At 39.2% G+C, this 72,089-nt stretch overlaps 2 protein-coding genes, 1 long non-coding RNA gene and 1 pseudogene across 4 annotated transcripts; 2 read left to right on the forward strand and 2 right to left on the reverse strand.

Annotated features, from left to right (window-relative positions):
- Nucleotides 1-12,459: 12,459 nt before the first annotated feature.
- On the reverse strand, nucleotides 12,460-19,791 carry LOC115900067. The gene is made up of 3 exons (XR_004059739.1): nucleotides 19,553-19,791; nucleotides 13,911-14,204; nucleotides 12,460-12,739 (listed from the first exon to the last, which is right to left on the reverse strand). It is a non-coding gene; the product is annotated as an uncharacterized LOC115900067 (long non-coding RNA).
- Nucleotides 19,792-40,430: 20,639 nt separating this feature from the next.
- CLEC4E (C-type lectin domain family 4 member E) lies at nucleotides 40,431-45,887 on the forward strand. 2 transcript variants are annotated; one of them, XM_030939778.1, is made up of 7 exons: nucleotides 40,431-40,631; nucleotides 41,438-41,530; nucleotides 42,079-42,168; nucleotides 43,098-43,249; nucleotides 44,156-44,271; nucleotides 44,791-44,889; nucleotides 45,563-45,700. In XM_030939778.1, exons 1-6 carry the CDS (start codon nucleotides 40,595-40,597, stop codon nucleotides 44,882-44,884), a joined length of 582 nt encoding a protein of 193 aa, XP_030795638.1. In that variant the 5' UTR covers nucleotides 40,431-40,594; the 3' UTR covers nucleotides 44,885-44,889; nucleotides 45,563-45,700. The 2 variants fall into 2 exon arrangements, with proteins under 2 accessions (XP_030795638.1, XP_010375024.1); XM_010376722.2 differs by lacking the exon at nucleotides 44,791-44,889 and having other exon boundaries at nucleotides 45,563-45,887.
- A 13,369-nt stretch (nucleotides 45,888-59,256) lies between these two features.
- On the reverse strand, nucleotides 59,257-66,733 carry CLEC4D (C-type lectin domain family 4 member D). The gene is made up of 6 exons (XM_010376723.1): nucleotides 66,517-66,733; nucleotides 64,946-65,038; nucleotides 62,384-62,494; nucleotides 61,499-61,650; nucleotides 60,294-60,409; nucleotides 59,257-59,522 (listed from the first exon to the last, which is right to left on the reverse strand). Exons 1-6 carry the CDS (start codon nucleotides 66,542-66,544, stop codon nucleotides 59,375-59,377), a joined length of 648 nt encoding a protein of 215 aa, XP_010375025.1. The 5' UTR covers nucleotides 66,545-66,733; the 3' UTR covers nucleotides 59,257-59,374.
- A 33-nt stretch (nucleotides 66,734-66,766) lies between these two features.
- Nucleotides 66,767-67,910, forward strand: LOC115899957 (annotated as a pseudogene).
- The last annotated feature ends 4,179 nt before the right edge of the window (nucleotides 67,911-72,089 follow it).

Consider the following 72,089-nt stretch of genomic DNA (forward strand, 5'->3'; position numbering starts at 1 on the left):
TAATGCTGGTCTCCATCTGTTTTGTGTGTTTCATTGGCATATAAAATTCATATACATTTATGGTATACAACATGATGGTTTGAAATATGTATACACTGTGGAATGGCTAAATTAAGCTAATTAAAGTATATATATTACCTCACATATTTATCTTTTTGTATATATGGTCAGAACACTTGAAATCTACTCTTTTAGAACTTTTAAAGAATATAGTGTATTGTTAACTGTAGTCACCATGATCTATAATAGATCTCTTATTTCTTCTGTCTTACTGAAATTTTGTGTCTTTGACCAACATCTTCCCAATTCCTCCATCACCCAGCTTCTTATAGCCACTATTTTACCTGTTTTTCTATGCATTAGATTTTTTTGAATTCCACATATAAGTGAGATTATGCAGTATTTGTCTTTCTATATTTGGCTTATTTCACTTAGCATAATGTGTCCAGGTTCATTCATGTTGTCACAAACGACAGGATTTCCTTCTTTTCTTAAGACTGAGTAGTATTTTGTTTTGTATATACACCACGTTTTCTTTATTCATTCATCCATTGATGGGCACTTAGGTTGATTCCATATCTTGGCTATTCCGAATAATGTAATATACATGGGAGTGTAAATATCTCTTCAACATTGTGATTTCATGTCCTTAGGATATATATCCAGTCATAACATATTTATAGGATGTTTTCTAATTTTTCTTGTAATTTCTTCTTTGACCCATTGGTTATCTGACAATGTGTTGTTTCTTCTCCACATTTGTGAATATCTCACATTTTCTTTTGTTATTGATTTTTATTTTAATTCAATTTTGATCAGAAAACATGCTTTGCATGATTTGAATCATTTTAGATTTATGGGATTTGTTTTATTGCCATGCACATTCTCTATCCTGGAGAAAGTTCCATGTGCCATTGAGAAAAATTGTATTTTTCTGCTGTTGAGTAGAGTGTTCCATAGATGTCCATACAGTTTAGTTAGTTTATAAATTGTTCAAGTCTCTAATTTTTTGTTGTTGTTGTTGTTGACCTTCTGCCTATTTATTCTGTTCATTATTGAAAGTGGGATGTTGGCCGGGTGCAGTGGTTCATGCCTGTAATCCCAGCACTTTGGGAGGCTGAGGCAGGCGGATCAGCTGAGGTTGTGAGTTCGAGACCAGCCTGACCAACATGGAGAAACCCTGTCTCTACTAAAAATACAAAATTAGCTGGGGGTGGTGCAACATGCCAAAATTGCACCACTGCATTCCAGCCTGGGAAACAGAGTCTGGATCTGTCTCAAAAAAAAAAAAAAAAAAAAAAAAATAGAAATAAAAAGAAAAAGTAAAATAAAAAGAAAAAAAAAACGGTAAAAAAAAATGCTAGCAAACTCACCCAGCAGCACCTCAGAAGTGAAATCACCGTGATCAAATAGGTTTTATCCCTGGGATGCAAGGTTGGCTCAACATATGCAAATCAATAAATGTGATTCACCATATAGACAACTCCCCTCCCCACAAAAAAACCATATGATCATCTCAATTTACGCAGAAAAGGCCTTTGATAAAATTCAACACCGCATGTTAAAAACTCTCAACAAACTAGGCACCAAAGGAACATACTTCAAAGTAATAAGAGCCACCTATGAGAAACCCATAGACAATATCCTACTGAACCTGCAAAGCTAGAAGTATTCCTCTTGAAATCCAGAACAAGACAAGGATGCCATCTCTCACCACTCCTATTCATCATAGTGCTGGAAGTCCTACCCAGAGCAATCAGGTAACAGAAAGAAATAAAAGACAACCAAATGGGCAGAAAGGAAGTCAAAATATCTCTGTTTGTAAAACAAGACCAGGATGTCCTCTCTTATCAATCCTATTCAACATAGTACTGGAAGTCCTACTCAGAGCACTCAAGCAAGAGAAAGAAATAAAGTGTCCAAATAAGAAGAAAGGAAGTCAAAATATCTCTGTTTGCGATGATATAATTTTATACTTAGAAAACCTCATAGTCTCTGCCAAATAGCACCTAGATCTTATAAACAACTTCAGCCAAGTCTTAGGAAATAAAATCAACGTACAAAAATCAGTAGCATTTCTACACTACATCCAAGCTAAGAACCAAATCAAAAATGAAATCTTATCTGTCATAGCCACAAAAAGAATAACATACCTAGGAATACGGCTAACCGGGGAATTGAAAGATTTCTACAATGAGAAGCACAAAACACTGCTCAGAGAAATCAGAGATGACACAAACAAACAAATGGAAAAACATTCCATGCTCATGGATAGAAAGAATCAATATTGTTAAGATGGCCATACTGCCCAAAGTAATTTACAGATTCAATGCTATTTCTATCAAGCCAAGCTACCAATGACATTCTTCAGAGAATTACAAAAAACCTAACCTAGGGAATACCATTCTGGACTTAAGCCCTGACAAAGGTTTTATGATGAAGATGCCAAAAACTATTGCAACAAAAACAAAAATTGACAGATGGGACCTAATTAAACTATAGAGCTTCTGCACAGCAAAAGAAACTATTAACAGATTAAACAGACAACCTACAGAATGGGAGAAAATATTTGCACACTATGCATTCATCAAATGTCTAAAATCCAGAATCTATAAGGAACTTAAACAAATTAACAAGCAACAAACAACCCCATTAAGAAGCAAGCAAAGGACATGAACAGGTACTTCTCAAAAGAAGATATACATGTGGCCAACAAGTATATGAAAATATGCTCACCATCACCAATCCTTACAGGAAGGTAAATCAAGACCCCAGTGGATATCTCACACCAGTTGTAATGGCTATTATTAAACAGTCAAATAACAGATGCTGGTGAGGTTGCAGAGAAAAGGGAATGCTTATACACCACTGCTGGGAATATAAATTAATTCAGCCACAGTGGAAAGCAGTTTGGGGATTTCTCAAAGCAGAATTACTATTTAGCAACCCCAGCAATCCCATGATTTGGTATATAGCCAAAGGAATATAAATCCTTGTGCCATAAAGACACATGCACATATATATTCATTGCAGCAGTCTTCACAATAGCAAAGACATGGAATCAACCTAAATGCCCATCAACAGTAGACTTAATAAAGGAAATAAGATATATGTACACCACGGAATACTACACAGCCATGAAAAAGAATGAGATAATGTCCTCTGCAGCAACATAGATAGAGCTGGGGGCCGTTATCCCCTAAGTTAAGTAACACAGGAACTGAAAACAAAATACCGCATATTCTCACTTTTAATTGGAAACTAAACAATGAACACATACAGACACAAAAAAAGGGACAAAAGACAGCAGATCTACTTGAAGGTGGAGGGTGGGAAGAGGGTGAGGATTAAAAAACTATGTATTGTGTACTATGCTTATTACCTGAGTGATGAAATAATCTGCACACCAACCCCCCATGACATACAATTTACCAATAAAACAAACCTGTGCATGTACCCCCGAACCTAAAGTAAAATTTAAAAAATAAATAAAAATTTTAAAAAGAATTAAAGTTAAAAATAAATAAATAATTTTTTAAAATATGTATTGTTTTTCTGATTATTTTAAATTTTATTTTAGGCTCAAGGGTACATATGCAAGTTATACAGAAAAATTTTGTGTTGCAGCGGTTTGGCGTACATATTATTTTGTCATCAAGAGTAATAAGCATAGTACTCAATAGGTAGTTTTTTGATCCTCACCCTCCTCCCACCCTCCACCCTCAAGTAGGACCCAGTATCTATGATTTCCTTCTTTGTGTCCATGTGTACTTCATGTTTAGCTTCCACTTGTAAGGACATGCAGTGTTTGGTTTTCTGTTGCTGCATTAGTTCACTTAGGAAAATATTCTCCAGTTCCATCCATGTTGCTGCAAAGTACATTATCTCATACCTTTTCATGGCTGCACAGTATTCCATGGTATATATGCACCACATTTTCTTTATACAGTCTACCATTGGTGGGCATTTAGGTTGATTCAATGTCTTTGCTCTTGTGAATAGCGCTGCAATGAACACACATGTGCATGATATTTCCTTTATGGCAGAAAAATGTATATATTTTGAGTATACACCCAATCATGGGATTGCTGAGTAGGATGGTAATTCTAAGTTCTTTCGCAAGTCATCAAACTGCTTTCTACTGAGTGGTGTGAGATGGTGTCTCATTGTGGTTTTGATTTGCATTTCTCTAAGGACTGGTGATGTTGAGCATTTCTGTGTATGCTTCTTGGCAGCTCGAATGTCTTTTTTTTGAAAAGTATCTTCTCATGTCCTTTGCACTCTTTTTTAAAGTTTTTTATTATTATTTTTTTGAGACAGAGTCTCTCTCCGTCACCCAGGCTGGAATGCAGTGGTGTGATTTCAGCTCACTGCAACCTCGGGTTCAAGCAATTCTCCATGCCTCAGACTCTGAAGTAGCTGGGACCGTAGGCACGTGCCACCATACCCGGCTAATTTTTGTATTTTTAGTAGAGATGAGGTTTTGAGGTTTCACCATGTTGGCCAGGTTGGTCTCAACTTCTGACCTCAAGCCACCTGCCTGCCTCTGCCTTCCAAAGTGCTGGGATTACAGGTGTGAACCACCATGCCTGACCTCCTGGACCTCTTTTTATTTTGTTTTGTGGTGGTGGTGGTTGTTTTCTTGCTTGTAAATTTACGTTCCTTATAGATTCTGGATATTAGAACTTTTTTAGATGCATAGTATGCAAATATTTTTTTCCCATTATGTAGGTTTGTCTGTTTACTCTTTTGAGAGTTTCATTTGCTGTGCGGAAGCTCCATAGTTTAATTAGGTCCCATTTGTCAATTTTTGTTTGTGTTGCAATTGCTTTTGGCATCTTCATCATGAAATCTTTACTAGAATGTATATCCAGAATGATATTTCCTAGCTTTTCTTCAATGGTTTTTACAGTTCTAGGCTTTACACGTAAGTATTTATTCCATCTTGAGATGATTTTATATATGGTGTAACAAAGGGGTCCAGCTTCCATCTTCTGCACATGGCTAGCCAGTTATCCCAGCACCTTTATTGAGTAGGGAGTCATTTCCCTATTTCTTTTTGTAGACTTTGTTGAAGATCAGATGACTGTGAATGTGTGGCTTTATTTCTAGGCCCTCTGTTCTGTTCCATTGTTCTATGTGTCTGTGTTTGTACCAGTACCATGCTGTTTGGGTTACTGCAGCCTGGTAGTACAGTCTAAAGTCGGGTAATGCGATCCTTTAGCTTTGTCGCTTTTGCTTAGGATTCCTTGACTATTTGAGGTCTTTTTAAGTTCCATATGATTTTTAAAATAGTTTTTCTTCTAATTCTGTGAGGAGTGTCACTGGTAGTTTAATAAAAATAGCATTGAATCTGTAAATTCTGTTGGGCAGTATGGTCATTTCAACAACACTGATTCTTCCTGTCTATGAGCATAGAATATTTTTCCATTTGTTTGTGTCATCTCTAATTTCTTTGAACAGTGTTTTGTGATTATCATTGAAGAGATCTTTCAACTCCATGCTTAGCTGTATTCCTAGGGGCGTGTGTGTGTGTGTGTGTGTGTGTGTGTGTGTGTGTGTGTGTGTGTGTCTACTGTGAATGGGACTGCATTCCTGATTGGCACTCAGCCTAAATGTTATTGGTGTATAGAAATGCTACCGATTCTGATTTTTGGACACTGATTTTGTATCCTGAAACTTTGTTGAAGTCGTTTATAATATCTAGGAGATATTTGGCAGAGAGTATGAGGTTTTCTAAGTATAAAATCATATCATTTGCAAACAGAGGTATTTTTGACTTCCTTTCTTATTTGGACAATTTATTTCTTTCTCTTGCCTGAGTGCTCTGAATAGATCTTCCAGTACTGTGTTGAGTACAAGTGATGAGAGAGGGCATCCTTGTCTTGTTCTGGTTTTTAAAGAGAATGCTTCCAGGTTTGCCTGTTCAGTATGTTGTCTGTGGGTTTGTCATAGATGGCTCTTATTATTTTGTGATATGTTCCTTCAGTGCATAATTTGTTGATGGGTGTTAATATGAAGGAATGTTGAATTTTATCAAAAATGCTTTCTACATCTACTGAGATAATCCTGTGGTTTTTGTTTTTAGTTCTGTTTATGTAGTGAATCACATTTATTGATTTGCATATGTTGAACCAACCCTGCATCCTAGGGACAAAGCCCTCTTGATCATAGTGGATTCGCTTTTTGATGTGCTGCTGGATTCAGTTTGCTAGTATTTTGTTGAGGATTTTTGAATCTATGTTCATCAGGAATACTGCCCTGACATTTTCTTTTGTTGTGTCATTGCCTGGTTTTGTAATCAGGATGATGCTGGCCTCATAAAATGAGTTAGGGAGAGTCCCTCCTCCTCAATTTTTTGGAATAGTTTCAGCAGGAATGATACCAGCTCTTTTTTATACATCTGATAGAATTCAGCTGTGACTCCATCTGGTCCCGAGCTTTTTCTGGTTGGTAGACTTCTTAGTACTGATTCAAATTCAGAACTAATTGTTAGTCTGTTCAAGGTTTCAATTTCTTTCTGGTTCAGTCTTGGGAGGTTATGTGTTTCCAGAAATTTATACATTTCTCATAGGTTTTCTAGTTTGTGTGTATAGAAGTGTTCATAATAGTTTCAGGGTTTTTGTATTTTTGTGGGGTCATTGGTGATATCTCTGTCATCAATTCTGATTGTGTTTATTTGGATCTTCTCTCTTTTTATTTTCTTATTAGTTAGCTAGTGGTCTATGTTATTTATCTTTTCAAAGAGCCAAGTTTTGGTTTTGTTGATCTTTTGTATAGTTGTTTTGCATCTCAATTTTATTCAGTTTAGCTCTGATTTTGGTTATTTCTTGTAACGGGGAAGACTTGCTTTGCCTCTTCTCCTTAGGTTGGTTGTGCTGCCCAACTGGGGGCCCTACCTGGTGAAGAGTAGGGGATTGGGGGCTCACAGGGAAGAGAGATTGGGCTCCTCTCCATGTGGTGACTGTGGTGCTGGAGGTGAGTAAAGCCCTCGGGCTCTTTGTTCCCTCCCTGATCCCAGGGCACAAGAGCAGAACCACTACAGCAGCTATGGCACAGGGGCTGTCGGTTGCCTCTCGGAGCTGTACCCCAGGGAAACACAGAGTGACTACTGGTGGGAGCACTCAGCATGGGCTAGGGCAGCTGCCCTGCCATCCAGAGCCAGGGGCCCTGCCTGGTGAAGAGTAGGGAATGGAGGCTCACAAGAAAGAGAGACTGGGGCCAGGTGCGGTGGCTCATGCCTGTAATCCCAGCACTTTGGGAGACCGAGATGGGTGGATCACCTGAGGTCAGGAGTTCGAGAGCAGCCTGGCCAACATGGTGAAACCCCATCTCTACTAAAAATATAAAAATTAGCAGGACGTGGTGCCAGGTGCCTGTAATCTCAGCTACTAAGGAGGGTGAGGTAGGAGAATCGCTTGAACCCAGGAGGTGGAGGTTGCAGTGAGCCGAGATCACGCCACTGCACTCAAACCTAGGTGACAGAGGGAGATCCTGTCTCAAAAAAAAAAAAGAGAAAGAGAGACTGGGCTCCTCTCCATATGGTGGCTGCAGAGTGCTCTAGGTGCCAGCGAAGTAGCCAGGCCCTCTGTTCCTTTCCCAGCCCAAGGGCAGTAAGGGTGATACTGCTTCCACAGCAATGGAAGAAAACCTGTGGTTTGTCTCTGGGATTTCCTCCCCAGAGAAATGCAGAGCTGTGGGCCCAGAATGGGAGGCCCTACCCAGTAAGGAGTAACAGGGGCAAGAACCCACATGGAAAATATTCTGGCTGCTTTTCTGTCAGGCAGCTATGCTGTGCTGGCGGCTTAGACTTTAATCTCTTCACTCACTCCCAAACCTGATGACAGCCAGGGTGGGGGCTGCAGAGCAGCAAAACCAGGATGGAAGTGGTGGGGGGTGCCTGCTACCTCTGGAAGCTCCATCATAGGGATGTGTGGAGCTGCTACCAGCCTGAAAGGCCAGGCAGGAGTTGGGCGGCTGGAGTCCCAGGTCAGGAATTCCTGCCTAGTGAGGAGTAGCCAGGCCAGGGCATCACAAAACAGGCCAGTTTTCCACAAGGCAGCTGTGCTGTTCTGGGGGCCCGCATTAGTCCCTAATCTCTTCACTCCCTCCAGAGCCTGATTTATCCCCTCTCCCTGGGGCGTGTAAGGGAACCTGGCCTCCCCCATTGCCGGAGCTACAGTTGTTTGTGGCAGGGTGCCCAGGGGTCCGAGGCCCCCGGGACTCTGTGCATGACTGAGTGACAGCTCTGCCCAGATTCCACATAGCTCTCTCTGTCAGTGTGTTATAGTAGGTAGCTAGTCAGGCATGAACAGGGTAGGAGGGGGTTCCCCCCACCCACCAGGAATGTCAGGCAACAGTCAGGTCTGGCTGTTGTCACACTGCCTCTCTAAATGATAATTGGTCGCAGCCGGCACCAGGGAAAGACAGTTTCCCAATAGATTAAAAACACTTGAAATTGGTAATTGGCAGCTTCCAATAAGATCTCAGGAATTAGGAAAGTCAGCTCAAGCATGTGCATTCAGAGGCAAAATGGCAGAGTACCACCTTCTGGGTGCATTCCAATGGAAAAGGGCAGAAAGCCTCAGGTGAGCATGCGTACAACTCCAGTACACACACTGCACATGCTCGCCTCCCAAGCGCACGCAGAGCACCACGCATGCAGGTGCCTCACCCTAAGGGAAGAACCAAGGGAAAGAGGTGCAAGATGCCAGAAGTAGGCCAGATATAAAGTCCTAGGTTCAAGGTCAAACGGGGCACTTGACCTCCAAGATGTCTGCTGGGCCCTCTTTCAAGTGCATGTTCTTTTCTTTCCTTCCGGCTCTAAAGCTTTTTAATAAACCTCCACTCCTCCTCTGAAACTTGCCTTGGTCTCTTTTTCTGCCTTATGCCCCTCAGGTGAATTCTTTCTTCTGAGGAGGCAAGAATTGAGGTTGCTGCAGACTCGTACACATTTGCCGTCAGTTAATTCAGATAACTTCCACTGCTGACAGGTCTGGAGGCCCCGGTGGCGGGGATCAGGGGCATCTCCTGAGTCCAGGCTTGCAAAGGTCTGTGGCAGAAGTGTGAGTACCTGGGGGTTCTCACTCAGTCACCATTTCCCCGTCGTGGGGTCCTCCCTGGGTCTGTGCCAATCCCAGGTGGGCAACTATCCTGTCTTCCCTTTCTCTGTTCTCCGTGGGTCATGTTGCTTCCTTGATCAATCCCACGGTGTCCACCTAGAAGAGGAGTTTGTTATTACCCACCTCTGAAGCCTACTTCTGTCAATTTTTCAAACTCATTCTGCATCCAGTTTTGTTCCCTTGCTGGTGAGGAGTTTTCATCCTGTGGAGGAGAAGTGGCGTTCTGGTTTTTGGAATTTTCAGCCTTTCTGCACTGGTTTCTCCCATTTTTGTGGTTTTTATATATCTTTGGTCTTTGATGCTGGTGACCTACGGACTGGGCTTTGGTGTGGATTTCCTTTTTGTTGATGTTCATGCTATTTCTTTCTGTTTGTTAGTTTTCCTTCAAACTGTCAGGCCTCTCAGCTGCAAGTCTGGAGTTTGCTGGAGGTCCACTCCAGACCCTGTTTGCGTGGGTATCACCAGCAGAGGCTGCAGAGCAGAAACTATTGCTGCCTGATTCTTCCTCTGAAAGCTTCTACCCAGAGGGGCACCCACCAGATCCCAGCCAGAGCTCTCCTGTATGAAGTGTCTGTCAGCCCCTACTGGGAGGTGTCCTCAGTCGGGCTACATGGGGGTCAGGGACCCACTTGAGGAGGCAGTCTGTCTGTTATCAGAGCTCGAACCCTGTGCTGGGAGAACCACTGCTCTCCAGACCTGTCAGGCAGGACGTCAAGTCTGCTGACGCTGCGCCCACAGCTGACCCAGGTGCTCTGTCCCACAGAGATGGGGGTTTTATCTGTAAGTCCCTGACTGGGGTTGCTTCCTTTTGTTCAGCAATGCCGTGCCCACAGAGGTGGAATCTGGAGAGGCAGTTGGCTTTGCTGAGCTGTGGTGGGCTCTGCCCAGTTCAAACTTCCTGGCAGCTTTGTTTACGCTGTGAGCATAAAACTGCCTACTCAAGCCTCAGCAATGGCAGACGCCCCTCCCCACCATCTCGAACATCCCAGGTTGATCTCAGACTGCTGCGCTAGCAGTGAGGATTTCAAGCCAATGGATCTTAGCTTGCTGGGCTCTGTGGGTGTGGGATCCACTAAGTCAGGCGCCGGAGGGAATCTCCTAATCTGCCGGTTGTGAAAAACATGGGAAAAGTGCGGTATCTGGGCAGAAGTGTACCATTTTTCCCTGTACAGTCTCTCACGGCTTCCCTTGCCTTGGCTAGGAAAGGGAAATCCCCCAACCCTTTGTGCTTCCCGGGTGGGGCGACACCCTGCCCTGCTTTGGCTCACCCTTTGTAAGCTGCACCCATTGTCCAACCAGTCCCAACGAGATGAACCGTGTTCAGTTGGAAATGCAGAAATCACCCGTTTTCTGCGTGGATCTCGCCGGGAGCTGCAAAGCAGAGCTGTTCCTATTTGGCCATATTGCTGGCCCCTCCACCATCCACATTTTAAATGTGTTTTTGGCTTGATAGCTTTGAGGGCCACAACCCATAATAAAGTCTTTGCTAAAATAGTAGAAACAGCTACAGAAAATATAACTTCAAAGAATGTTTATGTGAGGATACAGGTGACTACACAAGGCTGACCAATAAAAGTCAAGGAACAGAAGAAGCAGAGCATTAAGGAAATGAGGAGGATATAACAGATTTTGGTTATCTGCTGCAATGATGGGTGTATCTCAATATCAAACAAATAGTCCTAAAATCAGAGCAGTGAGGACAGAGAAAGTGCAGCCATGGAGACCAAAACAGCTCCTACAGAATCTTCATGGGACAAAAATGCCATAATTTGAGGAAACAGTGATTTCTCTATTTGTTTGGATATTGGTCTTCAGGACACTTGACACTTTAATTCATATGTGAAAAGCATACAGCTTGATTTATTATATTTCATCAGTCACACCATATATATATATGTGTGTGTATATATGTGTATATACGTATGTATATATGTGTATATATTATATATATATAAAACAAATATGTATTGAACAGAAACATATTTGCATTCTGAAGGAAATGTGCCCAATTACATTCACTGGACCATAGCATGAAAAGTAACAAACTAAATAAGGGCTTTCCTTAATGGAAGACAAATAATCTCTTATACATTTGAATTCATAAACAATACAGAAAGAGTATACTGAATTAAATGACAGAGGCAGGAATTTCGAAGATGATATTGAGGAAAAAACAGACTTTGTGAAAAGTATATATGCTGTAGTCATACATGAAAGGAAGAGAGAACACATTTTGAGACTGGGCTTTAATTACGGAACGCTTAGAAATAATTGTCATATTTATTATCTATGCTTCAGGAAGGAGGTACTTTCTTTTTAAGTTATAATGTGATTTTCATAGCAGTTTTACAACAGATTTGTCATTATTTTAATTCTTAAACCAAAGAATAATACTGAAGGAAGACACTTTAGAGGTAAATTTTTTTTTAAATTTTGAAGTAAACACAGTGAATTGTAAAGTTGTATCCATTAAGAATTGGCCTATCCCAAAGGAACCCTCAAAGCTATGCAAATACATGGAAATTAACCTGCTCCTGAATGATCGTTGTGTCAACAACGAAATCAAGATGGAAACTAGAGGGCTGGGCGCGGTGGCTCAAGCCTGTAATCCCAGCACTTTGGGAGGCCGAGACAGGCGGATCACGAGGTCAGGAGATCGAGACCATCCTGGCTAACACGGTGAAACCCCATCTCTACTAAAAATACAAAAAAAAAAAAAAAAACTAGCCGGGCGAGGTGGCGGGCGCCTGTAGTCCCAGCTACTCCGGAGGCTGAGGCAGGAGAATGGCATAAACCTGGGAGGCGGAGCTTGCAGTGAGCTGAGATCCGGCCACCGCACTCCAGCCCGGGCGACAGAGCAAGACTCCGTCTCAAAAAAAAAAAAAAAAAAGATGGAAACTAGAAAATTATTTGAACTGAATGATAATACTGACACAACCTATGAAAACCTTTGGGATACAGCAAAAACAGCACTAAGAAAGAAGTTCATAGTTTTAAATGTCTGCATCAAAAAGTCTGAAACAGCATACACAATATAAGATCACACCTCAAGGAAGTAGAGAAATAAGAGCAAACCAAACTCAAACCCAGCAGAAGAAAAGAAATAATAAAGATCAGAGCAGAACTAAATGAAATTGAAACAAAAAATACATAAGATAAATGAAACAAAAAGCTGATTCATTGAAAATTTAAATAAAATTGATAGACCATTAGCAAGATTAACTGGGAGAAAAAGAGAGATGATGCAAATAATCTCAATTAGAAATGAAATGGGAGTACAACCAATACTGTAGTGGGATTTTTAAGGAATCAGAGAGACCGATGGGGTTCAGGAGGATATTTATTAATTATATAGGTGCACTGGACCAGCTGGATTAACATCCAAAGGATTGAGTCCTGAACAAAGAGTTAAGTTACCTTTTAAGCATTTTGTGGGTGGGGAAGATTTGTGCAGGGGGAAGTATATTACAGAAGCAAGAAACAAAGACAGTTATTTAATTGAGACATGCATGACATTATTTCTTACTTTTCAAGGAAAAAAAATATTTTGCGACTTGAGTTTATCTGTCCAGCAAACTTGCAGCTTCACAGCTAGAGAAACAGGGTCTTCACAATGCCTGGGAAGGGAGGAGAGAGAAAGTTCACCAGGTACAGAAAAACAGGCAATTGGTCTTTAAAGGATTCCAGGTCTTTCTCCTTCTCAGGGGGAACTGGGTTTTCTTACATACAAGTAAGTTTCTGCTTACACACTCTTTAATTTCTTTTCATTCTTGCTCCATTCCCCTCTTTGGTGCTTTGTGTAACAGAGGTGTTAATAGAAAGCACCACTATTTGCCCTCTCCTCACAAAGCTGAGCTTCTTCTTTTACTGGCAGTGGCTGATATTTGGTTAATGCCATCCACTGCACGGTAGTGTGTCGGGCCACTATTGCCTCTGTAGTTGACTGAATACTCCTAATAAACAGGGGTAATAATAATAATAATAAAATAATAATAATAATAATAATAATAAAAGGTAAGGGAGGATGAGGCAGATGCCTAGAATAAGTAAGAACCCACTAATGAGGGTTTTGAATCCTCCAAAGTCTGAGAACCATCCTCCAGACAAGGAATCCAGGAACCACTTGGACCAAATCTGAACTGGAATATGGGCCAACTTGCACATTCTAGCTGTGATTTCCATGACAGCTCAGCCATTATCATTGATTTTCAGGCAACAGTCGGTTAAATGAAATTTTCCACATACTCCTCTTTCCGAGGCTAAGAGGTAATCTAAAGTCCATCTATTTTGATATATAGCATTCCTCATTTGTGTTGCTCGTATTGCCAATAAATTTAGTGCCCTTGATGTTTTATTGGTAATAATTTCTAGGATTGCCTGCAACCTTATGATGCAATTGAGCATATAGATGGGGGTACGGTACCCCCATGACCCGTCTTGTGCCCAGGTAGCTGGCCCATAGAATTTAATAATTTTTTCAGGAGGCCATTTATTACTTTTTTGGTCTCCTATGTCCACATCCTGTTTGATATTTGTGTCTATTTTTGTGATTATGCTTCTTTTAGTTCTTCTTTTATTTTCATCATAAACTAGATATCTTAAGAGTTTTTCTTTTAGTATAGGCAGAAATAGTAATATTAGTGTATGTAATAGAAATATGCTTATATTACACAGAGGCACAGTAAACCTTCCTCTGGGCATAGACATTAGCAGCATTTGCAGTAATAACATAACAACAAAACAATTAGTGTTGACAGAATTATGACTAGGCTTATAAATTGTATTTACATTTACTTATCCGGAGATGGTCCTCTTAACTTAGGCTGTGCATAGACTAGTCAGCTTCCACGATGTGATTAGAGTAGAGCTTGCAGATCCTCAAGCTTCAGCTGTGCATAGACTGACCAGCCTCCAGAGTGGTCAGAGCAGGACAGTTGTCCTTACTGGTGGCTGGGTTTCACCGTAGGACTATTCGGGTGGGGCGATCTGGGTCTTGTTGGCTACTCCACTGGTCGTCATCGGGAGTCATTGCTGCCGCTGGTTTTAGCCGGCTATGGGGAATCCAAGGTGTGACACCTGCAACTTTAACAGCAGTGGGAGTAGACATGATCACAATATGGGGGCCATCCAATAAGGGCCCCAGGATTGTTGGATTCCATCTTCTAACCCAGATAGAGTCCCCCAGCTTATGTGGATGCACTGGGTCTGTTAGACTTATACGTATCCTTTCCTTACCCAGCCTTGCACCTCCTGCATTGCCACTTCCAAAGCCTGCATCTGTCTTCTAAGGGTTAGCTCTCCTAACTTCTTTAAATCCTCTCTAATTGATTAGTGATTGGGGGTGGCCTTCCAAACAATATTTCATAGGACGAATACCCAGTTTGTTTTGTAGGCATACACCTGACTTGGAGGAGGACCATTGGCAAGACCTGATCCCACCGTAAGTGAGTTTCATGGCAAAACTTTTTTAGTAGCTGTTTGAGTGTCTAGTTCATCCATTCCACCTTCCCTGAACTTTGTGGTTGGTAGGCTGTGTGTAGTTTCCATTTGATCTTTAAATGTTGAGCCAGCTATTGTACTACTTCTACCACATATGCAGGACCATCGTTTGATCCTAGGGTTGAGGCAATCCAAACCTTGGTATGATGTCTTTTAGTAGCATCTTTGTTACCTTTTGTGCCTTTTCGGTTCTGGTGGGGAAGGCCTCAACCCACCCCAAGAAGGTGTAAACAAACACTGGCACATACCAGTAACCTCCTGCTCGAGGCAACTCAGTAAAGTCTACAAGAAGGTTCTCACAAGGCACAGCTCCCATTTCCTGAATTTCTGGGGGTCCAGTAGGTCCTTATTTTGGATTATTCTGGGCACAAGATAGACATGCTCACAAACAGCATGGGTGATGGCACAGAGCCATGGCCCATAGAAGTGTCGACCTATCAAAATCTCTAGGGCCGTCCTTCCAATGTGTGTTCCTTGATGGATCTGCTTCACAAACCTTGGGGCTACTGTCTCTGGGATGGCTAGCCTCCCGTCAGAGAACAGTCACAATCCACCTTTAATATATTTCCCTGTTTCCTAACCAAACCAAGCTTTTTCACTTGAAGAGTAATTGGGTACCTTCAGCAAAAGGGGCTCTATAAGGAGAGGCATTGCTCGAGTTCTTTGTTCCGGTAAAGTCTTGCTCATTGCTTCCCACCTAGCCTCTCAGTCTGTCTTTCTGTTGCTTTGCACCTCATAGCTTTTCCCAATTTGGTGTCCTTTGTAATGAATGACAACCACCTTCTCCAGAGCCCATATGGCTTGTAATAATTGTAAAATTTTCCTCTTTATTTTTTATTTCTTTTCCTTTAGTAGTTAAAAGTCCTCTCTCTTTGTATATTGCCCCAGGGGCATGCAGGGTTGCAAAAGCATATTTTGTGTCAGTATATATGTTTATTTTCTTCCCCTTGGCCAATAACAGTGCTCTGGCTAATGCTGTTAATTCAGCCTTTTAAGCAGAAGTCCCAGAAGGTAAGGCTTGAGCCTCAACTACCGAGTGTTGGGTCACGACTGCATACCCTGCATATCACACCCCATCTGTTATGAAACTGCTACTATCAGTGAATTATTCAACATCTGGGCTCTCCAAGGGGGTATCTCTGAGATTTTCCCAGCTTGAGAACATTTTGTCCACCATATTTATGCAACAATGGGGAAGGTACTGCCAGCAGTGAGGCAACCCACCGTCCTTCCAGTCGGGTTCTTCCACAGGCAGCAGGGCAGCTGAGTTAAAGGTATTTACAGTCTCTAGTGTTATCTGGGAATTTTCACATGAAAGTCCTTGATACTTTAGCATTCTAGAGTTAGACAGCCAACGATGTCCGCTTTGCTCCATTAAGGTGATGACAGCGTCACACCCGAATTATTAACTTCGGTTGGTTGCGGTAGCTGCCAACGCCCTGAGGCAGTGGGGCCAACCTAAGGCCACCAAGTCCAGTCTTTTGGATAAGTATGCTACCGGCTGATGCAAAGAGCCCAAGAACTCAGTTAAGATTCCAACTGCTATTCCCTTTTGTTCATCCACATAGAAAAAGAAGGACTGTTTTATATCTGGCAACCCTAGTGCTGGGGCCTGGATGAGAGCTTCCTTTATATCCTTGAAGGCCTTTTCCTGTTCCTTTTCCAGTAGGAGGGGCTCTCTTTCCCCCACTTTGGTAGCCTCATGTAAGGGCCTTACTACAAGAGAGAAGTCTGTAATCCAGATTCAGCAGAATCCCACCACGCCTAGAAATTCCCTGACCTGCTGCCTTGTAACTGGGGTGGGCAATGCACATACGGCCTCCTTGCGTGCATTTCCAAGCCTGTGCTGGCCTTGGGTTACCATGAATCCTAGATATCCAACCTCTCGAAAACAGACTTGAGCCTTATCCTTGGACACTTTATAGCCAGCTACACGTAGCAGGTGAAGAAACCTCTCTATTCCTTGGAGGCATTTCTCCCTCCTGGGGTCAGGGAATACAAGTGGACCCGCACTGAGGCAGTGTGGGGGTTAAGCTCCACTACCACCGGGGGTCTGTTTACAGCAAGTCCAGGGCGGTTGTCCTCAGCCCATATACCTGGTACCTTGAAAAGCATTCCCTACATATTTTGTAGGTCTGGCTCCGGCAGCATCCTGGTACACAGTTCATAGAGCCGGCATTCCTCAGCCCTTGGGACAGTTAGAGTCAACACCATTGCCTTTGGCTTCCCTATCTCTAGGGTCATATTCCTTTAGGTGTAAAGAAAATTTGTGCCTGCAGTTTCTGGAGTAAGTCCCTTCCTAACAAGGGCACTGGGCAATTTGGCATATGTAGAAACTCGTGCTGCACCTCCTGTCCTCCAATAACACCCCTCCTGGATTTACAAAAAGGTCTATTTTCTTTGGCCCCAGTAGCCCCTACGATAGTAGCACAGTTCTTTTTTGGGGGCTAACTGGGTAAGTGACCACAGAGAAATCAGCACTGGAATCGACCAAAAAATCCATTAACCGGCTCCCTACTTCCGTAGAGACCATAGGCTCCCTGGGGCCTTAAAATATGGAGCCTGGTCTTTCTCAGTTCTCAAAATTCTCAGCCCCCACTACGCTGATCAGATCAGACTCTGCCCTTGAGGTGCCACGACTAGCAGCCAAATGCTGCAGTGGGGTGTTAGACCATTGACCATCATCTCCATCCTTTTCCTTTTCGGGGCACTCGTCTTTCCAATGGCCCATTTGCCTGCATCTTGCACATTGGTTCCTGTCCAACCGGGACTGGCTTTCCTCTCCGGGTCTTGTCTGCCTTTTTCCCCAGCCTCTGCCTCAGCCACGCCCTCTAGCAAATCCAGGGTTACTTGCTGCTAGTGCAGCAGCTATAAATTGAGCCATCTCTTTGTTTCTGTTTCTGGTTTTTCTTTCTTCCCTTTTCTCCACTTCCTCCTTCCAGTTTATGTATACTTTGTTTGCTATTTCCGGGAGTTCACTAATATTTTTCCCGCAAAGCCTTCCAACTTCTGAAGCTTTCGTCTTATGTCTCCCTGAGCTTGCCCGACAAAGGTCATATTTATCATATTTTGGTTTTCAGGAGCCTCTGGAATAATTGGAGTGTACAGCCTATACGCCTCACAAAGCCTTTCATAGAATGCGCTGTGGCTTTCATCAGGTTTTTGGCACACTTCTGATATTTTACTCATATTCACTGCCTTCCTTCCTCCGGCTGTTATCCCATTCAGGAGTGCCTTTCTAAATAGCTGCAGCCCTTCCATGCCCCTTGCCTCATTTGGGTCCCAGTTAGGGTCCTCATTTGGGTATTGCTCCTTGGCAAACTGTTGTGGGTTAGGGGTGGCCTCTGGGGCTTCCCTTTCTAACTAGCTGAGAGCTGCCTGATTAACTCTCCTATGCTCCTCTGTATTAAACAAAGTTAGCAAAGGTTACTGACCATCTGGCCAGGTTGAGCTATGTGTCATAATAATAGAATCCACCAAACCAATGAGAGCCTGAGGCTTTTCTGTCTAGCAGGGGGTGTGCTGTTTCCAACTTAAGAGATCAGTAGTGGAGAAAGGCTGATAAACGTAAAGCCTAGGGCTGCCTTGTGTCTGCCCCTGGTGATCATAAACTGGTGTACTGATCTCTCAAAGTGGCATCTGCAAAGCCTATGGTTGGCCGGAGTGGAGGCACCCAGCTGCCTCCTCACCCTGTCCATCTTCCTTGTTTTTTTCTAATGGGGGCTTCTGTTCCTCTTGCCGGGGTAGATTGAGCCTAATTTTTCTCTGAGCCTGACTCTCCGGATGCTTCTGGCTCTGCCTCCTGCCTTATTCTGGCCAAAGATGGGTAGACTGTCACATATGGGGGTGGAAATTCCCTTTCTTCAGGCGGGGTCTGAAGAACTGGTTTAGGCTGAGGCTTCAGGGATTCCTTTTCCTGGGAGATGCTATGGGCTTTAGGTTCCTCTGCTTTCTTTGGTTGGGCTGCCCAAGCCACTAATGCCTTGCAATATCCCTCTAGGCAGGGCTGTAACTACTTGGGGTGAGTTTGTGCCACGTTGAGCCAAGAGTCTATATAGGGAAACTGGTCTGGGTATCCTGGTTGTCCTCCAACTTCAGTGACTACCTTAAACACATGGCCAATTAATTCCCTCTCTATTGTACCTTCAGAGACCCAACCCACATTGAAAGCAGGCCAATCTATTTCACAGTATGTCTTTAACTTTTGAGCATCCAGTTTCATCCCATAATCACCTCTAAATCCTGTTTTAAAATTCTTTATCATGCATTCCAAAGGAGTCGGTTTGGATGCTTTTCCTCCCATTTCCTTCCTTGTAGCGCACTTTCACTCTCAGGTCCACCAGACCGGGTCCTGTTACGGGAGTTTTGGACACTGCTTAGCCAGGAACATGCCTTCCCCTGTCACAGCCTGCTGCGGCTGTGGAGCTGATAGGTCAGCCATATGCAGCGTCCTAGGTCTGATTTCCCCAGCACTCACCTTGGAGCACACAGCCCGCGCTAAGGGATCTGTGCCTCCCCATGCCATTCCCAACATTGGCCTCTCCCAAAACCACCTCTTTCACACATCTCCCCTATCCCAGGACTCTTCATCAGACGAAACAAGCCTCTCTCATGTCCCAGGTGGGTTCATATGTACCCACATACTCCCAGTTGGGGCGGCAAACCACTCTTGCCACCCTGCCAGCAAGCTCTACGTTGCTGCACTTGCCGCTCTATTGGCCCATTTCCTCCCTTTTTCCAGTTCCTGTCTCCAGATCCAGTGAACCACTTTCACTTTGTTAGTGGGGACACGAGGTTCATCCAAATTGGTAGGCCACTCCTGCGGCCCCCAGCCACTCTGGATTGGATTAGTGGTCGTTCCCCAGGAGGTGATCAAACTCCCCTTCGTCCTTATGGGATGGGCTCCCCTGCCTTGGGTCCTTGCTCCTTACCACAGTTCCTGAAGTGCTGGTATTGTCCTGCAGCCCTGTCACTGGTTCCGTTGCACTGCCGAGCAGGGCACCAGGATGCAGGAAGAGTCAGTTTCCGTCCAGCTGAAGCTCCCCTACAGTGCACCTTGGATGCCAGGTCTCCCCTGGCCCTAGGGTTCTAGTCTCACAGGCAAAGGAGACAGTAAATCTGTCGACTCCAATCCCGATGAACCTCCAGAAAAGTAGCAGGATTTTCAAGGAATCAGAGACCGATGGGGTTCAGGAGGATATTTATTAATTATTTAGGTGCACTGGCCCAGTCTGATTAACATCCAAAGGACTGAGCCCTGAACAAAGAGTTAAGTTATCTTTGTTGTTGTTGTTGTTGTTGATGATGGAGTCTTGTTCTGTCACCCAGGCTGGAGTGCAGTGGCATGATCTTGGCTCACTGTAAGCTCCACCTCTCAGGTTCATGCCATTCTCCTGCCTCAGCCTCCCGAAGTTACCTTTTAAGCATTTTGTGGGTGGAGGGGAGATCTGTGCAGGGGGAAGCATATTACAGAAGTGAGAAACAAAGACAGTTATTTAATTGAGGCATGCATTACATCATTTCTTACTTTTCAAGCAAACATATGTTTTGCAACTTGAGTTTATCTGTCTAGTGACCTTGCAGCTGCACAGCTAGGGAAACAGGGTCTTCACAATGCCTGGGAAGGGAGGAGAGAGAAGGCTCACTAGCTACAGAAAAACAGGCAGTTAGTTTTTAAAGGACTCCAGCTCTTTCTCTTTCTCAGGGGGAGCTGGGTTTTCTTACATACAACTGAGTATCTGCTTACACACTCTTTAATTTTTCATTCCTGTTCCAATACCACAGAAATACAAAAAGATTATTCAAGGCTACTATGAGCACCTTTACATGCATAAACTAGAAAACCGGGAGGAGATGGATAAATTCCTGGAAATATACAACCCTCCTAGATTAAACCAAGAAGATGTAGAAACTCTGAACAGGCCAATAACAAGCAGCAAGAATGAAATGGTAATAATAATAATAATAAACTGCCAACAAAAAAACAGTCTAGGACTGGATGGATTCACAGCTGAATTCTACAAGACATTCAAAGAATTATTACCAATTTTGTTGCCACTACTCCAAAAGATAAAGAAAGAGAGAATTCTCCCTGAATCAGTCTATGAATCCAGTATCACCCTTATACCCAAACCAGGAAAGGACATAACAATAAAAGAAAAATACAGATTACAAATATCTCTAATGAACATACATGTCAAAATTCGCAACAAAATACTAGCTAACCAGATCCAAGAGCATATCAAAAAGATAATCCACCGTGGTCAAGTGGGTTTCATACCTGAGATATAAGGATGATTTAACATATGCAAATCCATAAATGTGATACACCACATAAACAGAATTAAAAATAAAACTCACATGATTATCTCAATATACACAGAAAAAACACTTGAGAAAATCCAGCATCCCTTTATGATTAAAACCCTCAGCATAATCGGCACAGAAGGGATAGACATTAAGGTGATAAAAGCCATCTATGACAAACCCAGAGCTAACATTATACTGAATGGGAAAAGTTGAAAGCATTTTCCCTGAGAACCAGAACGAGACCAGGATGCCCACTTTCACCACTTCTATTCCAGTAGTACGAGAAGCCCAAGCCAGAGCAATCAGACAAGAGAAAGAAATAAAGGGCATCGAAATCAGTAAAGAAGTCAAACTGCTGCTATTTGCTGATGATATGATAATATACCTAGAAAACTCATCCAAAGACTCATCCAAAAAGCTCCTAGAACTGATAAATGAATTTAGTAAAGTTTCAGGATACAAAATTAATGTACACAAAGAAGTAGCACTGCTATACACCAACAGTGACCAAGCTAAGAATCAAATTAAGAACTCAATCCCTTTTACAATAGCTGCAAAAAATAAAATGAAATACTTAGGAATATACCTAACCAAGGATGTGAAAGACCTCTACAAGGAAAACTACAAAACACTGCTTAAAGAAATCATAGATGACACAAACAAATGGAAACAGTTCCCATACTCATGGATGGGTAGAACCAACATTATGAAAATGTCCATACTGCCAAAAACAATCTACAAATTCAATGCAATTCCCATCAAAATATCACCATCATTCTTCACAGAACTAGAAAAAACAATCTTAAAATTCACAGGGAACCAAAAAAGAGCCTGCATAGCCAAAACAAGACTAAGCCAAAAGAACAAATCTGGAGGCATCACTTTACCTGACTTCAAACTGTATTATAAGGCCATAGTCAGGCAGGCTCAGTGGACCAGTGACTCGGGAGGCTGAGGCAGGAGAATTGCTTAAACCCGGGAGGCAAAGGCTGCAGTGAGCAGAGATCACGCCACTGCATTCCAGCCTGGGTAATAGAGCAAGACTCTATCTCAAGAAAAGAAAAGAAAAAAAGGCCATGGTACTGGTATAAAAATAGGATAGGCATGGCTGGGCACGGTGGCTCATGCCTGTAATCCCAGCACTTTGGGAGGCTAAGGTGGATGGATCACCTGAGGTCGGGAGTTTGAGACCAGCCTGACCAACATGGAGAAACCCTGCCTCTATTAAAAATACAAAATTAGCCCAGTGTGGTGGCACATGCCCGTAATCCCAGCTACTCGGGAGGCTGAGGCAGGAGAATTGCTTGAACCCAGGAGGCAGAGACTGCAGTGAGCTGAGTCATGCCATTGCACTCCAGCCCGGCCATCAAGAGCAAAACTCCGTCTCAAAAATAATAGTAATAATATTAATAATAAAATAGGGTAGGCACACAAACCAAAGGAACAAAATAGAGAACCCAAAAATAAAGACAAGTACTTATTGCCAGCTGATCTTCATCAAAGCAAACAAAAATATAAAGTGGGGATAGGACACCCTATCCAACAAATGGTGCTGGGAAAATCGGCAAGTCCCATGTAGAAAAATGAAACTGGATTCTCTGACCTTATACACAAATCAACTTAAGATGGATCAAAGACATAAATCTAAGACCTGATACCATGAAGATTCTAGAAGATAACACCAGAAAAACCCTTGTAGACATTGGCTTAGGCAAAGGTTTTTTTTTTTTTTTTTTTTTTTTGAGACGGAGTCTCGCTCTGTTGCCCAGGCTGGAGTGCAGTGGCCAGATCTCGGCTCACTGCAACCTCCGCCTCCCAGGTTTACGCCATTCTCCTGCCTCAGCCTCCCAAGTAGCTGGGACTACAGGCGCCCGCCACCTCGCCTGGCTAGGTTTTTGTATTTTTTTTAGTAGAGACGTTTCACGTGTTAGCCAGGATGGTCTCGATCTCCTGACCTCGTGATCCGCCCATCTCGGCCTCCCAAAGTGCTGGGATTACAGGCTTGAGCCACCGCGCCCGGCTGGCAAAGGTTTTATGACCAAGAACCTAAAGGCAAATACAACAAAAACAGAGATAAATAAATGTGCCTTAATTAAATTTAAAAGCTTCTGCACAGCAAAAGAAATAATCAGCAGAGTAAACAGACAACCCACAGAGTGGGAGAAAATCTTCACAATCTTTGCATCCAACAAAGGACTAATATCCAGAATCTACAATAAACTCAAGCAAATCAGCAAGAAAAAAACAAACAATCCCATCAAAAAGTGGGCTAAGGCCATGAATAGACAATTCTCAAAAGAAGATATACAAATGATCAACCAACATATGGAAGAATGCTCAACATCACTAATTATCAGGAAAATGCAAGTCGAAACCTCACTCCTGCAAGAGTGTCCATGATCAAAAAATAAAAAAAATTAGATGTTGGCACGGATGCAGTGAAAAAGGAACACTTTTACACTGTTGGTGGGAATGTAAAGTAGTACAACCACTTTGGAAAACAGTGTGGAGATTCCTTAAAGAACTAAAAGTAGATCTACCATTTGATCCAGCAATTTCACTGTGAGGTATCTACCCAAAGAACAAGAAGCCATTATATGAAAAAGCTACTTGCACATGCATGTACATAGCAGCACAATTTGCAATCGCAAAAATATGCCCAAATGCCCATCAATAAGTGGATAAAGAAAATGTGGTATATACATTTATACCATGGAATACTACTAAGTCATAAAAAGGAATGAAATATTGGCACTCACAGCAACTTGGATGGAATTGGAGACCATTATTCTAAGTGAAGTAACTCAGGAATGGAAAACCAAACATCATATGTTCTCACTCATAAGTGGAAGCTAAACTATGAGGACACAGAAGCATAAGAATGATATATTGGACTTTGGGGACTTGGGGAAAAAGGTGGGGAGTGGTGAGGGATAGAAGACTACGTACTGGGTACAGTGTACACTGCTCAGGTGATGGGTGCACCAAAATTTTAGAAATCACCACTAGAGAACTTATTCACGTAACCAAAAACCACCTGTTCCCCAAAAACCTATTGAAATAAAAAATTAAAACAATTTTTTAAAATTCTGAGATTTTCCTCAGAAATGAAAAAAAAATCTTAATATTCATATGAAAGCACAAAATAGCCCAAATGGTTATTGCAATATTGCACAAGAAGATAAAAGCCAGAAATATTATACTTCCTCATTTCAAATCATATATACAAGTTAATTATGTAAAAACAATGTGGTTCTGGCATAAAACTAGACACATAGACAAAGCAAACAAAACAGAAATCTCAGAAACAGATTCACACATACAATGGCAACTATTTTCAATAAAGGCACCAAGAATATACAATGCGGAAAGGACAGTCTCCAATAAATGGTGTTAGAGAAATTGGATATCCACATGCAAAAAAATGAAATTGGATTTTTATCTTACACCATACACAAAAACTCAAAATAGATTAAAAACATAAAAACATAAAACTTGTAGGAAAAAAGCTCCATGACACTGGTCGTAATAATTACTTTTTGAATGTAACATAAAAAATACAAGCAATAAAAGCAAAAGTAAACAAGCCAGACTAAATCAAACTTAAAAGCTTCTGCAGGGCAGAGAAAACAATCAACAAAATGAGAAGGCAACCCAGAGAATGGGAGAAAATATTTTCAAACATATATCCAATAAGGGGTTAATATCTAAATATTTAAGTCCAATTTACATTGTTTTATGGTTTATGCTTTTTTTGTCCTGTTTGAAAAATTGTTGTTTACTTCAAAGGAGTAAAGATTATTGTCTTTCTTGTAAACATTTTGGCACTTTCTATTTTACATTTAGATTAGCAATATATTTGAAATTGATTTCTGTATGTGATGTGAAATAGGGGGATCCAGATAATTTTTCTCCACTGTGGAAATCCAACTGACACAGCGCAATTTATGGAAAAAGATATACTCTTCAATGCTCTGCAGTATTTTCCTTAAATTCAGTAATTGTATATATATTTCTGTTTCTGAACTCTTTGCTCTCCTCCAGTAGTCAGTTTGTCTGTCTGCAGAAATTTTGTACCATCTTTATGATTATAATTTTATAATGGATCTGGGTCTCTGGCAATGTAAATGGTCAGTTTTATTATTTTCTTCAAGATTGGCTTCTGTTTTAGAAACTAGAAACCCTCCCTGTTTGAGTAGGGCATCACAAACCATCCTGCTTCAAGAGAGCCTGCGGGTCTGACTGCAGCTTCAGCTCTGGCCTGGAGTTCCGGGGCTTCTGCTCTGTGGGGTATCAGTCTGTATGTTCCTTTTTACATAATAAAAATTGGTGTATTCTGGGGTGGCAGGATCCGGGGTTCACCTGCAGATGAGCAGGGCAGGAAAAGCTTGATGGGTTGTCAGGAATCTGGTTGTTGGCCTTAAAGGGAATTAATTTGGGGCCCTGTTCCTGGATTTGGTAGGCAGCCTGTATGTAAGGCTGAAGTGCGTTTGGCCAGAGCATGGGCTAGAGTGCTTTCACCCTGCTATACAGACAATGCCAGTCTCACTTTTCCTAACTTTTAAGAATAAAATGAATAAACTTTTATGAATAAACTTAATAAACTTTTAAGAACAACAACAACAACAAAAAGAAACTAGAAAACCTATAAGAAATGGATAAATTCCTGAAAACATACAACCTTCCAAGATCAAACCAGGAAAAATTCAATACCTGAATAAACTGATAATCAGTTCCAAAACTGAATCTATTAATAAAAATCCTACCAACCAGAAAAACCCCTGGACCAGATCATTCACAACTGAATTCTACCAGACATATAAAGAGGAGCTGGTACCAATCCTACTGTAACTATTCTAAAAAATCAAAGAAGAAGGACTACTTCCTAACTCCCTCTGTGAGGCCAACATCATTCTAATACCAAAACTTGACAAAGACACAATGAAAAAAGAAAACTTCAGGCCAAAATCTCTGATGAACACAGATGAAAAAACAAACAAACAAAGCAAAAAGAAAAGAAAAGAAATCCCTAATAAAATACTACCAAATTGAATACAGCAGCACATTAAAAAGCTGATCCACCACAATCAAGAAGGCTTTATCCCTGGGATGCAAGGTTAGGTCAACATACACAAATCAATTAATGTGATTCATCACATAAGCAGATCTAAACACAAAATCTACATGATATCTCAATTGATGCCGAAAAGGCTTTCAACAAAATTCAACATCCTTTTATGTGAAAAATCTTAAACAAACTAGGCCTCAAAAGTACTTACCTCAAAATGATAAGAACCCACTATGAGGCACCAACAGCCAACATTATGCTGAACAGGCAAAAGCTGGAAACATTTGCCTTCCTACATCTACAGAACTTCCTATGTCTACAGAGTAGAGATAGCTATGAAATGTTCTGTATACCTTTAATTTTATACAATACTCCTGGCCCTTAAAGCCAGAATGACCCATCCATGCCTTGTGTCTTCTCTTGCCCATAAAAGAAAGCCTTAAATTCTTGCTGATGTTAAACCAAATATTCTGGTCATTCCTGAGCTACAACACTCCCTCTTATCCTTTTAAACCCTGACCTTATTTGGGTTGAACCCATTTTACTGAATTTAGAATTCATGGCTGCTTTAAATTTGGCTTCAGCTTTCCTGTTGTTTTTCTGTGTTAGCCCCGCTTAAGAAAGAACATGTTTCTCCAGGAATGAAATAAGCATGCAAGGAACATGATAAGGAAGCCTACTCTCACCACTCCTATTCAACATAGTACTGGAAGTCCCAGCCAGAGCAATCAGGAAAGAGAAAGAAATAAAAGTATCTAAATATGAATAGAGGATCTCAAACAATCTCTCTTCACGGACAGTATGATTCTATACCTAGGAATCCTCATAGTCCATTTCCAAAGGCTCCTAGATCTGATAAACAACTTCAGCAAAGTTTCAGGATACAAAATTTATGTACAAAAATTAGTAGCATTTATATACACCAATAAGGCCCAAGCTGAAAGCCAAATCAAGAATGCAATTCCATTCAAAATAGCCACAGAAAGAATAAAATACCTAGGAATACAGCTTACCAGGGAGGTAAAAGATCTCTACAACAAAACTTACTAAAACACTTCTTAAAGAAATCAGAGATGGCACAAACAAATGAAAACACGTTCCGTGTTCATGGATAGGAAGAATCAATATTGTTAAAATGGCCATACTACCCAAGGCATTTTACAGATTCAATACTGTTCCTATCAAACTAGCAACAACATTTTTATATAATTAGAAAAACTATTCTAAAATTCATAAATTTTATGAAACGAAATTCATAAATTTTGTGAAACAAAAAAAGAGCCTGAATAGCCAAAGGAAGCCTATGCAAAAAGAACAAAGCTAGAGGCATCACACTACCTGACTTCAAACTATACCACAAGGCTACAGTAACCAAAACAGCATGGTATTGGTACAAACACAGACACATAGACCAATGGAACAGAATAGAGAATTCAGAAATAAAGGCATATGTCTATAATCATCTATTCTTTGACAAAGTTTACAATAACAAGCAATGGGGAAAGGGCTCCCTATTCAATAAATGGTGCTAGGATAACTGACTAACCATGTGCAGAAGACTGAAACTGAATCCTCTCCATTCACCGCATACAAAAATTAACTCAAGTTTTAAATTTAAAACGTAAAACTACAAAAACTCTAGAAGAAAATCTAAGCAATACTAGATAAAAGCCCTGGAAAAGAATTCACGACGAAGATGCCAAGAGCAATTGTAATAGAAGCAAAAAATTGACAAATGGGACCTAATTAAACTAAAGAGCTTCCACACAGAAAAACTGCTGACAGAGTTAACAGACAACTTTGTAAATGGGAGAAAATATTTGCAAACTAGGCATCTGTTAAAGGTCTAATATTCAGAATCTGTAAAGAATTTAAACAATTCAACAAACAAAAAACAAACAACCTCATTTAAAAATGGGCAAGGGACATACACAGAAAATTCTCAAAAGAAGAAATGTACATGCCTAACAAGCATATCAAAAAATGCTCAGCATCACTAATCATGAGAGAAATGCAGATGAAAACCCCAATGAGATATGTAAATCAAAACCAAAATGGGATACCATCTCATACGAGTCAGAATGGCTATTACTAAAAAGTCAAAAAATAACGCATTTTGGCAAGGTTGCAGAGAGAAGGGAACACTTATACACTGCTGGTGGGAATGTAAATTAATTCAGCCACTGTGGAAAGCAGTTGTGAGTTTTCTCAAACAACTTAAAATAGAACTACCATTTGATTCAGCAATCCCATTACTGGGCATATACACAAAGGAATAGAAATCATTCTACTATAAAGACACATGCACATGTTTGTTCATTGCTGCACTTTTCACAATAGCAAAGACATGGAATCAACCTAGATGCCCATCAGTAGTAGACTGGATAAAGAAAATGTGGTATATATACACCATGAAATACTATGCAGCCATAAAAAGATGAAATCATGTCCATTGCAGCAACATGGATGCAGCTGTAGGCCATTATTTCAAGCAAATTAATGCAGGAACATGGGAAAAAAAAAAAAAAAAAAAAACAACTACCGCATGTTCTCACAAATGGGAGCTAAACATTGAATACACATGGTCACAAAGGGGAGAACAATAGATGCTAGAGCTTACTTGAAGGTGGAAGGTGGGAAGATGGTGAGGACTGAAAAATCACCTATCAGGTACTATTTTCACTACCCAGGTGACAAAATTATTTGCAGATCAAACCCCAGCGACATGCAATTTGCCCGTGTAACAAACCTGCACATGTACCCTTGAACCTAAAGTAAAAGTTGAATTAAAAAAATTTTTTTAAATAAAGTCACAGTGAACATTAGAAAAAAAAAAAACCCCATATGATCATCCCAATAATTGCAGAAAAGGCATTTGACAAAATTTAACATCTTTTCATGTTGAAAACTCTGAACAAATTAGGTATAGAAAGGATGTAACTCCACACAATAGGTAAATATGATAAGCCCACAGACATCATACTCAACGGTGAAAATTTGAGTTTTCATTCTAAGATCAGAAACAAGACAAGCAGGTCCACTCTTCCCACTTCTATTCAACATAGCACTGGAAGTCCTAGCCAGAGCAAATTAGTAAGAGAAAGAAATGAAGTACTTTCCATTCAGAAAGGAAGAAGTTAAATTATCTCCATTTGCGGATGACATGATCTTAGAGAAAAGCCTAAAGACTCCATCAAAAACTGTTAGAACTAATAAATGAATTCAGTAAAGTTGCAGGATATAAAATCCACATACAAAAATCAGTAGTGTTTCTATACACTAACAACAAACTATCCAAACAAGAATTAAAGAAAACAATTTTACTTACAGTAAGTATAAAAAATAGAAATTGTTATAAATTTAATCAGAGAGGTGGAAGACCTGTACACTTAAAAGTATTTAAGGCCGGGCGCGGTGGCTCAAGCCTGTAATCCCAGCACTTTGGGAGGCCGAGACGGGCGGATCACGAGGTCAGGAGATGAGACCATCCTGGCTAACACGGTGAAACCCCGTCTCTACTAAAAAAAAACAAACAAACAAAAAAACAAACAAAAAAAAACTAGCCAGGCGAGGTGGCGGCGCCTGTAATCCCAGCTACTCAGGAGGCTGAGGCAGGAGAATGGCGTAAACCCGGGAGGCGGAGCTTGCAGTGAGCTGAGATCCGGCCACTGCACTCCAGCATGGGCGACAGAGCGAGACTGCGTCTCAAAAAAAAAAAAAAAAAAGTATTTAAAAAGTGATAAAAGAAATCGAAGAAGCCATGAATAAAGAGAAAGCTATTCTGTGTTTATGGATTGTAAAATGCCCATGCTTCCCCAAATAATCTAAAGATTCCATGAAATCTCTATCAAAATTCTAATTTTTTTATAGAAATAAAGAAAATAATCATAAAATGTATGTAAAACTACAAAAGACCTCAAAATAGCCAAAGTAATCTTGAGCAAAGTTGGAGGCATCACACTATCTGATGTCAAACTATATTACTTCTCATTTACCCCAGGAATACAAGCACCTACTATGTACCCACAAAAATTTTAAAGAAATAAAAATAAAAACACAAACTACAATATTACTGTGTTACAAAAACTATATTACAAAGTTGTAATAATTACAACAGCATGATGCTAACATAAGAATAGACACACTGATCAATGGAACAGAATAAAGAGCCCAGAAAATACCACATGTATTTATGGTCAATTGATTTTTGACAGAGGTGCCAAGAACACATAATGGGAAGTCTCTGAAATAAAAGGTGTTGGGAAAACTGGAAATGTCCATGCAGAAAAATGAAATTTGACCCTCATCTCACACCATATACAAAAATCAAATCAGAATACATTAATGACTTAAACATAAGGCCTAAAACTGTAAAACTACTAGAAGAAATCAGAGAGGAAGAATTTCATGACATTGGTCTGGGCAACGATTATTTGGATATTACTCCATAAGCAGAGGCAACAAAAATAACAATAGACATAGGGGACTGGGCCCGGTGGTTCACTCCTGTAATCCCAGCACTTTGGGAGGCCCAGGTGGGCAGATTACTTGAGGTCAGGAGTTCAATACCAGCCTGGCCAACATGGTGAAACCCTGTCTCTACTAAAAATAAAAAAAATTAGCTGGGCATGGTGGCACATGTCTGTAGTCCCAGCTATTTGGGTGGCTGAGGCATGAAAATTGCCTGAACCTGGGAGGCAGAGGTTGCAGTGAGCCCAGATCATGCCACTGCATTCCAGCCTGTGTGACAGAGTGAGATTCTGTCTCAAACAAACAAACAAACAAACATATGGGATTACTTCAAACTAAAAATCTTTTGCACAGCAAAGGAAACAACCAAGTGAAGAGATAATCTATGAATGGGAGAATATATCTGCAAACCATGCATATGATAAGGGATTATTAACATCCAAAATTGCCAATGTGACTGGTATAAGATGGTATTTCATTGTGGTTTTAATTTGCACTTCTCTGATGATTAGTGATGTTGAACATTTTTTCATATGCCTTTTGGTCACTTAGAGATGTTTTCTTTTGGAAAATGTCTGTTTCTATCTTTGGCCCACTTTTTAATGTGTGTGTGTGTGTTTTTTTTCTTGTTGATTTGTTTGAGCTCCATGTACATTCTGAATAACAGTCCTTTGTCAAATGCGTATCTACTCTCTTTAAAAACTCTCAACTTTTTTTCTTGATGAGACATTCTGTATTTCCAGTTAGCCATATAAATTTCCAAATATTTTAGCTGTTCATTGACAGCTGAATAGACCTGCGAAAATTATAATTCCTCAGAAGTACAAAACATTCTATTTCATTAATTTTATAACACAGCTTCTACAGACTGAAATTCTGAACAGATTTTATCCTCTTGAGATAATATAACCAAAATGAAAAGAAAGGACTTTATACATGGCTTCTGCTAAGTAAAATATGTTGTCTTAAGAAAGAGCTGAACCAGACTGTTCATAGGCATTGCTTAAATATTATCACAAAGTCATGTTTTACCTCCTAAAAACATGTTCCAAAGCTTCGAAATAATTATAGTAGGAAAGTTCTGCATACTAATTCTGAAATTGCTTACTGCATCTTTCTGTTAATGGTAACTGTAACACCCTACTGGAAAAGATACCATGGTCCCAAATTAACCTAAACAGGTGTAGCTATCTGTAAGAGTTATATATGGTTAAATGACAGAGTGAAGAAAAATCTCAAAACTTTCTTCTTTCAAAATTCTAATGTACTGAGCAGTTTTGGTAATTTTAAACTAATTTTTAAAAATCCAAAGCACACACACAGAAAATAGCAATCAACAACAACAACAATGAAAACTGTTTTTACAAAGAATAAAGCACACTTCCCAATTTTGAAAAATGTCATGACAGCCAGAGACAGGGAGACGGTAGATTGAAATAAAGCAACTTTCAAATCTTGTCCCCTTCACATCTTCCCTCCACAACTACCACTTCTCAATGCGTGGGTAAAATTGTAAAATAACATTACTCATGTCATCCAACACAGAGAAAAACAGACTGGAGTAATATTAGGAGTGCAAGGAAAAAAATTGGTTAAATGATTCTTTAAAATAATAATGCTTTCCCTTAAGCTCAGTGATTCAAAAGAAAAGGGGAAATTTGTCAGAATATGCCATGTTGTCACCTTGACTGGAAGAAAGAATAGAGTAGAAAACGAGATCGATCCTGATTTCCCAAAGATATTTTTATCCAACCATGAAAATCAGTATTTATTAGGGAAAACCCAAAATAAGACAAAATTCATAAAAATCACTTAGAAAACACACAGAAAGTTAATTTAAATCCTCTTCCTCACTGTGGGCCAAACTCCTAAGAATCTCCTGTCTGTTTTCTTCTTTTCCTGGGAGCGAAGTGAAAGGAATACTCAGAAGAAACAGATGAACCCAGGTGACTACACTTAGCTTGTATTGGGAGAAAATAAGAAGCCTTGCAGGCTCCCTCCCGCTCCCGCTCCCGCTCCCGCTCCCGCTCCCGCTCCCGCTCCCGCTCTCACACACACACGCGCACACACAAATGTGCACACACAAATGCACACATACACACACACAAGCTACCTGTACTACCTGAGGAAGTAGAAGGAAACCAGTTACAGGAAGTTTAATAAATTACAGAAAATAGAGCAGAGAGAAAATACAGCAATCACAAATCCCTGTGGCCCCAGTTCCATTGTCTCTTACCTCTAGAAACAGAAAAGTACATAGATCACAAGTTGGAAATAGTTCAATCTCGCAGTAGTCTCTGAGAGGAAAACCAATAGGCCTTATGGTAAGTGAACAGAAAGTCCAAGGAGAGATTATCTATAGTACAGTTGGGCAAAAAAAAAAAAGATTTAGAAAGAGCTGCCCACATTAAATATGAATAAATGTGATAATAAAATAGTAGCCACATAACCCATAAAAATATCACAATGTAAAAGAAAAAGAGGAGGGAGATAAAAATGACTTATTAAAAAGGCCTTTAGGCCGGGCGCGGAGGCTCAAGCCTGTAATCCCAGCACTTTGGGAGGCCAAGACGGGCGGATCACGGGGTCAGGAGATCGAGACCATCCTGGCTAACACAGTGAAACCCCGTCTCTACTAAAAAATACAAAAAACTAGCCGGGCGAGGTGGCGGGCGCCTGTAGTCCCAGCTACTCGGGAGGCTGAGGCAGGAGAATGGCTTGAACCCGGGAGCCGGAGCTTGCAGTGAGCTGAGAGCCGGCCACTGCGCTCCAGCCTGGGTGACAGAGCGAGACTCCGTCTCAAAAAAAAACAAAAAAAACAAAAAAAACAAAAAAGGCCTTTATTTTAAAACTTAAAATAATTGCATAAATAGATTGAGTGGATACAAGTATGAAAAGACAGTGTAATATCTAGATACCATTGATAAGACCATTCATAAACATTTAAACAATATACTTAACATACTTTTATACAATTGTTAACAATAATACAATGTAATAGAAATTAATTATCAGACACCAATGCCAGCAAGATGGCAGAATAGAAGGTCCTCAGCTCTTGTCCTCCCACAGAACTTGTGATTTGGAACCAGACGAACATACCTTTGTAGGAGCTTTGGGATCCAGGCGGGAGATTTTGAAACCATGCTGGAGCCTGAGACAAAGGAAAGCTGCTTTGAGAAGTCAGATCTTCACCCTCAGTAGCAGGCACACCATCTGCAGACCTGGCTGCAGACCTGAAAGAAGCCTCATCCACCTGAGGTCTGAAGTCTTGCCTCACTCATCTGCAGTCCTGCCAGCAGTCCTGCAGACCTGGCAGGAACCATGTCTTCCCATGCCGTGATAACAGGGCCACAGACTGTGGATCATATTGTGGACTGGAAAGCACCCTAGTCTACCGGTAGAATCTGATCCACTATGCAGTTTTGGAGGTAGCCTATTCTTTCTATGTACCGAGCTCCATCCTCACCTACCCACAGGCCTGAGAGCCCTCCCTGCAATTCCCAACAATAGGCCTGTGAGTAGACACTGCCCATCAGTTGACCTATGGATTCTGTCAATTGACCAGCTCAGACTCTCTAAACATGACTGAGGAAGGCCGTTACCTGCTGAAACCAATCTATAATGACTGGAAGAGGTAATTGCTCTTTCAAATGTATGGATGCCAGTACAAGGCCAGCATTACCCTAATATCAAAACCAGACAAGCACACAACAAAAACAGAAAACTACAGAACAATATCCCTGATGGACATAGATACAAAAATCCTTAACAAAATACCAGCAGTTTGAATCCAACAGCACATCAATAGATAATATATCATAACCAAGGATGATTTATCCCAGGGTGCAAGGTTTAACATACACAAATCAATTAATATAATACATTACATCAACAGAATGAAAGACAAAACCATACGATCATCCCCATAGATGAAGAAAAAGCATTTAAGAAAATTTGATATCCCTTTATGATAAAAGCTCTCAACAAATTAGATACAGAAGGAACATATTGTAACACAATAAAAACCATAAATGACAAACCCACAGCTAACATTATACTTAATGAGAAAAATGTGAAAGCTTTTTCTCCAAGAACTGGAACAAGACAAGGATGCACACTTTTACCATTTTTATTCAACATAGTACTGAAAGTTCTTGCCAAATAAATTAGGCAGAGAAAAATAAAGGGTATCCAAATTGAAAAAGACAAAGTCAAATTGTTTCTCTTTGCAGACAACATAATCTTATATATAGAAAAACCTAACTCCACCAAAAAAGTCTTAGAACTGATCAACATATTCAGTAAAGTTGCAGAATACAAAATCAATATATAAAAATCAGTAGAATTTCTAAACACCGATAACCAACTAGCTGAAAAATAAATTTTAAACGTAATCTCATTTACAATTGCTACAAAAAAAACTACTCAGGAATAATTTTAACAAAAGAGGTGAAAGATCTCTGTAATGAAAACTACAAAACACTGATGAAAGAAATCAAAAATGGCACCAAAAAGACGGAACGGTATCTCATGTTCATGGACTAGAATTAATATTGTTAAAATTACCATACTATCCAAAACAACATACAGATTGAACCTGTATATTCATTGATGCATTGATGCAATCCCTATTACAATGCCAATGACATTTTTCACAGAGATAGAAAATACAATCCTAAAATTTGTGCAGAACCACGAAAGACCTCAAATAGTCAAAGCAATACTGAGCAAGAAAAATAAAAGTGGAGGCATCACACTACCTGACTTCAAAATATACTACAAAATTATATTAACCAAATCCATATGATAGTAGCAAAAAAAAAAAAAAAAAAGACACATAGGGCAATGGAACAGATAGAGAATCCAGAAATAAAGCTATGTATTTGCAGCCAATTGATCTTTGACAAAGTCGACAACAGCATACACTGGGGAAAGGGTACCCTTCTTTAAATGGTGCTGGGAAACTGAATATCCATATGCAGAACATGGAAACTAGACCCCTATCTCTCACCATGTACGAAAAGAAACTCAGAATGGATTAAAGACTTAAATGTAAGACCCAAAACTATAAAACTACTGGAAGCAAACATAGGGCAAATGTTGCAGGTATTAGTCTAGCAAAGATTTTATGGGTGAGACCTCAAACCATGGGAAACAAAAACGTAGACAAATGGGACTGCATCACACTAAACCCCTCTGCATATCGAATAAAACAATCGACAGAGTGAAAAGACAACCTATTGAATGAGACAACGTATTTGCAAACTATTCAACCAACAAGGGACTAATATCCAGAATATACAGGGAACTCAAATGACTCAACAGAAAACAAGCAAACAAATAATCTTATTTTAAAATGGACAAAAAATCTGAATAGACATTTATCAAAAGAAGAAATACAGTCCGGGTTTGGTGGTTCATGCCTGTAATCCCAGCACTTTGGGAGGCCGAGGCCGGCGGGTCACTTAAGGCCAAGACTTTGAGACCAGCCTGGCCAACATGGTGAAACCCTGTCTCTACTAAAACTACAAAAATGAGTCGGGCATGGTGGCACATGCCTGTACTCCCAGCTACTCAGGAGGTTGAGGCGGGAGAATTGCTTGAACCTGGAGGTGGAGTTTGCAGTGAGCCAAAATCGCACCACTGCACTCCAGCCTGGGCAACAGAGCGAGACCCTATCAAAATAAAATAAAATAAATGTTTGAGATGATGAATATGCTAAACGCCCTGATTTGAGCATTACACGTTGTATACATGTATTGAAATATCACCCTGTACCATAAAATATGTACAATTATTATGTGTCAACTAAAAAGGGAAAAAATATGTAGTGTCATTAAAAGGACAATGAAGTCCCTAAAGGGAAAAACTATCAGTTAGTTTTTGTCAGATCAAACATAATGAAAAGAAGTTTTAATTATAACTAATTGAAACAGTTCAAGTCTGTAAAAATCATGAGTTTATAATGATAAAAGAAAAGCTTTAAATTTCATTCTTCGTAAAACACATATACCACTTGTCAAGGCCAAATAAAATATAGAGATAAATCTCCAAAAAGGAAAAATCACATGTCATTTGCAGCAAAAAAGATGGAGGCCATTATTGTTAAGTGAATTAACAGAGGAACAGTAAGCCAAATACTGCATGTTCTTACTTATATGTGGGAGCTAAACATTGAGTACACATGGACACAAAGAAGGGAACAATAGACCCTGTGGCCTGCTTGAGGGTGGAGAGTGGGAGGAGGGTGAGGACTGAACAACTACCTATCAGGTACTATGCTCACTCCCTGGGTGTTGAAATGATTTGTTCACTAAGTCCCAGCGACTCACAATTTAGCCATGTAACAGACCCACATATGTACCCCCTGAACCTAAAATAAAGGCTGACAGAAAAGAAAAATGATGAAACCAAGATTTGGTTCTTTGATAAGAAAAACAAAATCAACAAACCTTTAGCTAGATTAAAAGAAAGAAGACAAATAAATAAAATCAGAATTGAGAGTGGAGACATTAAAATGATTGCCAGAGAAATAAAAAGAATCATAAGGAGTTACTACAAACAATTGCACAGCAAAATCTAGAAGAAACAGATAAATTCCTAGATACATACAGCCTACCAAGACTAAATCAAGAAGAAATAGAAATCCTGAACAAACCAATTGTAATTAGGAAGACTAAAAGAGTATTAACAATTAAAAAAAAAAACCCACCAACAAAGAAACAGGGTCAGATGTTTTCACTGGTGAATTCTACCAAACTTAAAAAAAATAAATTAAAAAAATGCTAATCCTTTTTAAAGTCTTCAAAAAAGAAGGATAAGAGGGGACACTTCCAAACTCATTCTGTGAAACGAGAATCACCCCAATACCAAAGCCAAATGAAGACAATGCAAGAAAAGGAAACTACACGTCAATATCCCTGATGAATCTAGACGAGATCATGGGTGTGTGCTTCTCTCCAAACTCATCAAGTTATATATAATAAATATCTGCAGCTTTGTATGTCAATCATACCTCAGTGAAGCAGCTTTTAAAAAGTAAAAGAGATAGATTCAAAAATTATAATTCTAGCCTTTGTAGAATAGGTCTGTTAGACATAATCTTTTTAAATGAAATTAATTATTTACTTATTTAATTTTGATTGAGGTATACATTTTTCAATATAAATTCTATTTGAGAGTGTTTCTCATCTAACAAAGATGAATTAATGGCATAATATCAGCCTTTTCACCTCAAAATTTTAAAAGACAGAGAAATTCCAAAATCCTATTCAACAAAATACATAATAAGTTACATTTGATACAAGGAGAATTTTTTTTTATTATACTGTAAGTTCTAGGGTACATGTGCACAATGTGCAGGTTTGTTACATATGTATACATGCGCCGTGTTGGTGTGCTGCAGCCATTAACTCGTCATTTACATTAGGTATATCTCCTAATGCTATCCCTCCCCCTCCCCCCACCCCACAACAGGCCCCAGTGTGTGATGTTCCCCTTCCTGTGTCCAAGTGTTCTCATTGTTCACTCATAGGTGGGAATTGAACAATGATATAAGGAGAATTTTTTAATAGAAGAGCATGAACAAGAAAGCGTTAAAGAAAAGTGAAGTACATATCAGGAAATATGTTGTTTCTCTATGTCTTCTTCACTATTAAAATTGTTTATTTTGTAGGAAAAATCGCGGCATAGCTGTCATGGAAACAATTTACCAGCTGCACTGCAGAGTAATTACTGTTCCTATACTATAATGTCATTGTGTTACACTTACCTAGTAAGACTTGTAATGTTAAATTGCAATGAAAATTTCCTTCAGATAAAATTTTATATTTATTTTTATATCTTAGAATTTATTCGATTATGATTGTTATGCCAAATATTGATTTTAATATTATGTGAATACTATTTATTTAATACTATTTAAATCTATGGGAAAAAAATTTGCACCTGAAAAAATATATAAATATAGTCATTGCCTCATTTATAAGGAGCAGGGAGAACTAGAAATGATTTAAATGTTCTTTAGCAGCATCTAGTTTATAAGCTATAAAAAAACTAAACAATATATTTAAGATCAACTTCCAAAAGCATGGATTTAATATAAAGGTAATTTTCAAAACATAGGTGTGCATAGAGTAATTCTATTTGTATAAAAATGAATAAACAATATTTTATACATATTTCAGTTAAGTAAGCCTAGCAAATATCTCAAAGTAGATACATTAGTAGAAATCATTAAGCATAGTCAACTTTAGAAGAATGCACTAAGGATAGTTAGGAGAGCTTTTACTTGTCACATGCTTTTCATATTGTTAATCAAAAACATATTACTTCTATAATTTGGGGAAAATCAGTGAAACAAAAGATATAAAAATATATTTTTTGGCTGAAAAAATATTAATATATTGATTTCTATTTAATTGTATATTGATAAAAATTAACATACAGTTGTTTAGTAATATTGATGGTTGCTGGTTGATTGTAATTAATAAAAGATGAACTGTGGTAATTATGTTCATCATTTTATAATTCATATAGCTCATCCACTAGATAGTTTCTCTTTTTTTACTGATCAAAAGCCATTTGCTGAGAATACACATATTAAATATGGGTATATTCTATAATATACACCTACATAATTTAAAGATACTTTAAAAATTGTATTACTATAAAACAGAGAATGCAGAGAAAATTGACCAGTACATTGAAATTTTAAAAAGTCCCTTTGAGAACAAGAATATTTTCTCACACATGGAAAATTCGTGAGTCACTGGATGTGGTGATAACCAAGTCATGTACATCATATTTATATCTCCTGACTTGTGAACTTAAATCAACTGAGACCAGTGTGATCTTATTCTCAAGTATCTTTAGATAAGGAGAAGGCACATCTAACTATTCTTCCAGAGAAGCATTAAATTCTTTTTTTTTTTTTTTTTTTTTTGAGACAGGGTCTCGCTCTATCACCCAGGCTGGAGTGCAGTGGTGCAATCTTGGCTCACTGCAACCTCTGCCTCCCAGGATCAAGCGATTCTCCTGCCTCAGCCTCCCAAGTATCTGGGATTACAGATGCGTGCCACCACGCTTGGCTGATTTTTATATTTTTAGTAGAGGTGGGATTTCACCATGTTGGCCAGGCTGGTCTCGAACTCCTGACCTCAAGTGATCCACCCCCCTCGGCCTCCCAAAGTGTGGGAATTACAGGTGTTAGCCACTGCTCCCGGCCCAGAGAAGCATTAAATTCTAATATCTAATTGAAACTGCTTTTTCTGACCTTTAGATACATTTCTCCCAGTGTACACTGCACTATAGAACTAAAATCCCCAAATAATTCAGAACAAGAGAATTAAACTACCTGCTGGGTCTCTGAGACTTCAGAAGCTGCATTCTGTTGTGAAAAACTAAGCTGAGTTTCAAAGTGGTCTTATCACATGAGGCTACCCTGCTGAGGTGGACCCTAGTAGTCAGCACAAGGTAAGAGGGACATAAATCCATAACATTAGAATATTCAAGAGCTGCAAATGAAGGAGAAAGAAAAACCATAAAAGATGAAAAAGAATTCAGGTTGCCATGTCCTAAATACACACACTATATGCTCAGCTTTGTGCTATGCTGTCTAAGTCTTCTTTTCAATTACCAAATGTGTGGATGGTACAGATCCAAAGTGATATTGAGAGTGCAGAGGTAAACTCCATATTGTCAAGGAAAAACTGGGGGTGAGTTATGCCTTGAAGAAACTAGAGACATTTGGTCCAACAAAACAAAACAAGATTTTTTAAAACTCTCCTATTTCCCCATGGGCAGTCTATCTGTGTTGATGCTTTACCATTTCATAATTTCCTCATTTCGTTGTTTCATGGAGTGAAGAGAACTGACATGCTGTCCAATAAACTTCCTTGTTCTCCTTATGCAAGAAAGGAAATCCTGACTTAATGCGTAACCACAGAACAAGTTAATATTCTACGTCTATCGGAGTTGAACTTCCTAAAAAACAAAGTGTTCATCTTTCAAGATTCCTTCTCCCTGAATCTTACCAACAAAACACCCCTGAGGAGAAAGAAAGAGAGGGAGGGAGAGAGAAAGAGAGAGAGAGAGAAACAAAAAGCCAAAGAGAGAGAAAAAAATGAATTCATCAACATCATCTGAATCACAATGCACAGGTAAAATTTGCAACTCTTCCTTTTCTTCCACAGATCTCCTTTTGGAACAAGTAATAAATACGGACAATAGAAAAGTATTCACTGAAGTTAAAAAAAAAAAAAAAAAAAGGGAGACGGTGAAGAGAGAGAGATTGGAAGGCTATTTCTTATACCAGAAAGCCTGCTGGACTCTAGTTAAGGGAGCGCTATCACATTGTTTCCACCTTTTCTGCAATACATTGTGTCCCTTTTGGCAAATGACTTCACTTCTCCGGAACTCTCTTTGTCTGTAAAATGTGTAATGGGAGGAAGAGAGGAACTACTAGATAACTGTTAATATTTTACCTAATTTACAAAGAGCTTGAAAAATGAGACACAGAAAAAAAAAAAGATCAGGAGAAAGGCAAGACAAGCAACGACGAGAAAAGGGAAAAGAAAGAAAAAGAAAGAAAAGTGGCCTTAGAAAATATTGAAAAAAATTTAACTGAGAGACTTAGAAAGGAAAAATTGTATATCTGAGTTCATGAGTCAGAGTCTTACTCCAGGGATTCTAATCGTGTGGTCCTCAGTCCAGCAGCAGCAGTAGCCCCTGGGAACTTGTTGGTTCCATACAAGCTCTACTGAATTGCTCACTCCGGGAGTAAGGGTCAGCACCCTGTGTTTCAGTAAGCCCTCCAAGTGATTCTGATGCATGCTGAAATTTGGGAATTATTCAATACAGACAACGGAAGTAGAAGGAAATAAGTAAGGATGCATAAGAATCTCTTCTGTCTGTTTTGTACCTTGCTTAGGGAAGATTGATCATGTTTGTGTCTTTCTTTCTACAGAGAAAGGATACTTCTCTTCCCAAATGTTCTTATGGACTGTTTCTGGGATCCCCATCCTATTTCTCAGCGCCTGTTTCATCACCAGATGTGTTGGTGGGTTCTGAAGGTCAAATTCAATTTAATTCTTCCTGGTGCATATTAGGTGAAAACTCTTCCATGCTGCCTGTACATTCTCTTTTCCCTCAAAAGGTCTTTCTATTTCACTCTTTTTTTTTTTTCCTGTTAATCTCTAGGTTATTTCTCAAACCAGAAACCTCAACAAGCAGGGAACTGTTTCCGAATTTTAATCACCTGTGACTTACTTTTCATGACAGACATTTTTCACTTCCTTGGCAGTCCTGAGTCCTCCTCTTTCAGCCTCTATCATTAGTGTAAACTTCTCTAGGATATTCTGCCTTAGAGCTTGAACTACTGGTCAGGACCAGAGACATGACTAATTACTTTTGGAAGGAAGAGTAGAGAGAGTGGACTTGGCATAAGAGGGAGTGCAAACATATCTGTTTTCTCTGGGTCGTAAGAAAAAGCAGATTGTAAGAAAAAACATGATAATTATTGGCACTTTTGTTAGAAATGCAAAACTGAGGGAACTGATTTTTTTAACCAAAATAAGACTGACAAACATTATACCCTTTCCTTTACAGTGACATATCACATCTTTCAAAACTGTGATGAGAAAAAGTTTCAGCTACATGAAAATTTCACAGAGCTCTCCTGCTACAATGATGGATCAGGTATAACAGTCCCAAAGGTGAACATCAAAATTTACATAGCAACATTTTCTGGCTTCTAGATTGACTTCAGGACAGGTGAAATATAGTTGGATTAGGTCTTATTTTTCAAAAGCAAAATGTAAAATCCTAGAAATTTGGAGATGCAATTAGCATTGGAGCAGGAAGTCTTGGGATATTATAGTAGACTTTTATAATACATTTGAGGTATGTCTGAACAGTACATCCAGAAGTGGAAGATACTATTCCCAGGAGTGTACTTTTTCTTCATTCACCTACTTCCAAAATGAGATGAAGGAGAAAAAAACGTATGGAGTAGAGAATTTATAAATATCTCACAAATATACTCTATGCTCTTGTATGTCATCCTGTTCCAAGTCAGCAAAATGCTACATGACACTAAAAAAGTGGCCTCCTTCTCTGAGCTGTAATTTTCTCACCATTAAATTGAGAGAAGTGAGATGAATTATTTATAATAGACCTCAAAGGCAAAAGTTGTGTAATTCTAAGAAATCTAACCCATCTATATACTACAGTATGGAGATTTGATTGAGGATACATTGTTCAGGAAACATAAGAGATGGCTCTTTGGGGGTCACCCAAATGAAATGCATAAATGTCTCTGACATTAGTAGTCTAAGAACAGATAATAAGGTTCTATATCAATAGCATAACTAAGATAGTTTGCATATGTAGTTGCATTTCCTGGCACTGACATCCAGAGAACGAGAATTATATTCAAAAGACCAAAAAAGTTCTGTTGCTGTTTCTTGACATTGGAATTATCTGAAGTCTTAGATACTAAGATGTGGGGTATGAGTAAGTGATTCCAGGGCTTCTGACTTAAACGAGGACTCCATGGGGCCAGATGAAGCTTTGAGTTTTCTTATTCGGTTCACCTGGGACACTCACTGAAATATCTCTCATCCTAGGTTCAGTCAAGAATTGTTGTCCATCAAACTGGGAGTATTTTCAGTCTAGCTGCTACTTCTTTTCTACTGACACCATTTCCTGGACATCAAGTTTAAAGAACTGCTCAGCCATGGGCGCTCACCTGGTGATTATCAACTCACAGGAGGAGCAGGTAGCTGCAGTCCTCCGACGCCAATGTGACATTCCCCACATGGTCCACCTCTCTTCATACATATGCTCGGTGCTTGACCCCCAATGACTGTGGTTAATGAATGTACTAAAATGCATGCTGTTCTTACTATTCTGGTAAAGTCACTGCCTACCTTAATGTATTTTCCTTCCTAGAAGAACCTAAGAAAAAGGGAATTTCCATGTGGAATTACTTTAATTAGGCAAGGGGAAAAAAGAGGGTTGGAAGTTAATTTTAGACTAATCATTATGTTTATGAACATATTATATGCAAGAAGGGAAGCAAATATTGTCCGTTTGCTTTAAGCTGTGATTAATAATGTTTTGCGCTAGATATATTCAATAAATTTGGCCACCAATAACAGTAGATGAACTTTGAAAGAATTGTTGAGGATCTCCTTTTCTGTTGAAGGTTATTTTTTGTCAGTTTAATTTTATGTTATGTATATTTCACCACCAAAAAAATGAGTAGATAATCCTCATGATCTTACAGTTTCATTTATCTGTCATTTCTTATCCAGATTCTTTTTTATTTTTTGAGATGGAGTCTCACTGTGTTGCACAGGCTGGAGTGCAGTGGCGCGATCTCGACTCACTGCAACCTCTGCCTCCCAGATTCAAGCAATTCGCCTGCCTCAGCCTCCCAAGTAGCTGGGACTACAGGCACCCGCCACCATGCCTAGCAAATTTTTTTGTAATTTTGGTAGAGACAGGGTTTCGCCATGTTGGTCAAGCTGGTCTCGAACTCCTGATCTCAGGTGATCCACCACCTTGGCTTCCCAAAGTGCTAGGATCTCTTCCAGATTCTTACCTGTTTTAATAAGAATTACCAGCAACTTTTATTCAAAACTGAAATAACTGATCTCCTTTTATTTTGTGTCTTCCGTAGGAATTCCTTGCCTACAAGAAACCTAAAAAGAAAGAGTTTTTTATTGGACTGTCAGACCAAGTGGTCGAGGGTCAGTGGCAATGGGTGGATGGCACACCTTTGACAAAGTCTCTGAGGTAATTACCCTCCTATTGAGAGGAGTTCTTGAAACCTTGTTCTGTTTCCTGCAACATATCAGGTCCATTCTTGGTGGTATTAAATGCAGGAAAGAGAAGAGCTGAGGTAGAAAAGACGAAGGAGAAGTACAAGCACTCACTTCTCTCCTTTCCTGGGATGGTCTCAAGAATAAAGGGGAAATAATAAATGAAAATGAACTGAAGAATCATTCACTGAGAATGCAAAAGAGACAAGAGGTGGCATTAAGAGTCTTATTCCCCAAAACCAAAGGAAATAAGGGAAAAAATAGTAAGTTGAGAAAGACAACAGGTTCTTATGCAGTGAAAACTGAGAATCTCTTGACAATGTCTCTTTTCTCCTTAATAATATCCTCACGTCATTAGAGCATAGCTTTTATTTTTATTATGGATATGCTTTTTTTGTTTGATTGGTTAATTGATATATAAAATATTTTGCTATATATATTGATTCTCATGATTTGTTAGTGAGTAAGGTTTTTTCTTTTTTCTTTTCTTCAGCTTTTATTTTAAGTTCCAGGGTACATGTGCAGGATGTGCAGGTTACATGGGTAAACGTGTGCCGTGGTGGTTTGCTGCACAGATCATCCCATGATCCCGGTATTAAGCCCAGCATCCATTAAGTATTCTTCTTAATAAAGCATAGCATTTTTAATTTTTCAAAGTTTTTTTCTCATTTATTATTTCATTTTACCTAAATTACACTTTCCTGGAATGTATCAGTATTATTAATCTGTATTTAGCATTTGAGGAAACTAAAACTCAGAAAAGTTAAGTGACTTAGTGAATGAGCAGTTCTAAGAATACAACACAGATACTCTGACACTTAGAAATGCTGCTTCACAACCACACTGGAACACCACTGCAGGATGCACCCAAGTTAATATATACTCTGTGCAGAATAAAGAGAGCCAAGCCAATATGAGATATGAGTGTGAAGAAAACAAATCTATCAGAATATCAATCTTCCCTATAACTTGTCATTCTATAGCTAAGGAACAGGACAGAATAGAAAAGGAACAAAGGAACAAAGGAACAGGACAGAATAGAAAGTCAGAAAGATCCAGTTCAGCTTCAGTACTCACAAACTGTGACTTAGACAAATGGTTTAGCTTTCCTGAGGTTCCTTTTCTTCTTCAATAAAATGGACATTATAATACCTGCCTCGCAAAACTGTTGTGAGGTTAAACAACACAAACACAATTTGCCTGGTATATTAGGTAACTTTACCTTTCTGCTGGGATTCGAAGTCTCCTATGTCATTCTTTTTCAGCTTCTGGGATGTAGGGGAACCCAACAACATAGCTACCTTGGAGGACTGTGCCACCATGAGGGACTCTTCAAACCCAAGGCAAAATTGGAATGATGCTACCTGTTTCTTCAATTATTTTCGGATTTGTGAAAGGCTAGGAATAAATATTTTGAACAAAGGAAAATCTATTTAAGAACAGAAGGCACAACTTAAATGGATAAAGAAGGAAGGACAAGAACATGGCCACACCCACCGCCCCACACGAGAAACTTGTGTGCTGCATTTCAAAGGACTTCATAAGTATTTTATACAAATAAAAATAAGTCGTTTTAAATGTTATAATTCATGTTACTGGCTGAAGTGCCTTTTCTCTCTACATTAGTCTCAGGTCCTCTTCCTAGAATTTACAAAGCAATTCACTACCTTTTGCTACATTTGCCTCATTTTTGAGTATTTATATGAAAGTACAGGGACACAGAGCCAAGACAGAGTCTAGCAAAGAAGAGGATTTTGGAAGGTGCCTTCCAACAATTGCCTGAATCTAGGCTCTGTAGCAGGTCCTCTTCTTTCTAGCTTCTGACAAGTCTGTCTTCTCTTCTTGATTTCATACCATTCTTATCTCCTGCCCAAGTGTATCGTCTCTGTGCTCCCCTATATAAGGAGTAAGAAATTTCTTCAAGTCATGGAACTTGTTCCTGCTCAGAATACTGGTGTTGCCTTTCTGGCTACAGGCCTCCACTGCACCTTCTTAGGGAAGGGCATGCTGGCCATCAGCTCCAAACAGGCTGTAACCAAGTCCACCCATCCCTGGGGCTTCCCTTGCTCTGCCTTATTTTCAATTGACTGAATGGATCTCACCAGATTTTGTATTTATTGCTTAACTAGGACCAGAGTCCAATAGTCAAATTATTATAAGAGAGCATTCATCTCCACACTTTCCTGTCTCAAGCCCACCCATTTTTTTTAACTTTTATTTTAGGTTTTGGGGGTACATGTAAAGGTTTTCTATATAGGTAAACTCATTTCATGGAGGTTTGTTGTACAGATTATTTTATCACCCAGATATTAAGCCCAGTGCCCAATATTTATTTTTTTCTGCTCCTCTTCCTCTTCCTCCTCCTACCTTCCGCCCTCAAGTAGACCTCAGTGTCTGTTGTTCCCTTCTTTGTGCTTATGAGTTCTCATCATTTAGCTCCCACTTACAAGTGAGGCCATGCAGTATTTGGTTTTCTGTTCCTGTGTTTGTTAAGGATGATGGTCTCCAGTTCCATCTATGTTCCCACAAAAGACGTAATCTTCTTTTTTTATGGCTGCATAGTATTCCATGGTATCTATGTATCACGTTTTCTCTGTCCAATCTATTATTAACTCACATTTAGACTGATTCCATGTCTTTGATATTGTGAATAGTGCTGCAATGAACATTCATGTGCAAGTGTCTTTATGGTAGAATGATTTATATTTCTCTGAGTATATATCCAGTAATAGCCCATTCATTTATTGCATAAAATTCTACCAACACTGATGATATTATTAAAGAGTACATCAATAACGTGGCAGCTTTCATAACCATATTTCATAACCATATTTCTTTCACAAAGTGCCATGAGGAGACCTTCAAAATTCAATCATTGGACGTCGTGTGTAATCACTGAATGAGAAAATTCAACTGGACAAGTGAATATAACACATCAGCTTTCTTTACAAAAGTTTATTTCTCTTAGGCAGTGTGACAATCTGGTTTTGAAATCAACACACTTTTAAGCCAAACATTATTTAACCTAAAAGTGATTTTAAACACACTTTCAACATTCTAATTTCCTTTTTTAAAATCACGAACATCAGTAAGGAGATGTTGAAAGACAATTTTTTTGTTCATTGGTGTTTTCCTGAAGGTGGCTACAATTTAAGTTTTATTTCTAGATTGAAAGACACATGGAAATATTATTCCATATTATTTCTCTGTATATATTTCTAATTTAAGTTTAAAGACAAGTTTAATTTTATAAACTTGTCTTTACAGTTTGCCAAGAGAAGAAAGAACTGCTAAAGGTTTAGTGGTTAGAGGTTGTTGGAACATAAATTATCTATTAGGAAAATTATTTTTTGAGAAGTAGGTCATCCAATTGAAATTGTTTTAAAATATAATATTTTATAAGTGGGGTTACACAAACACTTTACTGCCTGAGGCACCAGAAAACCCAGAAATTTTTAAGGGATAATAGATTAATTAATGATACATATTCCGAAGAGCAATTCCCAAAATAAACCGCTGTTAAGATTTACATACTAATATATGGGTCCCCAATTATTTTAAGAAAAATTACTATTTTCTGTAAAATGATACATGCTCATTACCAAAAATTCCTACAGATCACAATTACAGAAAGATGAAAATTTTAAAAATTCCGTTTCCAAGTTACAGTAATAATTATCATGAACGTCACTCCAGGAAACTTTTTTTTTTTGAGACGGAGTCTCCCTCTGTCGCCCAGGCTGGAGTGCAGCGGCGCAATCTCGGCTCACTGCAAGCTCGGCCTCCCGGGTTCACGCCATTCTCCTGCCTCAGCTTCCCGAGTAGCTGGGACTACAGGTGCCCGACACCACCCCTGACTAATTTTTTGTAGTTTTAGTAGAGATGGGGTTTCACCGTGTTAGCCAGGATGGTCTCGATCCCCTGACCTCGTGATCCGCTCGCCTAGGCCTCCCAAAGTGCTGGGATTACAGGCGTGAGCCAGAGCGCCCGGCCTCCAGGAAACTTTTTATGCTTTTAATGGGGTGCAGGAAATGCTACCTCAAAATATGGCACCTTGGGAATTGAGAAAACAGCAAAAGCGGGAAGTCCACTCTCATCTTTCCCTTGCCCTTCTTACCGGAAGCAGGCAGTAAAAGATACTACTTTAAAAGATACTACTTTTTCTCCCCTATGACTTCAAGAGTTAGATGAAAAGATGGAAAAACAAAGAGTAAAAAAAAAAAACAAATATATATATTTATATGCGTACACACATACACACACGCACCGACACTTTTAGAAAGGAATTATACAACAGATAATACTTTAATTTTTTAATTTGTTTTGGTTTTAATTGACACATAATAATTGTACACATTTGTGGGATACAATGTGATGTTTCAATACATGTATATGCTCTATAATAATCAAATCAGGGTAATTAGCACATTCACTACCTCAAACGTGTAAAAAATTGAAGTGAAATTGAAGAATTACTGAGTTCAAGAATGTTACAGCCTTTATAGATTACGAAGAAAAGTTATTTCCCAGAAGGTCCCTCTGAAGTAAAAAACAAAACAAAACAAACAAACAATTATAAACAATCAACAATTAAGTCAAATGTTTTTGCTCTTCCGTTTTTCAATCCCCTTTTCTGCCTTTCCGTTTCCTGATCATGACTCCTAAAATCATTGCCAGGTGGGTGGAGCCGAGCAAGGTGGTCTTTATACGTGTGCGCATGTATATGTGGGAGGGGGAGAGGGACGCATGACTACCCCTCAGGAAGTTAGATCCCAGACAGTGTAAAGCGAAGATTGTGGGGGAAGGAGGAGAGAGTAAGGATGTCAGAACGCCAGTGGGTTGAGCAGGGCATCCTGGTGGGGATTGGACTGGCCCAAAGTCTCAAAGCCTGAGCTAGAGTGAGGAAGACACCTCCGCGTGGGGATAGTTGAACAAAGGTGTCTGAGCTGAAGCGGGAGGACTGCCTAGGAGGGCCAGAGGGCACCTGGCGGGGTGAGGTGGATGTTCACACAGGTCATTCAGCACAGGATGGAGAGAGAGAGCCTGAGTGGGTCAGCATACATGTCTTGCAACATGTTTTTAAAATTTCGCACAGTTTACTCTTGGGTATCGTAGAATTTTATTGCCATTGTAAGTATAATATCTATTTTCTACATTTTGCAGAGTATTATATTGCTGATTTTTGTATAATAATAATTTATCCAGAAACACTGTTTAACTTTCCTAATTTTTAAAAACATTTTGTCCATACAGTCCCTTTTATTTTCTGTGTAGATAATTATACTGTCTAAAAACTGAGCTATCCGGTACAGTAGCCACCAGCCACAGTAGGCTATTAAGCACTATCCTATTTGAGATATTCTGGAAGTGTAAAATACACACTAGTTTTTTGATAATTTGAAAAAAGAACATAAAATATGTCACTAAGAATTTTATATGGATATGTTAAAATGATAATATTCTAGATATGTTTACTTAAATAAAATAAGTTGTTAGAATTAATTTCACCGGTTTGGGCTTTTTTTTTTTTTTTTTTTTTTTTTTTTTTTTTTTTTTGCTTTCTTGATATAATTACTGGAAAATTTAGACATATGCAACTCACATTTTTGCCTTTCACTGTATTTCCCTTGGACAGTTCTGGTCTAGACATAATGATAATTATAGGTTTTTAAAATTCCCTTCCAGTTCTTTTGGTCATATTGAGCTGGCTAGGAATGCCAATATATTGTTGCATAAAACTGCTACAGTTTTGTTCTTAAACTTAAAGAAAATGCTTCTAATGGCTTACTGTTAAATATAATAGTTGCTACAGGTTTGGGGTAGGCACCCTGCAGAAAATTCCTTTCATTTCTCATTTGTTAAATGTTTTAACACTAAGTGGTTTATTGATTTTACTAGATGATGCTTAAGCATCTCCTTTAAAATGTTGATAAGATTAATTACATTAATAGATTTGCACACTATGTACCTATATGCACATTGTTTAAAAAACCAAATTCTTCTATAGGATTGTAATTAAAAATAGCTGTTTCCTGCCCACTTCTGATTCCCACACCTAGGCGGCAATTGTATTCAACTCTTTAGATGCTTCTTTTCTATTGAGTTCCATGTTTCTGTTTCTATCAAATAGTTTATACTATAACTCCTTGAGCTTTTTCAGTTTCAGATAATTTCTATGAGCGCCACACTAATGAAAACAAGAATAGTCTTCTTTCTCTCTCTCTCTTTCCCATCCCCCGCTAACACTGTATAATTATTTATTTAAAAACCAATATTCAACATTTGCATTGATATGAATATGTAAATATTATTCATAGCTGAACTATTTACTGTATTCTTATTACATATTTTTAATTACAGTTTGCTTTTTATGGAGTTAATATTGACATCTTTTCTGTTTTTGGAAACAGGATCTCACTCTGTCACCAGGCCAGGGTACAGTGGCACAATCATGGCTTCATTGGAGCCTCGATCTCCTGGGCTCAAGCAATCCTCCCATCTCCGCTTCCCAAGTAGTTGTAGTTAGGACTACAGGTGCACACCACCAAACACAGCTAATTTTTTAAATTTTTGGTAGAGACAGGATCTCACTATGTTGCCCAGGCTGGTCTCAAACTGCTGGCCTCAAGTAATCCTCCTACCTTGGCCGCCCAAAGTGCTGGGATTACAGGCTTGAGCCACCACATTGGACCCATTTTTTAAATATTTATCTTGCTTTCTACATACTGACATAATTCATCTTTTAACTCCCCAGAAATGTATATCACCTCTCAATTCATTCAAATGCATTCCATCTATCCCATAATTTTGTAGGGAAAAAAATCTTTCTTGGAAAATTTCCTTCCTTTCTCAATCTGAACCGAGATTGCTCTGGTGGTTTGCTTCACAGTCATTATTTTGTTAAGTGTTATTAAAAAAGAAAATATTTTGTAATTTTAAGGTTATTTCAAATTATGATGCAACAATACACTATAAATGCTATTCACTTATAAGAACAAGATATAAAACAATTTCCAAACTATATTGTTAAGTAAAAAATGCAAATGTTTAAGAATATGTAGATTATATTTCTAGTCATATTTAAAATACGGATTATATATCTATATATGTTTAGTATATAACATATGTATGTAATTATATATGTTTATTATGTATAGCACATAGTTTATATGTAGTATATATTCTTATATACTTTATATGTAGTACATACAGAAATGTAAATAAGAAACTGACAATCATAGTTACTCTGAAGAGGCATTTCAGTAACTAGAGTTCAGGGTAGAAGATTTATTTATCTTATACTTTTACTAATGTTTTTACAGTTTGCCTTTTTAACATACATATATTACTGTTTCAAAAATGAGAACACTGTTTGAAATTTTCAAGAATTTTAAGTTTCTAGGACTACCATAATGTACTAAAATAATTAGAACCTATTTTTATGAGATTACTGTCTTTGTCTTGAAGAGATTGTGATGAGGTGCCATGAGAGTTCAGAATAGACTGAAAGAGACTATGGATGTGTATTAGTTCATTTTCTGCTGCTTTTAACAGGATATCTGAGGCTAGAAATTTATAAAGAAAAGAAATTTATTTCTTATAGTGATGGAGGCTGAGAAGTCCAAGGTCAAAAAGCTGTGTGTGGTGGGGGCCTTCTTGCCAGTAGGGACTCCCTAAAGAGTCTCAAGGTGGTACAGAGATCACACAGTGAGGGTGCTGTGTGTGCTAACATGCTAGCTCAGGTCCCTCTTCCTCTTTCTTTAATGCCACCAGTTTTCTGCCTATGATAACTCATTAATACATCAGCCCATTAATCCACTATTCTATAACTGGGAGTTAATTCATTCATGAGGATAGAACCCTCATGATCCGATCGCCTCTTAAATGCCCCACCTCTCAGGCAGTGGCGTTCTGAGGCTCCCATGGAAAAAAACCGTAAGAAGTGAGTGGATCCTTCACCGGCAACCAAGGTATCCAGGCTGTCTCATCATAATTCATTAGGAGGCTGGTGTGACCCACAGAGAGAAGAAAGAGCAGTGTGGTGCAGCGCCCACCCGAGAGCCACAGGGGGAAGGGGAACCCCCTCCCACCCCCCAGCCAAGGGAGGCAGTCGGCGAGCACCCTACCCAGCCAGGGAAACTGCTTTTTCCACGGAACTGTGTAACTTACGAATTGGAAGAGCCCACTCACAAACCCGGGCCCGGGGCCTAACATCTCAACCCGGAACACGCTACTCTGACGCGCTCTCAGCTGGAATGTGCAAGGCCAACGGAACTCCGGGGTGGGTGGGGAGGCGTGGGCAGAGGGCGACCAGCACTGGCTGTGGCTGCCTGCTGTCTAAGCCGTTTGAGCTCCTTGAGGGAGGGGCAGCAGCCAGCTCTGGGATTCACAGCTGCCTAACATGCAAAGCTCCCTGGGCGGGGGAAGGGAAGCACCCATTTCCGTAGCTTCAGGCTGTGCTTTTCCCCTGCGGAGCCAGGGAGGCTGGAGAGCTTGGTCCCAAGACTTGTCCCCACAACCCAACACACTGGCTGTGACAGTCTGCGGCCAGAGTGCCTCTTCAGGCCTAACCTTGACCCATCCTTCCTCAGCGGGCAGGGCTTCCCTGCAGGATCTCCAAAAACTCCAGCCAGAGGCTCAGGGACAGAATTTGGTTTTCCCTGGCCTGGGCCCCTAGCGGCAGGGATGGTTACAGTCTCTGCGGACCAGCAGACTTAGCTTCTCCTCCTGGCAGTTCTGAGGAATCTGGGCAGCCCAGATGAGTGGGTTTCCCCCGAGCAAAACACACCCTCTCCACCAAGGGACAAAGTGCTTCATTAATCAGGTCCTACTCCCTGTGCCACCCAACTGGGTGAGACCCTCCAACAGGGGTTGTCAGACACCCTACACAGGAGTGATCCTACTAGCATCAGGTTGGTGCTCCTAAAGGTCAGAGGTCCCAGAAGAAGGGGCAGGCACCCATCTTTGCTGCTTTCCAGCCTCCTTGAGTGATATCTCCAGGCACTGGAGTAAATCAGATGAACAGGGCCTGAAGTGAACCCCCAGCAAACTGCAGCAGCCCTACGGAAGAGAGACCTGACCATTGAAAGAAAAACAAACAGTGACAACAACAGCATCAATAACAACAACAAAAGGGGCCCCACAAAAACCCCATCTAAGGGTCAGCAGCCTCAAAGACTGAAACTAGACAAATTCACAAAGACGAAAAAGAATCAATGAAAAAATGATGAAAACCCAAAAGACCAGAGTGCCTCTTCTCCTCCAAATGATCGCAGCATCTCTCCATCAAGACTGCAGAACTGGACAGAGGATCAGATGAATGAATTGATATAAGTAAGCTATAGAAGATGGGTGAAAAAAAAATATGATGAGCTAAAGGAGCATGTTCTAACCCAATGCAAAGAAGCTAAGAACCTTGATAAAAGGTTAGATGAATTGCTAATTAGAATAACAAGTTTAGAGAGGAAGATAAACGACCTGATGGGGCTGAAAAACACAGCATGAAAACTTCGTGAAGCATAAAGTATCAACAGCCAAATTGACCAAGCAGAAGAAAGGATATCAGAGTTAGAAGACCACTTTACTGAAATAAGACATGCAGGCAAGAATAGAGAAAAAAGAATGAAAAGGAATAAACAAATCCTCCAAGAAATACGGGACTTCATAAAAAGACCAAACCTATGATTGACTGGGGTACCAGAAATAGATGGGAAGAATGGAAACAAGTTGGAAAGCACACTTCAGGATATTATCCAGGAGAACTTTCCCAACCTAGCAACACAAGCCAACATGCAAATTCAGAAAATACAAAGAACACCACTAAGATACTCCACAAGAAGATCAACTCCAAGACACATAATCATTGGATTCCCCAAGATCAAAATGAAGGAAAAACTGTTAAGGGCAGCCAGAGAGAAAGGCCAGGTGCCTACAAAAAGACGCCTATCAGATTAACAGCAGACCTCTCAGCAGAAACTCCACCAGCCAAAGAGATTAGGGGCCAATATTCAACATTCTTAAATAAAGGAATTTTCAACCTGGAATTTCATATCCAGCCAAACTAAGCTTCATAAGTGAAGGAGAAATAAAATCCTTTCCAGACAAGCAAATGCTGAGGGATTTTGTTACCATCAGGCCTGCGCTGCAAGAGCTTCTGAAAGAAGCACTAAATATGGAAAGTAAAAACTGGTACCAGCCACTGCAAAAACAGACCAAAATATAGAAACCAATGACACCATGAAGAAACTGCATCAACTAAAGTGCAAAATAACCAAATAGCATCATGATGACGGAATCAAATTCACACATAACAATACTAACCTTAAATGTAAATGGGCTAAATACCCCAATTAAAAGACACAGGCTGGCAAATTGGATAAGGAGTCAAGACCCATTGGTGTGCTGTATTCAGGAGACCCATCTTACATACAAAGACACACACAGGCTCAAAATAAAGGGATGGAGGAAAATTTACTAAGCAAATGGAAAGAAAAAAAAAAAAGCAGGAGTTGCAATCTTAGTCTGACAAAACAGACTAAATGTTAAAAAAGACAAAGAATGGTATTACATAATGGTAAAGGAAACAATTCAACAAGAGATAACTATTCTAAATGTATATGCACCCAATACAGAAGCACCCAGATTCATAAAGCAAGTCCTTAGAGACCTACAAAGAGACTTAGACTCCCACACAATAATAATGGGAGATTTTAACACCCCACTGTCAGTATTAAACAGATCAATGAGAGAGAAAATTAACAAGGATATTCAGGACATGAATTCAGCTCTGGATCAAGTGGACCTAGTAGACGTCTACAGAAATCTCTACCCCAGATCAACAGAATATATATTCTTCTCAGTGTCACATGGCACTTATTCTAAAATCGACCACATAATTGGAAGTAAAACACTTCTCAGCAAATGCAAAAGAACTGAAATCATAATAAACAGTCTCTCAGACCACACTGCAATCAAATTAGAACTCAACATTAAGAAACTAACTCAAAAACACACACTTTCATGAAAACTGAACAACCTACTCCCGAACAGCACCTGAGTAAATAACGAAATTAAGGCAGAAATCAAGAAGTTATTTGAAACCAATGAGAACAAAGAGACAATGTACCAGAATCTCTGGGACACAGCTAAAGCAGTATTAAGAGGGAAACTTATATCACTAAATGCCCACATCAGAAAGTTGGAAAGAGCTCAAATTGACACTCTAACATCACAATTAAAAGAACTATAGAAGCAAGAGGAAAGTTATCCAAAAGCTAGCAGAAGACAAGAAATAACTAAGATCAGAGAAGAACTGAAGGAGAATAGAGACATGAAAAACCCTCCAAAAAATCAACGAATCCTGGAGCTGGTTTTTTGAAAAAATTACCAAAGTTGGTAGATGACTGGCTAGACTAATAAAGAAGAGAGAGAAGAATCAAATAGACACAGTAAAAAATGATAAAGATGATATCACCACTGACCCCACAGAAATGCTAATCCCCATCAGAGAATACTATAAATACCTCTAAGCAAATAAACTAGAAAATCTACAAGAAATGGATAAATTCCTGGATGCATACACCCTACCAGGACTAAACCAGGAAGAAATTGAATCCCTGAATAGATAATAACAAGCTCTGAAATAGAGGCAGCCATTAATAGACTACCACACACTCAAAAAAAAGCCAAGGACCAGACAGACTTGCAGCTGAATTCTACCAGAAATACAAAGAAGAGCTGGTACCATTCCTTCTGAAACTATTCCAAACAATTGAAAAGGAGGGACTCCTCCCTAACTCAATTTATGAAGCCAGCATCATCCTGATACTAAAACTGGGAAGAGACACAACCAAAAAAGAAAACTTTAGGCCAGTATCCCTGATGAACATTGATGTGAAAATCCTCAATAAAATACTGGCAAACTGAATCCAGCAGCACATCAAAAACTTGTCCACCACAATCAAGTTGGCTTCATCCCTGGGATGCAAGGCTCATTCAACATATGCAAATCAATAAACATAATCCATCACATAAACAGAACCAAAGACAAAAACCACATGATTATCTCAATCGATGCAGAAAAGGTCTTTGATGAAATTCAACAGCCCTTCATGTTAAAAACTCTCAATAAACTAGGCATTGCTGTAATGTATCTCAAATAATAAGAGCTATTTATAATGAATGCACAGCCAATATCATATTGAATGGGCAAAAGCTGGAAGCATTTTCTTTGAAAATCGGTACAAGACAAGGATGCCCTCTCTCACCACTCCTATTCAACATAGTACTAAAAGTTCTCTTCTCAGGGCAATCAGGCAAGAGAAAGAAATAAAGGGTATTCAAATAGGAAGAGAGGAGGTCACATTGTCTCTGTTTGCAGACAACATTATTTTATATTTAGAAAACCCCATCATCTCAGCCCAGAAACTTCTTGAACTGATAAGCAACTTCACCAAAGTCTCAGGATACAAAATCAAGGTGCAAAAGTTGCAAGCATTCCTTTACACCAACAATAGGCAAGCAGAGAGCCAAATTATAAATGAACTCCCGTTCACCATTGCTACAATGAGAATAGAATACCTAGGAATACAGCTAACAAGGGATGTGAAGGACCTCTTCAAGGAAAACTACTAACCACTGCTCAAAGAAATAAGACAGGACACAAACAAATGAAAAAACATTCCATCTTCACGGATAGGAAGAATGAATATTGTGAAAATGGTCATACTGCCCAAAGTAATTTATAGATTCAATGCTATTCCCATCAAACTACTGTTGACATTCTTCAGAGAATTAGAAAAAACTATTTTAAATTTCATCTGGAATCAAAGAAGACCCTGTATAGCCAAGACAATCCTAAGCAAAAAGAACAAAGCTGGGGGCATCATGCTATCTGACTTCAAACTATACTATAAGGCTACATAACCAAGAGAGTATGGTACTTGTCCCAAAACAGACATATAGACCAATGGAGCAGAACAGAGACTTCAGCAATAATGCCATACATCTACAACCATCTGATCTTCAACAAGTCTGGCAAAAACAAGCAATGGGGAAAGGATCTCCTATTCAGTAAATGGTACTGGGAAAACTGGCTAGCCATATGCAGAAAACTGAAACTGGGCTCCTTCCTTACACCTTATACAAAAATTAACTCAAGATGGATTAAAGACTTAAATGTAAAACTCAAAACCATCAAAACCCTAGAAGAAAACATAGGTAATACCATTCAGGACACAGGCATGGGCAAAAACTTCATAACTTATTGACAACTGAATCTCGACCTATATATAGTTCTCCACAAATTAAAAATGGATAATATTGACTATACAAAGCCCACTAGTGTTTGCATAAAGTTACTTCAACAAGTTTCATAGGTTTCATGCTACATGATTTAATGAATATGGGAAACACAATCAAATTTATTTAGCACCATTTCAGCTAAAAGTATCAGCTTTTAACACAGCTACACACACACATCACCACCAGCACCACCACCACCACACATAATCAAACACCAGTATTTCAAACCCAAAAAAGCAATAGCTAATTTACAAAATAAGTCCTGTTTTTGAAGGTAGTAGTAGGAAAGTTAGGTTAAAAAGCCATTGCTTGGAATTTTTCAGCTTAGATCCGAGAAAAATTAGCAAATTGAGAATTTTAAGAAAGACCACCATATTTTATTAAAGTTGGATGTGACTGCCCTTTGAAATTAACTCTATATGCACCAGGAAAAGCATAATTTCTAGTTGTCAAAACAATGACTTCCTTACTAGTTCAAGCTATAGTTATACAGCTCTAAAGAAACATTAACAATTTATATAAATGGGTTGAAAATGTGATTATTTTCTATTCAAATTAAAAATGCAAACATGAATACAATGTTACTTCAAATAATTAAGAAATTTTATCATCATTAGCTAAGTAATGAGGCCAAATCATCCCCAGTAACTACCTGTGATACCAAAGGGAATGTATTTTATCTCTAAAGAAGCACAGTTGGGTCTGTCGTGAACTAGCAATGTGAAGGTGAACCCTTTGGCTTCTGGGGGATTTTATTTCCTCTGCTATAGAATTGAAGGACTTTGTTCAAGTGTCTTATAAAGACTTCTTGCTTTGCAAAGACATGTTGGGTAGAGTAAGAAGTAAATTTTTTAAAGGCATTTGGACTTTTTTTCTATCTGTATAATAGCGTGATTCAAAACTATTCCACACTGTTGTTCTGGAAAAATTTTCCTCATGGGATGTAAATGTAACGACTGACATTAAAAAGTCTGAAAATGAAGCATCAAACAATAAAAATGTGGTTTAAAATCTTTAAAGTGCTTGTAATATTTGGGTGAAAAATGATGCACCACTACCAGTTAGAATATCCCACCTTTGAATTTTAAGAGCTAAGAATCTGAGCAGGAGAAAAATGACAAAAGAGATGCACTATTCATGCCATTCTTCTAAACATGCATTCAGTGTGCACCAATTGAAAAGTAAACATCTTGAAATACTACAGAGAAAGATTATTCCTTCCCTCAAACACCATACAAAAACCACATTACACACACACACACACACACACACACACACACACACACACACGTCTCAAATGAATCAAACAAAATAAAAAAGACCATCATGACTAAAAACGCTCTATGGGCCGAGCGCGGTGGCTCAAGCCTGTAATCCCAGCACTTTGGGAGGCCGAGACGGGCGGATCACGAGGTCAGGAGATCGAGACCATCCTGGCTAACACGGTGAAACCCCGTCTCTACTAAAAATACAAAAAACTAGCCGGGCGAGGTGGCGGCGCCTGTAGTCCCAGCTACTCAGGAGGCTGAGGCAGGAGAATGGCGTGAACCTGGGAGGCAGAGCTTGCAGTGAGCTGAGATCCGGCCACTGCACTCCAGCCTGGGCAACAGAGCGAGACTCCGTCTCAAAAAAACAAAAACAAAAACAAAAACAAAAAACAAAAAACGCTCTGTGACCCAGCATGTTTTCTGTGTTCCAATGACGCGTGTACCTTCTACCCTATTCTAATTGGTTCTTCTTTTCTCTCTCCATCACAAGAACCACTTTGTGGGTTTCTAGTTCAATGTTGTTCCAGGTATTTTACAAATCCTGCTCGCTTCAAAGTTACAGGGAACATCATTCCATGCCCATTTATCTTGGTTATAAACAAGAACAGCACAGTTTTCTCCCTGATAGTTGTTGGGTTCGTTGTCATGCCAGAATCTGAAAGAAAAACAACATAGATAGAGATTTATATGTATATCTAGATAATGTAGATTATAGGTGTAGATTAGATAACAGATATATTAGGAGACAATTCAGAGAAATGTCCCTAGTGAACAGTTTAGAACTGCACTAATACTATACTCACTAGACACATGTAGCTGCTGAGCACTTGAAATGTGGCTTCTCTGAATTAAAATGTGCTTTAAGTCTTAAGTGCTGTATTTTTAAGACTTATTACCAATAAAGAATGTCAAAGATCTCAGTAATAATTTTATAATGATCACATGTTGACATGATAAGATTTGGATATATTGGGTTAAATACATTATTAATACATTATTAAAATACATCTCACTTGTTTCTTTTTACTTTCTTAATATAGCTAACAAGAAATTTTACACTGCACATGTGGCTTTGCATTATATTTTTATTAAACGATATTGGCTTCAAGAAAGAAAATGACAAGATTTTAATTCTCTTTGAAAGACAATTTTTATCACTTATAAATGTCAAACCTAAAACAATTTTTATATCATCTCCATGTTATTCATTTTTCATTATTGACACTGTACAAATAAGAATACTGAATATTTCATGGAAATTATAGGACCATTCTGGAACTGGAACATAGCATATAGCAATGACTCAACCTACTGTGGTCTCTCCTAACATTTTTATATCAATGTACTCCACTTCAAAATGAATGTTTCTTGCTACCATCTTCTAACCTTTGCTTATAAATCCCCTTAGCCCACTCAATATACTCACACTGTGCGTGGGTTAAATGGCGTCTGGTCCACCCAGCGCCACTGACCTTTGGCGTTCTCATCTCTCAGTCCAAGGAAATAGGAAAAGCGTCTATCCAGAAATTGAATAATAAAGTTCTGCATAAAAATATAAATTTTAATATATTTGCATGAATCAGATGATGGCTATGACATTGGAAAAAGAGGAAAGATGTCAACTAGATTACTGGTTAAGCACAAAAGCTCTGGCATCAGATAGATCTGTTTTCAAATCCTTCCTGTAATGTTAGTAAGTGCCTCAATCTTACCAAACCTCCAGTGCTCTTGTCTTCAGAACAGACAACTTCACTACTTTATAGAGTTACGATGAAGATTAAGTGAGGTCAGACTTGCAACCCTTTTAGCACAATGCTTAATAGGATTAGATTTTTTAGGAGGATTTTGTTTTTAATATCACCTTCTTTAATTGTGTGCATATTTCATTAAATTCCATTTTATTCAGAATCACCAAACCTATAGATTGTAAAGCTATGGAGACAAAATCCTTGAGGAAACTATTAACCAAGAAAAAGTTAGAATCTGAGTCATGGTACATAAATGGAATCATATTACATGAGGAAATAAGTTTTAGCCTGTAAAGAATTTACCCTAAGATTTCTTTACTTATCATTACATCCATACATCTGAATTATTTTTCCTATACTTTATCTTGAGAAGCTAGTTCAGTCCTGATTAATCATTCATTTATTCATCTACTAACCAAACATTTATCAAGACCTATTCAGTGCGCCTCACACTGAATAGAGACCTATTCAGTGCGCCTCACACTGAATAGGACATTGGAAACGCAAAGGTGAGTAGAGCATGGTTCCAGCTCTCCACGTAGTAAGAGTCACTGGAAGAGATGGAGCGGTGAACAGACAGTTATAGTGGAGTGGAGTAAATGCTATGATCTCATTGTGCACAGAGTCCCACAGAAGTACCTCCCACTTAGCATAGGGAGGGTTAGAATGAGGAAGGTGGTTAGGGTAGCTTTCTGGAGGAAATAACATATGAATCAAATATAGAAAGACCAAAAGAAGTTGGCCATATAACAAAAAGTTGAAGGGGAAGAAAGGGCTTTCCAGGCAGATGGAGCAGATGAAAACAGACAGAAGCATAACAGGACAGAGAAATTCCTCTTTTTCTGGAAAGAGCAGAGAAACTGATGTGATCCTCCCGACACACCTGCTCAGCTTCCGTGCTGATGGTCGTCAGATGGGCCCCCATCCCTGAACAGTTCCTTTCACTCTCAGCCCATGTCTTGTTGTCAGTAAGAGGAAAATAGCAGTTGGACTGCCAGGTTCTCCAGCCAACAGGACAACAGTTCCAGGTGCTCCCTCAAGTGAAAATTAAAATGGAAATTGGTAACAAACGAGTATTTCATCTGTAACAGATTGCATAACTATTCCACTACCTATATCCAATTAATATTTGTGAGAATAATATCAAGATCACCAAAATTATTCTGTTCTCCTGCCAAAAGATCCTGAAAATTACATTCCTAAATATCTTCTAAACATAAGTACTAGACACCACATAATGACAACAAGAAAATGACAAAATATTATCTTAGAAGGCATGACTATTATTCAATGTTCCTACATCTGTTGACTTTCATATTTAAAGTGTTTCCATTATGAAGCTTTTGCAGAATATTTTACCTAAAGGGGGTAAAGAACCTACTAAAACTCAAGCACTCCCCCATTCTCCCAAATGAGATGACAAATTCCACAATAATAAAAGAAATAAATAGCTTTGCTGAAAGCTATATATTCTAGGAGGAAACTGTCTTTATGATATGTCTGAATCAAGGAAAAATTGAATTTGATTAATGTTACGTTTTGAATGTCAAAAATAACCCATCGATCTGTTAAGCCATATTCTCTAGTGATTAACTGATTACAGTAATGAGAAATAATTCTATCTTAAGGTATTGTTATTTACTCCCATGCCAGATTCTCATCTTATGCTATTTTAATCTTTCCTGGTTCACTACTGACATTCCTTAAGTCGAATTATGAATTTGAACGAAAATGGAAATTAAAAAAGAAATTATCTTATGCTCTATACCTTCAGCACTTTTCAGTTCTGAGTTCTCTTTGATGCATTTGAGTTTTTCATGGTGCTCTAACTTGTGCACTCCTGTGCCTCTCTTACAGCAGGAAAAGTTGTGCTGAGTCACTGTCAAGGATAAAAGCAAGTTAGGTTTCTTTTGCTATATAACCACTAATTAGGGAAATAGGGGCTGACCTCCCTAACCTTTCTCTTATCCTGATAATTAAGGCCCTCATATTCTCTTTTCTTTCTATGCAGCTCGTTTGCTCCAGCTCCAGGTGAATTAGTTGAAAGCAACTGTTGAAAATTAATATTTTTATTATATTGTCCAATTTGTTCTTTATAGGAGAAGTTTTGCAAACTTTTATGTGCACATGCTTGCAAGCATGTTTTTCTGTCAAAATTTGTGTTAGAATAGGGGTTTTGGTGCGCACTAGGTTGTATGAACCTTATGCATTTCTAAAATACTTTCGCCTTGAAATATACAAACAAATGTAAAAAAGTGGAAAACCATTTAGCAAATTATTGTAAGGTGAACACTCCAGTTAACAACTACTTAGCTCAAGAAACAGAATATTGCCAAAACCCCAGATAGCCTTCACATCTCAAACGCAACTCACTCCCTCTCCTTTAAAGGTAACCACTCTTGGCTTTTAAAGTAACCACTGTGCTTTGCTTTACAATTTTATCACTTACTAACATGTCCCCTGTTTTGCCTGTTTTTGAACGGCAAAACGGGACATGTTAGTAAGTGATAAATCAGATTTGCCTGTTTTTGAATGACAATCATACAGTATGAATTCTGATTCTGTCTTTTGTTGAGAATTGTTTCTGAAATTTATCTATTTTGTTACGTGCCCTCTATAATGAATGCATTTTCACTGCTGTAAAGTGAACTATTGTCTTCATGAAATAAAATATACTTATCTGTTCTACTTCTATTAGATGTGTGCATTGTTTCCAGTGTTTGGCTACTGTGAACTCTGCTCTTCTGAGCATTTTCAACCATGCATTGTGGAGCACATAAGCATGTGTTTCTGTAGGGCACATACGTAGGAGTGGAACTGCAGGCAATAGGGTGTGAATATTGTAAACTATGATAGTGGTCAACTTTTCCAGAGTGATTGTAATGCTTAAACTCCACCAGAGGCAATTCATTAGAGGTCCATTTGCTCCATGGCATCATCAATCTTTGGTAGTGCCAGACTTTTAATTGTTGCCATCCTGTTATGTTGGCAAAGGTGTCTCACTATGAGTTGCATTTGCATTTCCCTGATAATTAATGAGGCTGGCAATTGTGTGTGTTTAGATTTCATTTTTCTCTTTTGTTTTTTTAGTACCTATTTAAGACTTTGCCGACTTTTTTATTGTAAGTATTTTTCCTACTGGTTTGAAAAAATTTTTAGATAATCTACACGTGAATTATTTATTAATTATTTGCATTACAAGTATCTTCTGTGGCTTTTTATTTTCACTGTTACAGGTATGTTCTGTTGTACCGTAACTCATTTTAATGTAGTATAATTTGTCAATGTTTATTTTCTAGTGCATTTTGTGACTTGTTCAAGAATCGTTCTCTACCTCAAAGTCATGAGGATATTCTCCCCTGTAGTCCCAGCTACTGGGGAGGCTGAGGCAGGAGAATGGCGTAAACCCGGGAGGCAGAGCTTGCAGTGAGCTGATATCCGGCCACTGCACTCCAGCCTGGGTGTCAGAGTGAGACTCCATCTCAAAAACAAACAAACAAAAAAAAACTTTATTGATTTACTTTTCACATTTTGGACAATAATCCACTCTAGATTTGTTTTTGTAGACAGTATGATGCAGGAGACCAATTTCATCTTTTAAATAATCAATGGACTCTGCAACATTAATTGAACAAAACTGTCCTTTTCCGATATCTCTGAGATATCTTCTTTTGTTTTATATAAAGAGTCTTATATACATGCGGAATCTGTAACCGAACTCTCCTTCATTTTCCTCTAGTCTATTTGTCTTGCACCTATATCATATTACTTTAATTATAATTATTTTAGGTTTGATATCAGAAAGAATTTTTTAATGGTGGTGATGGTTTCAAGGGTGTATCTTATCCCCCAAATTCAGATGTATACATTAAATATGTACAGGTTATTATATGTCAATTGTACATCAATAAAGAGGTTGAAGGAAAGGGGGAAAAAAAAGAAAGAAAGAGGGAAAGAGAGAGACAGAGAACAATTCTTCCAACCTTTTGCCCGTCTATCTGAAAGTTATTTTTCTGCTGCTTACTCTTTACTCATAAAATGTATCCCTTTGTAATCCCAGTCCAAAATGGGGGGAAATTTACTATAGTAACCAACTTTTACATGTACAGAAAATGGTCTAAATTCCATCATTCAATCCCTATCACAAGGTAGCACCATCGAAAGACAGAAAGTCAAGAATGTAGCTCTGAATATTCAGTGCAAGACCCTGAAGATACTATCGATAAGTTATGCTAGGAAAAATCAAGATACCAAAAGGCTTAGAGCAACCTCAGAAAAGTTGTTTGGAAAAAATAATTCAAGAAGAGTTCTACTTTGGCTAATAACTTACCCAAGCAACTTGCAATAAAACAGACACTGAGAAGTGAGATGAAAACTGTAGCAATAACCCAAGGGATCCACTGGGAATGCACGCCTCCTTCCACTAGAACCAAAAGAAAAATAGAGATTAACCTCCTCTCAGCTACAAGCCAGGAAAGCTAATTCTACCAAGGAGCAATCTAAAAATGAGAGCAAACAAAATATTTTAGATCTAGAGAAAAGCATAAGTATTTTCTCCAAATAAATCAATTTTAGAGCTTATTGATGAATAAATAAGAAAGAAAAATGTAAAATTTCTTGGTAATTTTGAAATAAAAACAATTTTATAAGTAAGATACAAAACCCAAAAGCCATTAGAATTGATAATTTGAGTACATAAATATTAAAACTTATATATAACACAAGCAATGTTAGAGTCAAGGAACATACACAAGGAAAGTCTTGTCATAATAATATCCAGACTGTATAAAGTATTTCAAAATCAACTAGAAAACTGAGCAAAACTCTGAGCAGGAAATTTGCTGAAATTTTAATTTGCTGAAGTTATAAATAGCCCCTAATCAAACAAAAATATGCCTAATCAGGGAACTGTAAACTACAAGACTGTGGTATAACTTTTCACACATCAGATTTTTTAAGTCAATTAAATACATGCAGTGTTGGCAAGGCTGAGGGGAAATAAGCGCTCTTGGTAAGAAAATAAATCCTGCTGCCTCGACTGTAAAATTAGGAATGCGTTTTAGAAGGATCAATTTAGTAACATTTATCCATTTTTAAATGCATTACATTTGCCACAATAATTTCAATTATAGGTATCTATTCTGTAGAAATAATTGAGCTTGTTTATGTTAAAAGATATTCATTGTGGTACTTTTCAAAATAGAAAAAACATACTATAATCTAATATTCACATGTGTATTATCAATAGTGGAAATTCTAAATTATGGTCACGCCACACAATTATATGCTACATAGTAATTAAATAAGCATGTAATCAGTATATACTGATGCAAAAAATCTCCAAGAAATAATGTTACCCAAAAAGGTAATATTTTTAGGTAGTTCAATAGGATCACGCTGTGATTACAGTTTGCCATGGTAGGGTGATGAGATAAAATAAAACTTTAATTTTAATTTATACATTTCCACATTTGTTCTTTATGTCTATCGAAAATATTATTTAATATTATCACAATACAAATCCACTGGTGTCACTTAAGTCAAACACAAAAATGGGACAATTAGAGCCTCTGATACAGCATAAGCCTAAGTGCGTTTTCTACATCTTCTTTTTTTTTCTTTAAAAGAATTTTCTCATATTACTCTCTTTCTTTTCATCTTATTTCTCTTTTATATATTTTATCTCCCCTCTTGGTCCAATCGACATTTTATGAAGAAGTTTCTGTTATCCAACTTATTTGACTCTACGTCCTTTCTCTTCATCAATGTCATTTTTATTTCCTTCCACTTCCTCCTCCCCATCACCATCAACAATCTTTAAAATTACCATCAATCCATATCTTTTAAATTAGTTATAAATCCTTCTGCTTCTTTGAAATTGAAAGGAGAGAAAGTACTCACGTTTACTTTGAGGTTTTTCTAGCCCCATTGTCTAATTGGTCTCTTGTTCAATGGTCAGGAGGGCAAGAACTTGTTCTATTTTTCTCCCCTAGAGTATATTTCTGTGGATAGAGGAATATATTCAGAAATACTTGAGATCGAACACCAATGTTACATATTCTAATGAGATTAGAAAGTTCCCAATATAAGAAAGTTAACTCAAAAGAAGTCTTTTTCAGAGACTGGGGTTTCCTTTGATTCATTCCGGGAGATGAGGCAAAAAAAAAAAAAGGAAATTGAGAAAGCAATACCCAAAAACAGTACAACAGTTAGTAGAAACCCACAAGTATGTTGAGATCACTAGATCAGTGTGTAATGTGGAATTTCTCAATTTGTTTTTTTTTTTCATTAAGACAAAAAATTCAGCAACGCCCTAAAAGAAATAATTGTTATGCCCAATAAAAATTTAGTAAATATCCCCTCTTTTGTTATTCTTTTTGTGAATATTGTATTTTCAAAGGCAGTTATATTCTTGAGGTGAGCTCTATACTAAAAAGTTCTCTGGACTGAATAAAAAGTTGAGTCTGAGAGCAAAAGATAATGTGAACAATGAACAAAAACTTTTAAAGTATACATTGTGTGTCCATTGTATGTGAAGACACAGCAACCTTTGTTTTAGACTTGAGGAAGAGATGATAGAGCTGTTAATTAAATCCCAAGAACTTTCTACCTGAGCAAAAATAGTTGTGTTAAGGCAAAGACAAAGAAAATGTAAGATTCTGTGCTAAAGACACCATCAGAGTCCCTGACTTCATTTATAGCACTGTTAGGGAGTAAACGTTTGTATCTCCTCAAAATTCATTTGTGGAAGCCCTACCCTCCAACATAATGGCATTTGGAGGCCAAAAGTTTGGGAGGTAATTGGGTTTATTATGAGGTCATGAGAATGGGGTCCTCATGATGGAATTATAAGAAGAGACCAGGCTAACGAGCTGTTAACTTCCTGCGGTGTGCAGGCTGTGGCCGTCTTCCTTGCTGTTGCTCTTCTCATCGGAGAAGATAGCCCTGGAGACGGTGCTGAGGGACCTGCGGCATCTGTGGGCCTGCTTGCTGTATTCACTGGTCAAGGTACTATAGACCAGTTTGAATATGACAGTTGTGACTATTGTGATGCATATCTACAGATGAGGGGTAACTGAGAGATGGTATATGACTGCACCAGCTCCTCCTTTGATAGAATCATTGCGATGATGAGTCCAGAGGACAGCTGGGTCTCCAAGTGACAGCGAGTCAATAACTTTAAGCCAGGTGTATATGTGGTATCAGTCACTGGTCACTTGCCCCAAAGAACCGTGCAGGAGCTGAAAAGTCGAGGAGTGGCCTACAAATCCAGAGACACAGCTATAAAGACATAGCAAGACGCAGGGCTGCCAGCATCTTTGCTGTCCACCTCCTGCCTCTGCTTGTTTTTTGTGTGCTTGGGCCTTGGCTGACTGCTGGGTCTTAGTCTGCCTTATTTGTGCTCCTGTAGGAGGTAGGTCCTTTTCTCCTCCAGCCCAGTAGGGGGCCTTGGGTAACATCCCATTTTTCGGCCAAGGTGAGTTATTTGTTTTAAGATAAAAAATTTACTACAAATTCTCATTTACTTAAGTTTCCACAGAAATCCTGTTAGCGTCCCCATTTTGATTTCCCTAAGTTCCTTGTTCTCCCTCTGTAAAAAGAGAATGATTACACCCTGCCTGTTGACCTCAGGAATGTTGCGATTGTAGAAATGAAGCTATGTGAAAATTATATAAATATTAGAAAGAGAGAAACAGAAAAAAAAGAAGAGACCAAAGAGTTCTCAAGAAGGCAGCCATCTGCAGGGCTACAAGAAAGCCCTCACTGGTAAAGTGGTTAATTTGACAGGACTCCAAGAACAAATTTACATAATTTGAAAGAGGACACTGGGATTCATCACGGAAGCAACATGACCTGCAGAGAGTAAAGAAAGGTGAGAAAGGACAGCTGCCCACCCAGGATTGACATGGAGCCAAAGGAGGCTCCCCACAACGGGAAAATGATGAGTGAGTGACAGTCCCTGGAGACCCACACTTCTGCCATGCTGGCACTCTGACCTTAGACTTTCAGCTATTAGAACTACGAGAAATAAATGTCTGTCTTTCATACCAACCAGTCTATGGTGTTCTGTGATAGTGGCCCAAGCTCACTCAGATAAGTACATAACAGCTTAGAGATACTTTAAGAAAGATTTCTACAATCCAGAATATAGCCCTTTCCCTGAATTCTTCCCTAAACTACATATTACTTTAATTATATGTGTGTATATGTATTCTGTGATCTTGAGTGAACTGCTACTTTACTATATTAAATTGGGGATGGGAGGAGGTAAAATTATAAATTTGGCAATCCATATATTTTCCGGCACTGTTCAGTCACTACAAGAAGTATTCCAATAGCAACAATAGCACTAATGACAAACTCTGATATGCAACCCTGGAAACTAGATTTTTGGCTAAAGTAATATTTATTTCTATCAAAAGGACCTGGGACTCCTAGAGAATACACAAATCTTGCTTAGAACAGGAGAAAAATAGAATAGGTCTGGTACATTCTGTTGTTCTCAGAAAGTGACTATAATTTCAAAAATATGAGGGAAACTCTACTCTAGAAAGTTCTCTGAGCTGAATGAAAAGCTGTGTCCAAGACAGTTAAGATTACAAAAAGACAATATGAACAATGAGCAAAACCTCCATTAACCTTTGTTTTTGAGTTGAAGAAGACATGACAGAGTTGTTAATTAAAAACTAAGATCTTCCTAGATAATAGAAATCAGGCTTGTTAAAGCAAAAAAAAAGAAAAAAGAGAGAGAGAGCAATTCTGTAGTAGACACAATCTTTATCACAGGTAAAAGGTAAAGTGGTTAATTTGACAGGACTGCAAGAACAAGTTTACAAAATTTGAAGGAGGACACTTTGGGATTCATCACGGAAGTAACATGAGCCACAGAGAGCAAAGAAGAGCAACACAGGACAGCTGCCCACCTGGGATTGGCATGGAGCCAAGGGAGGCTTCCCACAATGGGAAAATGATGAGTGAGTGACAGTATCTAGGGACCCACACTTCTGCCGTGAACCTGTACAATCCTGGGCACAGGAGATCCCCTTGACACTCCCCCAAGCCCTGTCCTCCACCAGGCCTGCACTTACATGGAGAGCTGCATGGAGTCGAATTCATGGTGCTGAGGAGCAGACAGACTGCAGGCCTCCGCTAAACCTTGCCAGGCAAAGCCCACTAGCCTGTGCCCCCAGGACAGCCACTCCGTCCCCGCCTGAGGACTTGGGCTGGTGGCAGCTCTGCATTTCTATGGGATGGAGCTCCCAGAGGTAACACAGTGGGAGCACCATTATTTTGCCACTCCCATAGCTCCTGCCCCTACTGCCTTCAGGCTGGGAAGAGGGTGAAGAGCCTGAGGATTATTACAGGCCTCCAGCATAGATCAACTGCCTTACAGAAAAGTGGCCACACTGTTTTCCATGCAAGTTCATGTGCCTGCTACTCCTCACTAGGCAGCGCCTCCCCACCTGAGCTCCCAGCACAGCTGCCCTGCCCTGACCTAGGCACTTCAGCTGGCGGCAGCTCTTTATTTCTCTGGGGAGGAAATCCCAGAGACAAACCACAGGTTCTCTACATTGACATGGCAGCATACTAGTCTTGCTGCTCTAGGGCTGGGGAAGGAATAAAGAGACTGATCGCTTTCCTGGCACCTCCAGCATGCTACGGCCACCGTATGAGGAGGGGCCGAGTCTTTCTTCCCTGTGAATCCCTTGCCCTCTACTTTTTACCAGGCAGGGCCCCCCTCTTGGGCCCGCAGCATGGCATCCCCACCCCAGCTGAGTATTCCCACTGGCAGTGGCTCTGTATCTCTCTGGGGTGGAGTTCCCAGAGGCCACTGACAGCCACTTTGCCACTGTCACTGCAGTGGTATCGTCCTTGCTGCCCTGGGGCTAGGGAATGAACACAGACTCCGATTGCTTTGCTGGCACCTCCAACATACGCAACCACCACACAGAGGTGAGCCAGTCTCTCCTCTCTGTGAGCCCCTGACCCCTGCTCTTCACTAGGCAGGGCCCTGGGCTTGGGCCCATAGCGTAGCCACCCCATCTCCAGCTGAACATTCCCACTGGCAGCAGCCGTGTGTCTCTCTGGGGTGGAGTTCCCAAAAGCAACTGACAGCCCCTCTGCCACTACCTGTAGTGGTATCTACCCATGCTGCCACTAGGCTGGGGAAGGAACAAAGAGTCTGAATGCTTACACCTTCAGAATGCCATAGTCATACTACAGAGGAGAGACCAGACTGTCTTCCCCATGAGCCTCATGCCCCTGCTGCTCTTCACCAGGCAGGGCCCCCTGGCTTGGGTTCACAATACAGCCACCTCACCCCATGCTGATCATTCTGATTGGCAGCAGCTATGCTTTTCTCTGAGTGGAGCCCATGGAGACAAGTGACAGGCCCTCTGCCATTGCCACTGCCAAGGTTTCTGGCCTTGCTGCCCCCAAGCAGGGGCAGGAACAAAATGCCTGAGTTCACCCCAGAGCTGTGGTGAGCAGCCCGGAAATGCCAAGCCAAGATCTGTGGCCACTAATCTCAAGTATTAGAGAAGCCCACAATATCAGAGCACTGAGACAGAGCACAGCTACAAATGTGATGAAATACAGGGGAACCACATGGATGATCAACAGCCTGCCTGCCAGTCATTATGCTTAGGCACCATCTATTACATCCCAGCCAAAACTTCAACAAAAAAAAATACTTTGCTAACATACCTCCCTGTGAAAACAAGAATAAGAATTCAGTCACAAATAAAGATCCCATACAAAGACCCAGTCCTCTGAAAACATCCAGAAATGAAGCCAACTGACTATACTCAAATTACACCACAGTTAAAGGAACATCGGCCCACACAGATGAGAAAAAAACTGGCGCAAGAAGTCCGGCAACTCTAAAAGCCAGAGTGTCTCCTTACCTCCAAACAACCGCACTAGCTCTCCAGCAATGGCTCTTAATCGGAAGGAATGACAGGCATAAAAATCAGAATCTCGGTGACAATGAAGATCGTTGAGACTCAGAAGAAAGTTGAAACCCATTCCAAGGAATCTAAGAAATCCAGTAAAACAATTCAAGAGATGAAAGACAAATTAGCTATTTTAAGAAGGAACCAAGTTGAGCTGATATGGATGAAAAACTCAATTCAAGAATTTCGTAACACAATTAGAACTATTAACAGCAGACTAGATCAAGTTGAGGAAAGAATTTTGGAGCACAAAGACCAATTCTTTGAATTAATTCAGTCAGACAAAAATAAAGAAAAAAGAATTTACAAAATGAACAAAACCTCTGGGAAATATGGGATTATGTAAAGATACCAAATCTATAACTCATTGGTGTCTCAGAAAGAGAAGGAAAGAGAGCATGCAACTGGGAAAAAAATATTTGAGAATATTGTCCTTGAAAATTCTAACTAGAGAGGTTGACATTCAAATCCAGGAAATTCAGAGAACCCCTGCAAGATACTATACAAGACAACTATCCC

The sequence above is a fragment of the Rhinopithecus roxellana genome, chromosome 10 (genome assembly GCF_007565055.1).
Source record: "Rhinopithecus roxellana isolate Shanxi Qingling chromosome 10, ASM756505v1, whole genome shotgun sequence".
NCBI classification, from domain to species: Eukaryota; Metazoa; Chordata; class Mammalia; order Primates; family Cercopithecidae; genus Rhinopithecus; species Rhinopithecus roxellana.

Coding starts and splice junctions, on each gene's coding strand:
- CLEC4E (XM_010376722.2), top strand. CDS start 40,595: ATGAATTCATCAACATCATCTGAATCACAATGCACAG. Junction 42,169..43,097: donor CTGCTACAATGATGGATCAG/GTATAACAGTCC, acceptor CTCTCATCCTAG/GTTCAGTCAAGAATTGTTGT. Junction 44,272..45,562: donor CCTTTGACAAAGTCTCTGAG/GTAATTACCCTC, acceptor ATTCTTTTTCAG/CTTCTGGGATGTAGGGGAAC.
- CLEC4D (XM_010376723.1), bottom strand. CDS start 66,544: ATGGGGCTAGAAAAACCTCAAAGTAAAC. Junction 62,495..64,945: donor TTTTATTGCAAGTTGCTTGG/GTAAGTTATTAG, acceptor TATCCTTGACAG/TGACTCAGCACAACTTTTCC. Junction 59,523..60,293: donor CCATTTAACCCACGCACAGT/GTGAGTATATTG, acceptor TTTTTCTTTCAG/ATTCTGGCATGACAACGAAC.